Here is a 72,089-nt window from a genome sequence, read left to right as displayed (position 1 = left end):
TGGTTCAAGAAACAGCTGGGAGCAGCATGGGAAACAAGCAGCTTAGGGTACAGTGTGAAATTACTCTTAGTATAACCAGTCCCAGAGTAATGATCTTGTATTGCACAGCTTTATAGACAACACAGAAAAAAAAATGCAACCCAGTATATGGCTTTAGGGGTCTATCTGCTGGGGGATAGTTTACATATAATCCATCTGAATATCAAGGGAATTTTTTAATTAAGAAGCAACTTTTGCCCTAGAGTAAAATTCATAATATAAAAGAATATGCTCAATTGACTCAATTTCACCTGTCCCACATGGGCATAACCTTTGTAATAATGGGATTTTATTAAATCTGCCCTTTAATATTGTTGAGGGTAAGGCACAAAAATGGGCTGTAGAAAAGGCTCACCAATACTGTGAATATGTAAATGAAATTAAGTATTTTGCGGGAGAGGCCTTCTATATCACTGTGAAGGGTGACAAATACTGATAGTTTGGCTTGTTTCATTCTAAAATTTAACATCCTATATCTGTTAACTTGAGCATGAAACTGAGCAAACTCAGGGAGGCAGTGAAGGACCGGAAGGCCTGGCGCAATATGGTTCATGGGGTCACGAAGAGTCGGACACGACTTAACAACTAAACAACAACAACAAAATCTGTTAACTAGTGGCCTCCTTACTCTTGCCTAGTCCTAAGTAGCAGAAACTCATGTGACATATCCTATGAACATAATGGATTTGAAACTTTCCATTTACTCCATGGGTTGATGTGTTATGTGACATCTATGGATTTTAGTGTTGTTATAAAATACCTGGATTTTATATTTATGGTGGTTCATAACCAGCTTCTCCCCCTTGCAGCTTTCAGCTAATAATGCAACATCACTTGTGTACAAAGTACATGCAACAAGGCAATCCACCTCAAGGGTAACTGACTCACTTGACATACCTTGGACCCCCCCCCTTGGTTTAGCTCTCACCATCCAATTTCTACCAACATCATTTTCTCAATGTCTTTTCATATTAATTGCTTTTAGACTACATTCTCTGCAACTAACTTTTCTTTCTGTATATATTATATAATATCTTTCTCTCAATCTCATTTTGCAGCAATTTTTCTTGTATGCATTTTTTTCTCATCCATTCATTTCATCAAGCATCCTTTTTCATACTTTCCATTAATGTAACTCACATACTTTCATTACATACTTGTAATTTTCCATTAGAATGAGTGCAAAGTAGATCTAAGGAAAGAGGATGTGGAACAGAGTAAAAAAACTTTGGTTACTGTCTCTTTATTCTGTCCCTCAACTTCTTTCCTTAGATCTACTTTGTACTCATTCTGATGGAAGATTATTGTCCAATAATTTTTGATATAATACTTGTGCTTTCTCTTCCTGCAGTTGTTCTGTTTTCATTCCATTTTTTCAATTGTTTCTTTTTCTTCTATGTCATTATCCCCAACATCCACCCTTGATAGTATACAAAATATAGCCTGTTCCACATTCTGAACCTCTCATTACCCTTATATTATTTCAGTGATCAATAGTTATTATAAACAAGCAAATCAATCATGTATACCTCATTATGTTTAATATCATATATATTCTGAACAGACCAATCACCATTCTCATTCATTTCTGCATTTCCAAATGTCCCAATTACTGTTTTGTACTCATTCATCTTTTCCCACCTATCCAGACATATCACTTAATACAATAATGTTTACGACTAAATTGCATTCATTCAGAACATTGCACAATTTCCTCAAAAGTTAACTTTGGTTCTTTCATTATCATCACTCACTGGAACATAACATGTAATTATCACCAACCCATGGATTCCTACTTTCATATATGACTATAGCAATCTAGATTACACCAATTCATTCTTTTTTAAAAATTATTTTATCATGAAACACAAACAACTACAAGCTAACAGAAAATATACAGTAATTGTTATACAGGGAGAAAGAACCTACTTACATTGGCAGTTTATTGAAATAAATTAAACAAGAGAAGGAAGGAAGGAAGGAAGGAAGGAAGGAAGGAAGGAAGGAAGGAAGGAAGGAAGGAAGGAAGGAAGGAAGGAAGGAAGGAAGGAAGGGGATCCATATAATATCCATTTTGTATCCATCTAGAATTAATTGGAAACTACATGGAAACATATTGTTTCATCTTTTCATTTTAACATATAAAGAGTTTTCAACAGTAAAAAACATTATTTATTTATTTATTAAATTTATTAAATATTAATTTGTGAGCCAGTTGACTCCCAATGACTCTTAAACCTTAATCCATTCATTAATATGAAAATATGTTTCTTTCCATTTACGTTAGATTATCTTCTTTGCTGAGCGCCAAAGCTCTTCAGAAAATACCAGATTCCTATTTTAGCAATAAGCATCACATTTATATCTTTAACTATTATATTTCTTTCCAAACTTATGTTCACATGCTAAAGTGCTCATGCAATTGCAATTCAGTCTTAAACCTTAATCATTTTCAATACTGATTAAAATGCATGATGCGGCCCCTCAAAAAGGTAGTATCATATGTAATAGCAGAAACAGGTCAGTATACTTAAGAGACTGCATTTTGTTGTGTGCAATATAATATAAATTGGAGTATTCATGTTGTATTAGAAACAGATGCAGTTTTGTGTTAGTCATACTGATTGGGCCTTTCAATTAATTTTTGCTTTAGTTTTCCAGAATTACTTGTGACATTTTATTGACTGGCATAGTAATCTAATGTCTTATGGAGTGACCGATAATGAGTCCCTTGCCAGACAAGGTTTGGATGTATTCTATTTTTTCCTTTGGGAAATTGGATGTTTAGAGTAAAGGTCATTGAAGAAAGTGTAAGTTAAAATTTTGCAGAGCAACTCTCATGAACAGATTTTAGCATAATGATTCATACGAAGAAAGACAAAAAGCAAACATGATTTAGTGCATGCTCCCAAAGAAAATATTGCCTTAATCCATAACACCCTATTTCTTTCTCCCTGTGTAAATACAGAAAAAGAAAGTGAGGTTAGAATCCAGCACCCTTACAGGATGGTTGTAACATACACTGTTTAATATGTCCTAAGACATATGTCTTCTAATTTCTGTTCCTGGATCTGTTTGTCTCCAAGTCAGCAAAGGCAAAACCAAAGATGCAGGCTAGTAACTTTTATAGTTTAAGAAAGAACCTGAAGTTTTCCCTTGGGTCTCCCCAAGGATGAAACATGTCACATCACCAGTACCACTAGTCTATCTCTGCTCCCTAACATTTCAATTAAATCTGCATGAAAATGTAACTGTTTTCTGAATGGCTAAATCATACTGACTCAGGCAGTTGAGCTGAACAGAAAGCTCCTTTTTGCTTTAGATCTTTTTGCTTTCTTTTTGCTATTGGACCAAGAGTTGACAAACTTGTCTAAACCATTGATTTGGACCCATGATAGTATATCCAGATCATTAAATCAATTTAGAAAAGGTGAGGCATTCACTGGAACAATACAATCTCCTAAATACTCTGCCCTGCTCCAGTAACTTTAACAGCATAGGAGGCCATGTGTTACTTCCTACAACTTGGAAAAAAAGAAAAATCATCATTTCAAATCATTAGCACTTAAGAATTAATGCCTGTGATTAATTAACTTTACTTCAGTCAAAACTCGCCCATGTAGTTTTGTAAATGTCTTTCTTGAAATGAAATACCCAGTACTGAATATAGTTCCCCAGATTTATCCTGACTTAAGACAAATCAGTCCTAAGCCTGCCCACTCTCATCTGTGGTGTGTTTATTTTTTGTACCTACATGCAAAACTGTACAGTTGATCCTAAAGTGTGACATGATGAACTTTTGCCAAAGGATTAAATTATTTAATAGGTTTATATTTCTTAAATTTCAGAATCAAGTACGCTCCAGGGAAGTGACTTAATGTTCATGAACTTTAGGTTTTTGTTTGCTCAGAATTCAGTTTTCAGCAATTAAATGCTGACTGGTGTTTCTTCCTATTTAGCTGTCTATAGTTCTGCCGACTGCATAAAAATCTAAAATGTCAGCATGCTCTTACTGTGAATCTGATGGCAGCCCTGATTCTTTCAGAGGATGCTATTGTTTATTGCATCTAAATTTGGGGGAATTTTGGCTTGTGCACCAATATAAGCTTCGGTTCAGATTCCATTTTTCCATTTTTGAAAAGAGTCTGATGTAGCTCAAATTGCTCAGAAGTCATTTCCCGTTCAAGTAGGAAAATATCTTGTCTTCTGAAGCATGTTCTCAGATGCTGGGAATTATTTCCTATTTAACCAGAATTAGTCCCAACTGACCCCCTCTTTACTTCACATTGAATGTAATGCAAATATTTATAACTAACAGTCCTTTATCCAGTACAAATAGCTAAACTGACTTTATCTTTATTATACATGTTTTCTTAATGTTCACTGTAGTTTTAAACAAATGAGAAATTCCCTCCGGCAACTACAATAATTGTTTGACAGAAGGTTAATGTCTACAGTGACCCCTAGTACAGTAAAGCTAGTGCCAGCAAAAGCTGCAGCATTTGTCTTGGTGAGTCAAATTTCACACCTTTAGGTTTCCTTCAGCATGGCAGTTGCAGCCACATGTAATTTCCTTAGGGTTAGTCATGCAGAAGGGTGGTTGCATTACATTTCCTGGACCTTACACCAATCTCTTCACCATCAGAATTGTAAAACAGAAGCACTACAAACTTAAGATTTTATGATAAATGTCTAATCTGATTTGATACACATGAAATGAGCAGATTTTGGTGAAGATCCATATGTTATTTTTAACTTCTGAAGCGTGCCTATTCACATGCAAGCTGTATATGTTTCAGCTTTATCTGAACATTATTTATTTTATTTTATTTTATTTGTAAGATGTATATACCATTTCAGTTTTTTTAAAAAATATATTATTGATTATGTGCCATCAAGTAGTTTTCAACTCCCAGTGACCACATCGGTAGATTTTCTCCATGGCAATCTATCCCTAGATTGTAGTATTCTAGGGTATTCTCATAATGTGTCCAAAATGGAATAATTTGAGCCTGCTCATTTGTGCCTCAAGTGAGAAGTCTGGTTTGATGTGTTTGATGATCCATTGGTTTGTTTTCTTGGCTGCCCACGGTATTCTTAGGAGTCTTCTCTAACACCAAAGTTCAAAGGTATCAATACTCTTCCTATCCTGCTTCTTTAAAGTCCAACTTTCACTTCTATACAGTGTCACAGGGAATACCATTGCCTGCACATTTCTGATCTTTGTAGGTATAGACACATCACGGCATTTGAATATCTTTACCAAGGCTTCTACCAAGTGCTAGTCTGCAGTGTATTTCTTGACTGCTTGCTCCTTTACTGTTGAAGGTTGTTCCTAAAAGGCAGAAACTATCCAATATCTTCATTGTCAATTCTAACATTAACTGACATCAGTAATAATGAAATTCTAATTCATTTCAGTTTAGGTGACTTCGAATGGTACAGATAAAATATAACCTATAAATACCAATGGGGAAAAAATAATAAAAATAATTATGATCATGTGAAAGCCAAAGCAGTGAATGTCAGACTATTACTTTTTTCCACATGCTCATTCTATAGGAAAATGTTATCAGCTTCTGGGGGAGGTATGGCGAACTGAAGATGGCTCTGCAAAAGCAGAGCTGATGACCAGAGCAAAGACCAAGGAACTGATGAGTAGACCAGTCCCCTGGAACCTCTCCAGATAAGGAGAGGATGGGAGATTGCCCACATGTACTCCAGATGGCTGCTTCTCACAAGGAATCCACAGGACAGCAGTTTCCCTCAGGCCTGAGCTCCAGGGGATAAAGGATTAGCCATCTTGCTTGCAACTGCTGTGGAGCCTTTTAAAGAACACTAAGATCACAAACCTCACTTTCTAATCAATTTTGAAAATTCCCTATTAACTATTCTAAAGCTATTAGAGACCTTCAGAATGACAGCTTTGAAAAGTCTTCTCTGGGTAAATTTATCTTCAACCCTGAACAAAAGAAAAATTAATTACAAGCTTAAGAACTTAAAGAATTTGAAATAAACAGCAAAAATCTAAATAAGATTTTAATCTAAGAAAGGTATACATGTATTAAAGGTCCAGATAAATTTAGAATATTGACTTTTAATATAAGATTTTGGAATTAACTATAAAAATAAACAACCTCTAGTGGGAAACAGACTTATTTTGGCTCTCCTGGCTAATGTAAGCCATAACAAAGATAAATGATAATTTTAGAAACTGGAGACTAGAGGGGACTAAAGATTCTAAGCAGAAGAAAAAAAAAATAGAGGCCTCTTCTTGATATCAGTTAATACTGGAACTTACAAAATGACACAAAATATTATAATATTAAAAATATTAAAGGAGATCTTTGAAAAATGGAGCCAGAAGTTAGTAACTACAATATCAACACCATCAGTAATGATGTCTGCTTCTATAGATAGACTATGTCTGAAAGATATTAAGGAGGGAATGACAGTTGTGGAATAAACTTTATCTAACAAAACAGAGAAAGTACAGAATGTGAAAGTACTAATGACAGGCCAAGGAATTATTTGGAAAAGGACACTTTACTGGTTATACAAAAGAAACTGGCTGAAGTTTTAAAAATTAAAAGGGAAATAGAAATTATAAACCAAGAGAATGACCTGGAAAATGTTTTCTTATTGGATCTACAAAAGAGGCTTCTTAAAGCCTTGAAGAAATCTGTGTAATGGGATAAAAAAAAATTGAAGAAAAATCAAATCCTATGACAATATTTGATTGCATTAAAGATTAAGACTATAGGAAGTAAAAGGAAGGAATATAAGGTTGGTTTATTTTATCAAGGTTAAAGTAAGACTTTTTTTTTCAATATTTTGGAAACCCTTTATGGACTTTTTACTGATACCAGGATTGAAAAGTTGATGTTTTATGGATTTGCTTATAGATAAGGGATGGAATATGGGTTGAAGAGATATCTGTTTAACTCTATAAGGGGTGAAGAGTTATTAAATTTGTTTATACCTGTGATGAAAGTTGGAAGTCACTTCTTTATATATTTCTTTTATTTTTTTTAATTATATTCTCTTTTCTTTTTCTTCTTTACTTTTTTCTTTTTTCCTGCACTTTTTATTTTTTCTTTCTATTATTTTCTCTTTTTTTGAGTTTTGTTTGTATTAGTTTTTACCATTGTAATTAAAATTCATATATATATATATATATATATATATATATATATATATATATATATATGTATCTGTGTGTGTGTGTGTGTATCTGTGTGTGTGTGTATATATATATATATATATATATATATATATATATATAAATAAATAAATTTTATCCAAATGCTAAGGTAACTCAATTGGATATGTTGGAAGTATGATGGCAATGAGTCAACCTGGCTATACCATTCTATTTCAGCCTTCTGAAAACAAAGATCAAAGGAGATGGACTTATATTGCCTCTTTGTTTCTGGCCCTTTTTATGATACTGTGAAAGTATTGAATTAAAGGTGTTCAAACCAATTCTAATCACTTTGTTTGCAAAGCATCACATACAAACTGCTGACCAAAATTAAATGCTATTAATATTATCAGTATTTATATTCTATAACAAACTTGCACATTAATATAACTATTTGTTTATTTCAGTACTATGAAGAAAAGATGTAAACAAGTACAAGGAAAGAGAAAGAACAAAATAATACAGTAGATATGTAAATCCCTGATTTATTTATCAGTATGTACTTGTACTTTTTTCAAAGTATTCAATAAAATACATCTCTTGTAAATCACAGTGAAAACAGAATCCTTTGATCCAAGTCTTAGTCAGTGTTTTGTTATTAATTATTCTTTTGTTTAAACTTTCAATATCACCTTTCCATGGTGCAACATGACCCCAGATTCAAGATCCTAATTACACATGATATGTCAGCCAGGTATATGTCGATACATGTACATATGCATGCGTGTGTGACCAAAGGTCCAGAGTATTATACCTGTATGAAAAGGAGGAATCTAAAGTAAATTAATAATAATCCTTGCATTTTTTATAAATTTTTATTGCTTTTTAATTAATAACAAAAAAAAAAGGAAAAAAACACAAAAATAATAATACACTATCAGGAAGAAGGAAAAAAACCTAAAAAGTGCTATTACAATCCTTGCACGAAATAGTACTACTTGTTATATTATTTGCATTTAGGATTCCTTTTCACACTGCCTTCATTCATTTGGACCATTTTTCCTTTTTGAAATGGTCAGCAAAGATTATAGATTTACAGTAAGTGATCTTGAGAGTAACAATGATCTTTCAGTCTATTATAAGGTGAAGTATGACAGTAAGAAGATGTGGCAGTTCCCATGATTTGTTTCACCCAGTCCTTAAGAATATCATCCTTCATGTAATTCCTTCACCTAGGATGTGGATAGAAACAGATTGATTGATTGATTTGTCTACCAAAGTTAATGTAACTTTTGTTCTATTCCAGACATGGTGGGAAATGTGAAAGGAAGAGGAACGTAGGCTACATGTGAAATACCTATGCCTCTTTTTCTTTAATTTTTCATTAATATCATTATGATATTTCTAAGACAGACTGGAGAATGTTACTATTCACCAGCATATTATATACAATAACAACATTTCTATGTTTCAGCTATTGACTCTATGTTTCAGCTTTTTAAAACAAAAACTAAACTAAAAGGCAAACTAGGATTTCCTTTATGAATACCTGACTGTTATTGCCAGCTGAGCTCCAGTCCAGAGGTGTCCACAGGATATGGTAAAAAAGTCAAGATGGCAGTCATGATTGAAAGATCAAAACTGTTTTTTCCATAACTTTGCTTGTTTTTCTGTCTATAATGTGGAATAATATAGTGAACATTTTCTCATAGGTGTGATGCTAACAAAAAGAATAGAAAAGCCTTTAAAACTCTGAAATTAGATGTGTGTGTTGCTCTCTGTGTCTACTAGTGAGAGGCATAGATTTTTTTAAAAAAACAAAAATATCAGTGTTTGGGGAAAGAGTTGTGGAAGGAAAGCAAAGAACGATAGCAGATTCCACAATATGAATGGTGGAATTGGAAGGTATGAATTGTGGTGTGATTTCAGATAAATAATTGGGCTATAGCCAACAAATGCCTCCCACCAATGGAATGACTTACATCAATAGGATAATTAACTCCTTTTAATTTGTTCATTTCCTTGCAGTACATAATATTGGATTTCATTCTAACCTTACAGCAAGATGCTATACATGTCTGCATAGAAGTGCATCCAGCTATGTTCATCAGGACTTTCTGCAATGCTTCAGTGTCTAATATGTCAGTAGCAGATCTAGGTCCATTTAGTGCCTAGAGTCCAAATGGATCAAGAACCGTGGTACTCAGTTCCCAATGAAAGCAACTCCCATTGAAACCCATGCAGGTTCAAAGAAAAGTTCATATGAGTGATTGATTGCGAGGGTTCTGACAGTGCATAGTTTTCTTAAATAAACAGTAATTTTAATACCATCTTCAGAACGTATGTCTTAAAGAGTATCACATTGTTGTTCTATCTAGCATTGAATTGTTAATACTTTTTAAGACATTATGTTTATCACTAACAACAACAGAACAAACTTAGAACAACAGTAGATCATGCTATATATTCAACAGCATCTTTAGGTAAGGTGGGAGAGTTTGAAACCTTGGAAAGCCATTTACCTACCTATGTTTATAGCATTTTGCTGTTATGTCCAAATACTGATGGTAAGAGAGATAGCCTTTATCACCAATTATGTGAAATTCCAGCCTAAGGGAATATCAAAAGGAAGAGAAAGTGGAGGGGGATATGATAATCTATCAATCATATAAGTAAGTCATAATTTCACTCCATAGTCTACACATTTGAATGCTGAAACCACATTAGTATTGACCATCTGGCAATGTCATTTAAGATGTTTGTAAGACCTTGCATGCAGTTAAATATGCACTGTATATGATTTTATATTGTTTGTATTGGAATCACACTTTCTGGGTTTAAATATTCATGTTTTTTTAAGAGTTTGTGCAAAGCCAGGGACAGTCTGTTTCCAATTTCATTACTGTTAACTGCTAATCCAATATGACTGCAGCATTACCTACAGACAGGAAACTCGATGGTGGCTTGTATTGTTTGGTGTCCTTGGTCAGTTCCCAGGAAAGACTGGGAAATCAGTCATGAAGGAAAAACATGTCAATTAATGGACATGATGCCTAATCTATATTTAGTTTACCAATGTAAGAGGTATAATAGTTACTGGGTTTTTTGGTGTTTCCTGGCCTATTTAGATTCTGTGCACTGAATAGCTTCTTCCTGCCTCCCTGCCTGCCTGCCTGCTGGCTGAGAAACAAAGCCATAAGCATAGGAACTGCCACATGGTGCTTTTTATTTCTTTCCTTCTGCAGGTGTATTATTTATGCTTTTCATAGGCTAAGAAGGGTTGGACTTCAAGATAGCATGCAGACAAGTTATTGTATTATATCAAATGAGGACACTTATAGAGCACTCCCATTTGGGGAAGTAATAAATCCACTGATCCACAAAGGATTTACCTTTGACGGTTGAAAAAAAACATAATAAATGCAGTGTGGGCAATCTCCTGTTTGCTGCCAAATCCGAAGTTCTTTTCTAGTTTATACATTACTAGACCATATAATTTTAAGGAGCAGTCAGAAATTGTCAGCGTATCAGTGAAATTTTTAATATTAGGTGTTTAATACATTTTCCATAACTTAAGACTCTTAGTTCAAAACTGTAATTTGGATAATATATTACAGTTACTCAAATGGTCATTGAAAAGCAACTTTTATTATACCCATTCAAAGAATTAATTTGTTAGAAAAAGCCATGTGTGGGAGAGCATTCTTAAAGTGTAAATCTAGCCTGTGCAAGGATGAATGAAGCAGATTTACAACTTAAAGATTATTTATTTAAGCAATTGGCAAAGTCTAGCACCTAGCTAGGTACAGCCTATCAGGCAGTAAGTCAGTGAGCAAAAACTCCATGCATGTGCAATCAAAGGCAAAAAGAAGACACTAAGATTATCAATCTCAGAGAAAAAGAGCAGGCATGGTGGAAGACAAAGAGGACACACAGAGTACATCCCCAGCTTTCTATCGTCACCCACTGCTGCTTGTGGCCAGTAGGCTGTAAAGTGCTGAAAAGTCAATGCCACTGAGGTCATGTTTCCAACTTCCCTTCTTACTGTCTCATACAGGGATCCACAATTCCATAAACTTTGTCCTGCCTTCTGCCCACTTTATGGCGATGTAGCCCATTCATTAGTGATTGCAGTTTGCTAACAGTTAGAGTTAAATGTGCTGTATCCTTGAAGCGCTTACCCAGCTTCTGGATTCCAATCCAATCCCCTTTGGTTTGTACACTCACCTTCCTACACAGGATTCGGACAGACGCAATAGTGTCTGGCCTTGTTACTGCGGCAGTGTATAAGAGCTTTAAAACTAAAATTTTATATTTGCTAGTTTCAAGCAATGGATCACTGTGTGCAGCCTGCTTAAGAACGTAAAGTTCCACTGGTGTACTGGCCTTATTGACTGTAGTCAATTACTACATTGGTTTTAAGGTGTTTAGAGGTCAATTTATTTATTATCTGCTTTAGAATTTTCCCACATACTGAAGTCAGTCTGACTGGTCTGTAGTTTAATGGATCTTCCTTTTTCCAGTCTGTGAACATAGGGACAATATTTGCTTTCCTCCAGTCATCTGGCATTTCACCAGTTCTCCAGAATTTCTCAAAGATAACAAATCAAGGTTTGGCCATACTATTAGCTAGCTCTTTCAGTGCTGCAGGATACAATTCATCTGGCTCTGAAGATTTAAAGTAAAAAAATATATATTCCCTGACCATGTTTCTAGAAATCTCAGAATTTAATACAGCCCTGTCTTGAAATTCTCTGGTGGTATGTACATTTTTTGGATGTTTTGCTTTGGACATTACCAAAACAGTTGAGTAGTGCTATCTTCTCTGTGTTACCTTTGAGCATTTGGTTATCACTGAGCAGCTGATTCTATCCTTTCCTTTTGTTTTAAATATATGTACATCACATGTAATGATGTGTGTGTGTGTGTATGTATATATACACACACATACATACATGCATACACACACACACACATATATATGTGTGTGTGTGTGTGTGTATGTATGTATGTATGTATATATATATATATATATATATATAGGCCCATTTTTGTTATTCTACACTAACCCAGCTCATTTTCAGCTTCTGCTTCCTGACAGGTCTGCAGTCTTGAGCTATCTGCCTGTATTTCTTCCATTTCCTGTATGTGCCTTCTTTTGTTTTCACATCTTCAGTAAGCTTTGTCCTTCATTTTTTCTCCTAGCTGATTTTGCTAATTCATTCCACAGCTCCTTTTCCTATAATCTTCTCCTGTCTACTTTCCAACATTCTGAGTTTTACTGAAGTCTCTTACTTTTATTTCAAGATACATGTTTGATTATGCTGAGTTTTGGTTCCCTTAAAATCAAAAACCCCAGTATTACGTATTTAGTTTCTCCCAAAGTTCCTTCCGCTTCTTCACTTAAATCGTTCCTATTGATGATTACCAAGGCAAGGATATTTGACTGTTTTGATCCTTCCTCCAGGCTATGAAGTAAGAAGCTGTCAGCAAGACTAGTCAAAAATCTCCTGTCATGTTTTACAGATTTTGTCTCCCAACAGATGTTGTGGTAATTAAAAACTCCCATCATTATGACTTTATGCCTCTTTATCTTCAATATGCTTTTGGAACATATCATTCATACTTTGTCCTTGGTTGAAGAAACAGTAACAGACATTAACAACACTAATCCTTTTATTTATTTGCCCATTTATTTTAACCCAAATGATCTCTGCAGAGTTAACACTCAATTATTGTTTTTTCAGTTTTAGTTAGGAAATGAATATCCTCGCTGTGTTTTCATTTTAACACTGGCCTGTAAAAGAGTAAGAAAATGTGTCCACATTTACTAGCCTATCACACTAAAATATAGGGGGGAAAGTCCCTTGACATTCAAAAACATTTGTATTTTCAAACATGTTGGCAGATGCTTTTGCTGTGAGCACTGCTTTTCATCTAAAAGAAGATTTCAGGATTCAATTTCTTAAAATTTGTGGGTTTGCTTCTGCTATTTCTATTTTTCTATAATGACTATAACAAGGTTGGCAAGAAAATGGAAGGGGGTTGGGGAACCTGATAATTTGCAATTATTTCTTTTTCATTACCTTCCCTCTGAGGCAAGGAATGCCACTAAGAAAAAAGCTGCTCAGTTTGTTGCAGAAATGTTTCCTTCATTTTAAAATATCATTGCACGTTCCATTGGAAGGCAAATAGGTTTATGCCAAGCACTGTTTATATAAAGCATAAATATTGTCACTGTAAACAAGGCTATATAAACACAGACCCAGGAGTCAGTCAGACTTTTCAAATTACATATCTAAGAATATAGTGTTTGATTGGCTGGTTGGCTAAGCCCAACCAATATTTATTTAGATCAGTATTGTGTTTCCAGTCTAGCCAATGACTTTGGAAACTGACAATATTTTTTTAGCATTTTTGTCCCTCTCTCTCTCTCTCTCAAAACAAAACAACAACAACAACAATATCCCCTAGCCCCAACTTTGTGACTAAACATTGTTGGGCTCAGTGCTGGGAAGAGCTAGGTTTTGATGGTCTTCTAAAAGGCTAAGAGGGAAAGTACCCTCTGGACTTCAGGAAGGAGGCCGTGTACCTCACGCAACAGTGGTGTTATGTGGGCATATCATGGAGTACCCAGAACTGTTTGGACCACTGCATTTTGGACCAGTTGTAATCCAGATCATCTTCAAAGACTTTCCCATATAGAGCACATTGTAGTAATCCAGTTGGGAAGTGACTAAGGCATGAGTGACTGTGAGCAAGCTGTCCTGATCCAGGAGTGGGTGCACTGGTTCACAAGATGATTTTGTGCAAAGCTCTTCCCCTAGCCACAGCTGTCACCTGCTCCTCAAGCAGGAACCACAAGCCAAGAAGGACCCCCAAATTGAGCACCAATTCTGTCTGGGGAAATGCTGTGAATTAATATAATTACCTAATTGATGTTGATTTATGGCCATGCTCTATCTGAATTACCTCAATGATATGTTGAAACTATTATTGTAAATAAGGTAGTTTCTTGAAATTAATTAGATTTAAATTAAACACATTGTGACAAATTAGGTGATGGATCTGTCTCCACCATTCCATTTTCTTTTCTCTGTATGTTATGTCAATGTAATTACTTGTGCTATTTTTGCCTATTTAAGTCAATAGCACAGTAAGGAGGAGTACATGAGGAAAACAAAATACCTAATAAAACTTGAGCTTATATTTTAACAAATTTTGCTACCTTGACTGGAAAATATTCCATGCTTTGGATGGGAGGGCCCCCTTGTGTGGAGACAATAGTCTCCATTGTTTCCTCCTTAAAAATGCCTTGAATAATTAAACATCTGTCTTGTACTTGACATGATCAGAAGTGCTACAGTCTGTCTCTCATTCACACATACAAGCCTTATTTGACAGTTTTATTTGACCAGTGAATAAGCACAATTAAGTCACAAAAAGAAAGGCATAATGCTCTCAAACATAACAAAACAAGGATGAACATTAAGAAGTTTTTACAGAATTTATATTTTCTTAGGAGTAGAATAGTATCTTATGGAGTTGTGGAAATATTTTTATGATAGAATAATCAAGGGACATATTTTCTGAATCATATTCATGAAATCTGAATATACATAACAGTTGCAAACAATGTTATACAGAAGTATAAAAATATACAGCAAATAAGAGTTTATCTTGGGTGTGGGACAATTTAATAATCCTGTGTGACTGACACTTTAAAACTCCATGTCCAATGCTGACCAATGTCTGATTATTTTTTAGAAATGAGTTCATAAATGTTGTTTACATTACAGATATGCTGTAGACATGAGTGATGTGTGTCATAAATGCTAATAGCTATATTAAGAGGATTTTAAGAGGTAAAGCTTGTCATCTCCTGGACACAACACTTTGTTGAAATAGCAGTACATAATGGTTATGCACCTGCTAATGGATTGCAAAACAGTGAGTGAGAATTGAGTAGAAAGATGTTCATTATTATTCAATTTACTTTTTATGTAGTCTTCATTGCCTTAAAGATTTATTTATTGTGAAGCATTAGATATTGTTGATATTTAAGGAGAGAAATTGGATTAATCCTACATCCTGAGTACTCAACAGTAAAGAATATTTGTCATATTTATAAGGAAGGACAAATTATTTTTGACCTGACATTTTTTTCCAGGAAATTAAAGAAAATGACTAGCTTAGCTAGAAAAATATGTTTTTATGGTAAAACTATAAACTGTTTCAGTTAAAAAGTACTGAATTTGAGGAGATGACAGATAAAATGAAGACCCTACCTGTTATGTAGATCTGTGGTTGCTTATTCACATATTCAGTTCACCATGATATATTCTTAGTATGCTGTCATGTGATTAAGAGAATAACATTCTTAATTACATGAAAAGCAAATGGGATTGCAATAATTATTTTCACACCACTACATTGGAAAAATGTAGTAAATGGAAATGTAATTCAACGGGCAGATTCCCTTCTCACTGTCTTAAGGTACCCTTGTGATCAAGATTCTCAAACATACAGCAAGTTTATACAGTATATATAAAGCGCATTCCCATCTTTTGAACTTGAGCCAATACATAGACAGGAAGACTGTTTGTCAGAAGAGGCAGAGAATGGTGGTGCTGGAGCAAGGATATATGGTCTCATTGTCCCCTCATGCATTACATCAGGTTCAAAAGCAAGAATAAAGGTGATAATGCATTCTTATGTACATGACAACCAGCTCTTACCAACTAATTAAGCTACAAAAATAATTGGAACTGATGCATTTAGCACTGGGATTCTGAGGTTTAGTTGGTCTTCTAAAGACTCTCAAGTCATGGTTAATAAAAGTGCTTCTGTCTCCTGCTCTCTCTGCCAATCCATTTTCAGTAAGCTTTCTATGACAAAGAAACTGAGGTTATCCATTAAACATTCCAGATAATGTATAAAATAAGCCCATTTTCTTTTTTGTTGATGAGGATGAGGATGATTGCCTATACAGCTGATACTTTGCATGGGACTTAAAAGATGTCTCAGATAAGATATCAGTCTTTCAGGACAAATTTCTTTTGTGAATGAAATCCAAAACGCACCCAACTGGCATTAAAGGCAAAATGATCATTCCTAAAGCAGAGTCAATTATTTAGGGGTAGTAGATCTGGAGTCAAGCAAGTCAAGCAAGTGCCTAAAGCTGAAAGTGATTTTTCCAAGCACAATTCTCACGCAGTCTCTTTAGCAGGACTTCTTAAGAAGAATGGTTACAAAAATTCCAGCAATTGAATTATTTTCCATTTATAACCAATAGATCCTCACGAATATTTGAGATGTGTTATCTTCTTTCTAACTGCCTTTTTATGATCATGTGAGAAGACAGGTCTTTTCACTGATAAGCAGTCAAAAAATACACCACAGACTAGCACTTGGTAGAGCAGCCATGAAGGCTTTGGAAAAGATATTCAAATGCCATGATGTGTCTATACCTACAAAGATCAGAAGTGTGCAGGCAATGGTATTCCCTGTGACACTGTATAGAAGTGAAAGTTGGACTTTAAAGAAGCAGGATAGGAAGAGTATTGACATTTTTGAACTTTGGTGTTGGAGTAGACTCCTGAGAATACCATGGGCAGCCAAGAAAACAAACCAATGGATCATCAAACAAATCAAACCAGAGTTCTCACTTGAGGCACAAATGACCAGGCTCAAATTATCCTACTTTGGACATATTATGCAAAGACCCAGCTCCCTAGAAAAAGCTCTAATGCTGGGGAAGGTGGAAGGAAAGAGAAAAAGAGGATGACCAGCAGCAAGGATGGACTCAGTTACAGAGGTGATGAGTGCACAGTTGGGAGACTTGAAAGAGCAGGTTAGGGATAGATCATCATGGAGAAAATCTATGTGGTCGCTAGGAGTCCAAATTGACTTGACAGCAAATAATCAATCAATCAATCAATCAATCAAATCTAACCCAACCTTTAAATGGCATGCTAAAAGCCAAAACAAATTTGATTCTATTTCATTGATTCTTAAATGTAATTAAGAATGTAATTAATTACTATAGCTAATGTGAGAAACTCTAGTCAAGTATATACTTATTTTCTTATTATGTTATTTTAAAAGTTACAATTTGGTAACTACTTTTGGTGGTTTTTTGTTTGGCAACCTTTAGCCTTGGGACATAGGTTGTACATCTTTGAGTTACCCTTCTAGTAAGTTCATTATATATGTTTCACACTTATTATAAAAAACAATTGAATGTTCAATGGGATCAATGCTTTTTGAAGTCAAATGTTTTTAGGAAAGGAAATTCTGTAACTCTGGCTTTCTCAATCTTGCTGACAACTTCCGAAGTTTCTGGCAAGAAAGAAATGTTATAGAGCATAAGATCACTAGGCATTACTAGTATTCTTTTTGCTTTTCTCAGTATTTTTTGAAAGATACAGAATTGTTAGATAGTCTCTTCATGCATTTCATGAATGTAGATCCTTGAAACAAGATTCATGGAGGCTGAAGCTTCTAGTCAGGCATCCTTTTCAGTGATGGAAATTATGGAAAAGTGCCTGGTCAATAAACAATTGACACCTAGCCTGTCTCCACACTATGTATGGAGGATAATAAAAATTGAATTATAAAGGAATAGTTATATGCCACCACCACCTCCAGTAGCTTTAAACTTCTTTTGCCTGAAGATCCAGCAGTAACAGAAAAGCAGATGCTTATTTCATAATAAAGAACTAGAACTATAATAAAACCTGTCAACACTCACACCATTCAACTTTACATAGTTATGCGTTATTAACTATAATATGCATATGTAGAAGGAGAGTCAATTTAAAATTATTTTCCCAGTTGCGCAGAAATGTTTACACAAAAATGCCATGTTCTGATTCAACTCTATCTGAACTTTTATTAATGAAAATATTAACTTCATTTGAAAACCACAGGTAGATTTATTCATAATAACAGTGTGGCTTTTTTCATCTGAAGACAGCAAAAGGGCTGGGCATGTGCATTTTGCTGGCAAGAAAGGAGAAGTCTTCATCCACAATGGCCTAAATCAGAAGTGTACAAATTGAGGTCCCAGAGCTGCATGCAATGTCACATCCTAGGGCAAAAATCCCAGAGCACCTCTAAAAGTTGCTCAAAACTTACAATTTTTCATATAACCAAGAGGGCAAATCAATTCCTTGAGAGAAATTATATTATTTCTATGTAATCAATTTAATTTAGCTGCAATTATATTTAAATTAAATTACCTTCATTCTGGCTCTTTCTATTTTTTGTACTGGCCCTGCCTACTCTTGAATGTATGGCATTCAGAAGTTATTCACCCTGTGTCTAATTATTGTTAAAATACAGATGGAGGAAAACTTGTAGCTAATGGTATATATGGTAAAATGCTTCTAAATGAATCCAGAGTATCAATGACTTTTTGCTAACTTTTGGGACTAGTTGTGTGAAATTTTTAGAGATGCTTATCCTATTTTTTCATTGCACTATGAAACCCAATTAAATAGATTTAATTAAAATAGGGAACAAATGTTATAAATAAGGCAAGAAATGCAGTTATACATATATGGCTTAGAACTGCCAGTATTTCCTGAAATTGCAGCTTCCAGATGTTTTCATCAAAGTCCTCATTCTCTTGTATGAATGAGAAAAATAATAATCTGCTAAAAAGGCAGTCAAGGATCCATTATTTAGCTGGAAATAGGCATAAAAATATCCAGAACTACTGTTTCAATATTATAGCCACTATCTGACACAAAGCTAGGAATATCTGTCCATTGATTCATAAGATATCTACTATATCCCACTATAAATTTCAAGAATCTAAAATCCAATTCACCATTTAAATAGATTGTAGACTCTTGCATGGCATACTGTATATAACATTTTAGCCAAGGGAATGATTCTGTCTGCGTTCTTTTGCCGATTGTAAAGTGAACCTGCTGATCAATATCGCTATTAGCAATAAAATATGCCTATTGATTATATATTCATAATGTTTGCATTTCCAAGAGTAAATATTACAGATATTTCTGCTTAAAAAGTTGCATATAAACATTCTGTGCATTCAATAATAAATATTTATTTTTAATATTCTATCTTTGTAGTGTTATTCTATTGTGTAGCGTTACTGCTTATTATCATTCCTTCTTTCTGTTGTTATCCAAATGCACTGTTGCTCTTGCTTTTTGCTTTTTTCACTGAAGATAAATTCCTTGTATATATTTATACTTGGCCATTAAAGTATTCTGAATTCTGAATTTGTCCCACTGATGGAACAAAATATTATAAATGACCATGCCTCTGGGGTGCTCTCAAGTAGGAGATGGAGATACTGTAAGCACCTCCCTGCCATTGTTCTTTTGCAGCAGCATTAACATGGACCAAATTAGAAGCATTTGCATATCCTTACATATTACACCAAACTTCATACAGTAAACCTCAATTCTACAAAGAGACAATTTTAGCAGCATACAGTACAATGGAAGGAATAAGCACCAAAAATATAGGTGACTGTGCACTACAACTCATTCAGATTGTCAGCATAAAAGGAAAAAGCACCAGTAATGGATGTTCTTTCCTGCAATATGACCTCACAGCATGCTAATGTATATATGTGATCATTACTGCCAATTCGTTTTGATCTTTCATGTGAATTGGAACTGATTTGCTGCTCACAGTGGGCAAGATTCACAGAATTCTGAAACTACTTCTGTAATTTTGTTGAATAACATCTCCCAGTACTGCAAGTCAAATGACCATTGAACTTAGTAAAGTGTTAAATGTTGTTTTCAGTACAGACTGAGTGAAGGGGGAAAAAAGAGAAGACAACATTCCACTGGGGGAAGCACAAGCTGGTTGCATGATCCTAATAAGCTTTTTGGATCCAGGCCTGCAATGAGAAATTCATGCACGTATCCTTCTAATATGAAACGTTTGCCTTCCTTTTTGGTCTCTGTGTTGCCTCCTCTTATTTAATGAATGACAAACATATAACAGCAGCAACCAAATATGTAAAGAACCAGACTAAGATATTACTACCAACACACACACTTTTCCTTTGTTCTAAAAGCTTGCCTAACCTTGTACACTTCTGGCCCAGGATTTACTGTGAAAAAGACACAGAAAGAAAATCAGAAGAACTCATTTGCCCCAAAGCTTGCAGCTGATGCTCTGAAATCAGAACAGTGCAGAAAGTACCCTACAAGTCACACATGAAACCACAAATCACATTCAAATAAAGTTGCAAATATGCATCTAGAATCCAATGCAGGAGCACATAATGAATAAGTCACCAATCAGATATTCATCATAGGTACATTCATTCAGAGCTATGTGTCATTTTTCTCAATGGCCGTTGCTGATGGCTGAATGGATTTAATTTTCCAGGACACTCAAACAAAAATAAAAATCATAAAATCACACAGCAAGTCTGAACTGGAATCAGAAATATTCATGCTAAGAACAGATTCCTAAAATCAGTAAGGAGTTTAGTTAGCTGTGATTTACTTATGTAGCAGGTTCCAGTGAGGTTATTTTAAGCATGATGGCCTGGATTTAAGCTGTTGTAGTTTATGAAAGTTTTAGATACAGTGCCCTAAACCACACAGTTACTGGTTCGCATTAGGGCTATCATATTTAGGATGCAAAACTTCATGACTGCCAGATAGCATCAAAATATTAAAGTGTTTATTTGATTGATTGATTGATTGATTGATTGATTGATTGATTGATTGACATAGCTGCCCAACTTGCAAAAGCAACTCTAGGCAGCTTACAACTGGATAGAATCAAAAAAAACAAAAACAAAGGAACTAAAGCAAGGCAAAACCAGAACAAAAAAATGAATAACACAACAACATAACAAAAGAATAACAAACTTAAATCCAGGCCATCATGCTTAATCAAGGCCAACCATAGTACAAACATTCAGAAACTGTTCATTCTGGACAAGTTTATCTTGAGGTTTGGACCCGGAACTGGGGAAAATCCCCAAACCCACCACAACTCAGTCTTGCTTGGATTGAGCCAAAGCCTGTTCTTCCCCATCCAGAACGCCACAGTCTCCAAATACTGGAAAAGAACCTTGACAGCATCATTTGGTCAGCTTAGGCTGCAGACATGTAGTTGAGTATCATTAGCATACAATGATAACCTGATTCCATACTGAAGAATGATCTTACCCAGAGGTTTCATGTAGATGTTAAATAGGAATGAAGATAGCCCCCCAAAGAAGAGCTTTCAGGCCACATTTCTTCCACCCTACCAACACAGACTGGATTGAGCCCTGTAGGAAGAAGAAGTACTATATATTCCACTCTTCAAAGCAGGTCCAGAAGAATACTATGATTAATGGTATCAAAAGCCACTGAGAGATCAAGGAGGACTAAGAAGGATGCACTACCCCATCCCAGTCCAAAGGCCATCTTCAAGTGCCTTCTCAGTGCTATATCTCAGGCTGAATCTTGACTGAAAATGGTCTGGATTATCCATTATCCTCTAGGGCTGTTTGGAGCTGTAAACCAACCACATTTTCAACCTTCCCTAAAAAATTGGATACTGTATGAAAATTGAATCTAGGGCTTCTTGAGGAGGGAAGAGACTGCTACTTTTTTAAGTACCTGAGGAACCATTCCCTTCCTTATGGATGCATTTACCACTGCCTGGATCCAACCACACATTTTCTGGGAAGTCTTAACCAACCTGGAAGAACTTGTATATAATACATAAGTGGCCATACTTAGAGCCCTGAGGACCCTGTCCACTTCCTCAGTACTAACAGATTCAAACTCATTTCAGTGAATTACATTACACCTTGCCCTAGTCACTTCCAAGGGACCTGTAAGTTGGAGTCCAACTCAGAGCAAATCCAAACAATTTTATCTGACAGATGTTTGGAGTAGTCTTCACAGAAGCCTTGTAGGTGCTTCTCCAGCCCATTCTCTCCAGGAGAAACTGGATTATCTTAACAAGATTGTTGGATGCCTATCCACAGATAGTTTTCTGTATCTTTTTGCTCTCGTCACCTTTTTTTCAGCCTAGATATTATAGCCTGAAATACGAACATGCTTTAAAAGATCAGGCAAAGATTCAGCAAATCCATTCACGTGGTGTGTGAAGATTAATTTCTAATAACTTTTCAGGGTTGTCTTAATGTGTTGTACAAGTCTATCCTATTTAGTTAGCTTGTGGTTCAATGTATTCAGGTTGATTCAGTAACCAGTTAAGCTAGTGGATTTCACTACTGGGGCCCCTTCCAGAACTTTTGAGCACTTGTTATTACAACTTTGGCTGCCTAGATTCCAATTTAAATTTGGAATCTCTCTCTCTTTCTCTTGGGGTTCAGCACTAGGATAAGATGGAAGAAATCCCAACTTGTTTCTCTCCAGCTATCTATTTTTCTTTCACAGTAGCACCATGAAGCTTAATTCATACCAGATATGAAAACATGAAAAGCAGTCACAAAGAAATGTATTTATTATTGAACCTGTATTTAGTCCCTTATGTATTTAGCAAAGTTCTGGAGTAGGAGGCCTGTCAAATGCAGATAGTCTTGGGGAAGATCCTTCAGCCTAATCTAGGCTGAAGTTTGGTTTGACTACCAGATATGAGCTCCAAAAATACATACAGCCACTGAGATGGCAGCAAAAAAGATACAGAAATATATAACACTAATGGTTGTCTGATTTTTTTCAGCCACATTAGACAGCCATAAATTTGCAGGAAAAAATAACCCCTTGTTAAATTAATGGTTGATTTTAACCAGGATATGTTTAATGGGAGACTGATCCACTTAGTTATCCTGGATATATCAGTGAACAAATTATTGTGAATAATTTGGCTAGGCTGGAGATATTATAGCAGCTCATAATCTTAAGTCTCAACTAGACTTATTTTTCACTAGGGAACAATTGGTGATATCAGTAACTGGCAATGATTAGCAAGGTTATCAGATGTGAGTTGCAAAAATCCAGAAAATCACTAAGTGGCAACAGAGAGTTTGTGTTGTCTGTATCCCTTTTCTATACCCAACTGATTAATGTAACCTATGTAATTTATACCTAATATTGGTCCTATGTGGCTAGATTAGAAGGAACCTTCAAAATTTAAACTGAAATCTTTCAAAAGAAAATCCTTGTTTAACCAAAGAGTGATATACAGACATTGGTTTCAGTTTTTAGGTCAGGCAATCTCAAATGGTCCTTTGGTTTCTCAAAATGCAAACTCAGTTCCAAGCAATAAGATAATAGTAATAGTAATAGCAATGATGATGATGATAATGATGATGATGTTCATATTCATATTGCTTAATGAGGCAACTAAAACCAAAACAGAAATTGATTCCACCATCACCACACAATCCAGCCATCATGTTTATTAATTTGGTAGTTAACAACAGCTTAAATTTTTAAACAGTTATCCAGCAGAAAGCACATCAACTTTTTCAATGTAGCATTTGCATGATGACTTTATTTATTTATTTGTTTGTTTGTTTGTTTGTTTGTTTATTTCCATTTTGGTGTGTGGTGGATGCCACTGATGGTACCAAGTCTTTTTAAAGTCTGATCCAGGACTATGATTTATATTTCATTCTTTTACTTTTGATTGACTCTAGGGATTACAAAGGGCAAACTGTGGTTTATTTCTATGTAGAATGCTAAAAAATGTAGAATGAGCCATTCACGGTGCACATATATTAGCAGAACACTAAGCTTCTTTGCCTAACACCGGGGGGAGCCAATAAAGTTTGTTAATGATATGCTTAGAATCATAAATATCACTTCATCATTTTGTGTTAGTACTATAAAACCCTGGTTTGATCTGTTGGGGATTCTTTAACTTTTTAAATGTCTGACTCAAGTATGGTTTCACCATATTTTTGATTAACTAGATTAAGTTTGCATATTAAGACATTCTGCTAATAAGGAGTGTCTGGCTTAATGGTACTATCTTGTGGTGATACCAATAAACAAAATGATTTTAATACACTTGCCTGAGGCTGTGCCATTGGAAATCTATGCCATGGCTTCTTTCTTTATTGAAAAGACTCCAAAGTACTGTCCTGCATTTTACTAGCCTCTCTAAATTCTTACCTCCTGAAATTATCCACAGGAGATTTGCAAAATGGCAATGCTCCTTTTGGATCTGTCAAGTCAGTGGCACACATTTTATTGCATTGCTCCTTGTATAAGGATTCCCATCATCTACCATTAACATCTCTATTAAATAATTACCTGGTTAGATCAGACACATTTTATGTCACTCCACTTTATTTGATTCAAATCTAGATATTATTTTTAGGATGGCAGATTTGTTTCTTGGACCAGGCACACTTAGAAACAAATTGTATCACAGACAATATAAAAATTGATCTATGGGATTCATTCAAATTCAGCTGCGATATTTTAACTTTTACCATTTTATTTTTGCATTTTGTTGTTTGTTGTTGTGTTTGTAATGTTTTATCTGTACAACCCTGGTCTTGGGCAAAACTAAAATATCTAAAGAAACCTAATTTGTTGTTTGTGCAGATATTAAAATAGTCTCATACTTTGTACAAAGACCATAATACATGAATCTCATAATACAGGGATTTTCATAGTAGTAATTATTTCATCCTAAAATCTTGGTAGTCATCAAATGTTCTGTTTTCTTTTTTCTTTTTTCTTTTTTTTTGTTTAGTTTTAGCTTCAGGGGGATCAAGCCCAGGAGGAGAAACAATATGCTGGGCTTTCTTGGGGAATATTCAAGTAATACTAATATTTCCTCGGATTTACCATATGAATATTTTACAACCTCCCTCTCCCACTTTAAGCTGATAACCAGTCATCACTGGATGATGAGTTTTTCTATAGGAATGTGTTTGTATATTAGTCAAAATAAATCAAGACAAGGAGGGAGTACTACAATGGTTTCAATTTAAAATCTATCATTTTGGCTTAAGTACCAATCCGCTAACATTGTTGAGGTTTGGAGAGAAATACAAAGGATGTACACACCAAAGCAGGCTTCCCTGTATATTATTGCCATCTAGTGGACTAATTATTCTTCAGAGTCTGCTAAAATCAATCTTTAGAAGCAAGAATGGACTATATGATATTCTGCTTAGTTTAGCAAATGCATAAAGAAAGAACACATTGTTCAGAGTTCTCATCAATAATACTCATGGGGTTTTGTTTTCTTGTTTGGCATGTTAATGCAAATGATTTATTTTCGTATTTGCAATGGACACATACTGGGATTTTCAGCAATGTTACCACATGTACAAAGAGTACATCAGAAGTTCAAATGTATTTTTATCTAGTTTCAACCAGGAATGGGTAACCTTTGTTCATGGGACACATATGAGCTCTAACATCCCATTTACATCTCCAAAGAAGCCCAAGATTGCATTGCCAAATTTTGATGGGACATCTTTAAATAAATAAATAAAAAAAAGGATGTGAATGGATGTACTGTACAAGGCTTCAGGGATATGAAATGCTTCCTTTCCAATTGTAAATACATCCAACAACCCCAAAATAACTAAATCATGTTGCTAAAATTTGAAGTCAAAATGGCCACATTTTATAGTATTGTGATTTTCCAATAAAAATGGCCAAATAAGTGAGAAAGTAGCAATATAAGGCCTCTAAGAGGTGAAATACTCCTCTCTGTAATCCATTCCAAACCCCAAATCTGCTGAATAATGGTCCTTTTGATAATGTCTGCTAGTTGGTCATGATAATGTCTGCTAGTTGGTCATGAAAAGTGGAAGTCCCTAGATTGCCTATTCTTAGTTTAAAAGGTGATTAAATGTACAAAGCAGGAACAAAGCCATACTTTAAACCAACCAGGATACTGTATAACATAAACTCGAGTTCATTTAAAAATGGGAACAAATGTTTCAGTCTTCTTACAAGGTGAAAGGAAGGGAAAGACATCAATCTGAAACTCATGGATGTAATGTTAAACATAAAATTACCAATATATCCATGAAAAAAAGTTTACTATATTGTGCAAACATTACAGTTTTAGAAATAAAATAATCATGCCATCATGCTTCCAAGAAAGTTGCCACTATAAAATTAGTTTGTGAAGACATTTTTATCCCAGCAAGCTCTTGACTTGCCAAGTAAGTAATGTTGTAAAATCTATTTTTATCTGCTTTTGTTGCATCTCATTATAGATGTATTGCTTTACAGTGATATTTTAGTTTAATTATTATGGTTCACCCTAAATGTTTTCCAATATTATTTGATTGAACAATTAAAAGAATGGTGTTTAATTCTCATCTAAAGTAAAATAAATGTATGAATAGCATCTAATTAAGTATCTAAGTGGTTTAATTATTTAATTTTGCTTTTACAAATTGAATCCTGCACTTTATTAATCAACATAATTATTAAAATAAATAAATATTTAAATATATTCTAGCAGAAATATATATTTCCATATGTGAAGATAAATGAAGAACTGTTCCTGTGCCTCTGTCAATTCATTGGATTTTTGGCAAAAGAAAAGATGCTAGAATTTGGTAAAAAAAAAAAAAAAGTTGCATGGATTTTTAATTCTATGGAACTAGTTACTGAGGAAAACTTTAGGTTTCCTTCATCGTTCCTTAAAGTTTTTATCATTTCTAATTGAATGATGCGTTTATTTATAGTTGGGATAAAAATGTCTTCACAAACGAATAGAATACACCCAGAGAAAGATACATCTGAACTTTATTGTGTAAGATATTTCACAATTTTGGCTCATTACTTATCCCATAATTTCATAGAGATAATAATTTTATTTATAGCTTCATTTAAAACAAAAAATCAGTTCCTGGGCTCTAGTTAATGACAAGATAGAATCCTAGACACGCCGCCTCAGGAAGTAGAAAGTAAACGTACTAAATAAATAAAAATCTCTGTCCATAACAATGTTTCTACAAGAGATGTATGAACCCTGTTTTAACAATCAGCATGCAAACAAAACCAACATAGAAAGTTTTCGTTTTATTTCAGGGCATCCAGTGGGAGAAACAAAAATTTAAGGAAAAGAAGTCAATGAGTAACATAATAAAATAAAACATGAAATTTGGAGGAAATATTAAGAAAAAAGGGTAACAGCAAGAACAAATAAAAGTAATGATCACAATATCTTAGCAACTGTCTTTGTTTCTATAACATTGTCCTTGCTTCTGGAAGATATTGGACCATCAGATATGTCATTGAAAGCTATTTGCTAGAAGGCTTTGCTAGAAGGGCCAAAATAAAGTAAATGAACTACAGATTTTGTAACAGAAAATCCCATAAATGTTCAGTTAGGGAAACATACAAATTCACACACACACATACACATAGTGCTTTTAAAATCCCATTGTCTCAACAAGTAATGAAGACAAATATATTCTGTAAGTCTTTCCTAAGTAATATTTTATATGCAGTTAATACGTCCCTGGATGCCAGTTACAAGTGGATATAGAGTTAGTATGTCAATAACATTTCAATAGAGGCTTTACTAAGCAACAGAATCCTTGTTCAGGATCCAACTCAGTGGAAAGAAATCAGAACATTGGTTCTAGAGAAGATCCTTTTCCCGTGAATTCATACATTTTAGACATCTAGCAGAGCAATTCTGAGACAGTCAATATCCTCAGAACGATTTTAACACCACAATAAGCTCAACCTGATGTTTAAATCTGGTGGGAAGTAAAAAAACAAACAAACCCACCTTACATTTGTAAGAAGTACGAGTTCATAATATGTCAATCCATTCAATATAAAACTCATTCTTTACTTTTATTATATGCTTTGACTTAGTTATCATCAATTTGACTTGTTGTGCAATATATCCTGAAAAGGTGACTTTCTTGTGAAAAGCAAATCACTTATTTTAAGATCAATTTCAGATGTATTTTGTGCTGTTATGTCTCTTATGTCGAATATCTTCTAGGTGTATATCACAGCTCAGCTCATTAAGTTTTTAATTATCTTAATCATATTTCTATTATTCAGAGATGGATCATATATGGCATCTATATGTAAGAAATTGTTGTTTCAGATGTATATGTGTAGCTTCTATATGCACACATTTTATAAAATCATGGAGAAAGCTCTGGGTTCAGCCATTGTATCAATGATTTCCTAATACATATATATTTCCAGTTTAGTAAATGGCACAAAGATATTGTGACAATTAAACAATTAAATCATTCTGTACCTTCTGTCCCATCTTTCTACATATACTAATGTATTGTTAGACTTGATTATTAGTATTAATTGTGATTAATTGTGATTGCATAGCATTTGTAGTATTTATGTAACCCTAGTCAAATGTCAACTGAATCTGACTGGAATATGCTGTCATTCCTAAAAACATTTGGCTTGACAGGACTATGGTTAAATGAAGCTGTTGTGAATCCCATCCATACAAGACATAACTAACAGACTCAATTTTTAGGCCTTAACTTCATATAAACAAGCAATAAAGCATAAAAGAGAGAACTTGAAATGCAAGATTTCTCTTGCCTGGTTTCTCTGAGGATTTCCACTAGTGCAGCTATTTCTCATTTCTGGTTTCCTCTGAAAGTTATGGGAAGCTTAATAACATTCTTTAATATTAGGGAGTATTTATTAATACACTGGCTGAGCAAAGGTGGAAGTAAATATAGCCCCTGTCCAATGCCCTCCTGCCAAATCTTGAATGAGAAACAACCAGCTACACAAATACTTACAGTTCTTAGAGAGTGAACTCAACACTCTTTGTCTCCTAGCCCAGTTCATTCTTAATTAATATTGCAGTTTCTATTGTTTCTGTTCACACAGAGAACTAAAATACAGTAGGAGTAGGGGAGAAAGGAGATGCATGCTTGATTATCCTCCTTTATTAACATTCCTTTGTCAAGTTTGAGACTCTGACCTTTCACATTTCCTATGGTCCATAAAGGCCCTGAGAGCCTTAATCAGTTTTCTATAATACCAAGTAGATCAAATGGGAAAGTGAGAAGAGGCTACTGATAAAAAAGGTGGTAGGCAACAGATTACAGGAAGGAGATTCTGTTCTTCTTTCCCTACTGCTCCTAGAATGATCTGCATATTTCTCCTGATGGCTGAATAGTCAGGTAGTTTAATGGAAGAGAGTTTTTCACTAAGAAAATGTATATTTTATTATAACTTGCTGCTGTATTCATAATATATAAGAGCACAGGGATCTGATTTTTTTTTTATTACAAATCATGTAATCACAGATTTATCAATAATGATTATAGAGTGCAGCAACTGAAGATGTGAACTCTATAGAATGGGTTTGGGGGGGAGCTGTTTTTTGTTTTTAGCTTGCTTGCTTGCTTTTGTAAAAGAATCTATGATTTTCAAAAGTGCTTATATAAATAATTTTTCCATAAGTAAAAGACAAATCTAAATAAAAAAATAAGAAGAAAAGAAAAAGGAGAAAAAGGAAAAAAAGGAAAAGGAAAAGGAAAAGGAAAAAGGAAAAAGGAAAGTGCAAGAAGCAAAAAAGAAAAAGAAGGAACGAAAGTTAAGAGAAAGAAGAATCAGAAATAATAAGCAACTTCTGACCTTTTCAACAGCTATAAACAAACTCATTATCCTTTCTCCCTCTTTGGTATTACAGAAATCCCTTCAGCCCCTTCTTTAATCCTTTTTCAATCATCATCAGATCCATAAATTATCACTTCATTTTTTCTATTTTCAGCAAAAAGTCCATAAAAGGTTTCCAGACTTTTAAAAAAGTAGCTATTGTCTTGTCCCCGACCAGGCAGGTCAGTTTTGCCATTTCGGCCAATTCTAACATCTTCACAATCCATTCCTCCATTGTGGGAATTTCAGTATTCCATTTATCATTTTTTGGAAAGGCTGTATCAACTCATCTTCAGACTATTTATAGTAACAGGCCAATAGTCCATCTAGTGCAGGAGCATTCCCTAATTTAGTCTTTTTTATGGCTTCACATACTTCCCTTATTGTTATAGGTCCATTCATAAACTGCTTTTGTTTGTCCGTTATTTTTAGTAAATTTGATTTCTTTAAATATTCACCTACTTCTACTGTGGAAATTTATTCTACCTTATAAAGCTTTGTATAATACTGATGAAATATTCTTTGCATATTCACATTATTGGTTATCATAACATTCCCTTTTTGTAATTTTAATATCATTTTCGTCCCACTTTTTTTTTTCAATTTATATGCTAGCCTTCTCCTTATCGGGAGAGTATTGTACAAGTAGATCTAACGGTCCAGCAAGAGACATTCAGTAGCGACTACTGCTAAATTCTTTTGGTGATGTTTTGCACAAACATCTGTTTGTTCTTGGTAAACCAAATGGAGCAGATGATATTTTAAGAGGGTCCTCCCCCCCTTTTTTAAATGTTGCTGTTGTTGTTACTGGAGTTCTCATTTTCTTAAGAAATATGTGTGCATGAAACCTCAACTAAAGCGACTGGGGATACAAACTGGCATCATGTGATATCCTAGCTCTTTAAAGAAAGCTTCTCTTCACAGAATAAATCATTTGAATCATATTGCCAGACATGTCTTTAAAAAAAATGGAAAACTGTGAATCAGTAAAGTGTTTATGTCATTTACAGACTTGGAAATACTGCTGTTCTTCAGCAAAGTTTACAACTGTTCACTTAAAAAAGGGCCAGCATAAAAACAAGCAATTGTCAAATAGCTATTCAGCATTAAATGTAGTTGGTAATTGTTCCAAACAGAGCTGTCTATGGGAGCTCCTGCTTCCTTCTCCACCACTTACATAAGTGCATATAACATCATGATGTGTGTAGGAAAAGGGTAGGTCTTGCATTACAACTTTGTAATGCTGCTTTTGTCTTCCTGTTCCTTTGTCTCCCCCTGGGTGTTGTTGATTTCAGGGCTATAGCAACATATGGAGGGCTGGGGAAACAGAACATATTGAGATATTTGTGATTTCTGCATAATGAAGGCTAACACTCCTTCCCTTGACTGATGCATAAACAATGCTCTACAGAATGAGAGAGATAGAAGAGGCAATGGGGAAAAGCTGTAAGCCCCATTTCCCACATTGTACTCTGTCTTGATTCCAAATATCCATGAATTGAGCATGGATATCTAAGTTAGGAGACCAATGCATGCAGAAATTTGCATAGGTAGTATTCAGAAGTCTCTGCAGGGCCAAAAGGGGGCAAATGATGGAAGCAGTATCACACAATCACAATGAAAGCTTCAGCTGTTTTCTATGCTTATTGTGACATTGCATACACATATAAAGAGATGGAGCCATCATTTTGATGAAAGCCTTTGATCCCAAGGATACTTCAGATAGAGTTCCTTGATCAAGCATCTTTTCTCAGTTCATGAGCATTAGGAATGGAGCCACTTCAATCAGTGACACCATTGAGGTTTAAACTATATCAATTATAACACAAAGGCACATAACAAACAACTTGGTTACTCTAGAAGCAGATGCTATGTGACAATAGAAAGGAATGTTTAAATACATTGGGGAAATTAGCATCTCAAATTAATTTTGGAGAAAATGGATCAAATCTGAATTTTGTCATACTCTGTTTTAGAGCTACACTTGAAAAGCTGTTCAAAGGCCAAGTTGTTTAGTTCAAAGAAAAGGTTGCACATCCTGCTGTAAAGCATGAAGGGAACCAAGGAAGTCACATCCAAAGTGTCAGCAAATATGAAATATCTCTAGTTCCCAGGAACATTTTTTAATCCTTTTTTATCATTTATTTCTATTGGGCAAAGGAAAATTAGAAAATAGTTTTGCTTTGGAGAATAGCTAATGTAAATTATTATTGGGAAAAGTATCTTTAGCAGTCATGATAAGGATTTCCCACACCTATGATGTCTCTCTTTTATGTGCATGTGTTCTTGGGTTTGGGTAATCACCTTTTTGTACAATAATGCCCCTATGGTAGCTATGAATTTTAAACTATTTTCATATGTGGATTGTTTTATGTATATTCCTCTTCTTTTCCACTCTCCCCAATCCCATCTGTAAATGCTTCTTTCCTTATTCTGGCTACAATCCAGAAATTCTCACTGCAGTTGAGCTTTTGCAAAAGAGCTTTTAGTTTACTGTATGGCACTAATCTGTTTCTGGTACACCTGGATATAATCTGCAGTATTTGAAGGCAGTTTCCAATAAAGCTGAGGTTCAAAGGATGAAATACACCCTTTTTTGCTGATAGATAGATAGATAGATAGATAGATAGATAGATAGATAGATAGATAGATAGATAGATGAGAAAGCTTCATTAACACCAGTGAATGCCTCTACTGGACCAAGGCCATGAATTGTACTGATATAGTAAAAGTCATTAAGTGCCAAATTTTGATGGAACTCAATCCTCTTTTTTTAAAGCTTTCTCCCTTCCCCAATTGGTTGCATTTCTCATTATAAACTAGGATACAATAAGTGCTTACAGGTTGCTGCTGTATATTTTTCCTTTTTACTTCATTGGATTGGAATCAGACTTAGTCATCCTTTACACCTTTGGAAATCACTGGAAGCTATTATAAATAAATCTCTTATGTTTTGTTGGATTTGCTATTGGATCCAATCCACTTTTTCCCTGAACTATAGACAGAATATGAATGCTGGCTCGGTGATATGATTTGGTCATAACCCATTTGGATAGGTCAACCATTCTTTCATTTCACACTGATAACACTGTATTTATTCATTTCATTTGCAATTGTGCACATCTTTCAAGAACTCAGAATGGCTCATAAACAAGCAAAAGTCCAATTTTACTTAAGTTCTTCAGCAAAACAGTTCTACCATATGAGTTAAAGTACTTCAACTATGGAAGGTGGGTTTTTTTGAAAAAAAATCTTTGTTCTATAGATTAATAGAATTATTACAAACACTGTAGACAGAATAGGATACCAATAATAGTTTTCAGCTCAGGAGCCCCATAAAGACATGTCACACAAGAAGACTCATTGAAGAATCTATCTAGAGGCATTTATATCATCTGCTGTAGGGTGGTATGAAGAGCACAAGGATAAAACTCTAGAATCTAGATATTGGACTGGATGGACAGTGTCTCTTTTCATTCTTAAGATGCATTCAAATAAATTGAGTTTTACTTATTCAGTTGAACAAGTTGCATAAAACTTAATTTGAATAAAATCACTGTTATGCCTACTTCCCGCCATTAAATTTAACAAAGCATAGCAGCATTTTTTAATGTTTAGAATTCTATGGCCTGCCAAAAGGCAAAGAATTCATTCTTTCATGCAGTACAGACATGAAAGGCACAACTCATACCAAGCTGACAATTTTATAATTTTAGCAAAATCACGCTGCACTTCTCCTTATACAAGCCTATAAGAAGAATATACCTTTCTTTCTGCTAATGCTTAAAGTAAGAAAATTAAGCAGCCAAGTACCTTTTATTTGCTTTGGAAGATTGACTCTGTAGTTCAGTCTACACAGTCCCTCATTTTAATTATGAACATCTATGAATTCTACCGGGGTGGATGGACAATTTCACATGTCAAAATCTTTCTTTCAGGTAAAAACAAAACTGCATAAAATGGCCAGTGTGCTCTATGAAACTTTACGTTAAATCATCCTATATTTTATTGGTTGTTCAGCTGAAATAATCTGCTAACTCTGCTGAAGAACCCTAAGAGTAGTTGTATATAGCTAGTGCCAAAGCTTTCAGGCATGAAAAATTCACTTTGACACCCAGAAGATGCTGGAAGGAAAGGCCATTCTTATGAGAAAATAGGGGAGTCATTATATAAAAATATTAATATTTTTTCAAAAAGTTTTTTTTAATTTTTTTTCCTCCATAAATGATCATTTATTGTGAATTTTGACTTCCATTCATTTAAGAAAAATTGTGTGGTCTACAGAAGTCGACAAGAAATTACACTTGAGATTTTATCTGGGCAACAACTACTCCTTTTTATGCCAAGACTTAAACTTTGTACTTGTGAAGTAAGACAAAGTGAATTTGACTGGGTACTTCTTTCTAAAGAAGCCAAATGACTTAAGCAATGATAATACCTTTTCCAGACATCCTACTCATGTTTACAGATGTGTGATCAATGGAATTCTCATCATTTTGCCAACCACTTTGGAAAGCAGATTTTCATTTTGACATTATTATCTCTAGGATTTAATCAAGAAAGATAAATCTACTGGTTGCTTATGGGCAGTAGGAAAAGGGTATACTTATTTTGAAAACCCTGCTGGCATTTTGAAGGCCTTGAAGCTCTTCACTCAGGCCTTTGGTGAGGGTAACTGAAGCCTCCTTTTAACCTAGGTTGTTTTATTTGGTTTCCACTTGGTTTGTCATCCTGCCATCTTTACCCTTCTTGTTGTTTCTTGTTGTTTTTAATGTTTTTAATAATTTGTAAACCACCCAGTTGCTGGGAATTGAGCAGCATATAAATTAATAATAATAATAAATATAAATGGTAGCCCCAGAACTTTTATTTTCTTTCAAAATAAAAGCACCGGGTTTGCTTGCAGCGATACAAGATTCTCAACAGAGGCTGCTTCTCCTTGCAGAATTTCTTGCAGTTACCTGTGACCATAATAATTGCAGGACCTGCTGTAGAGAGGAAGCGGCCTCTGAAAAGACTATCTAAGGCTCTTTTGCTGTGGACAGAAAAGCCATGGCCCTGGCTTCCTCATGTTTTCAAAAATGAGTCTTTTTTTTTTTCTCAGCTTAATTGAAGAATACATGGGTTTTGTTCCTGAAAATATTCATCCTATGCTGGATCCATTGGGAGCAAAAAACTGCTACCTCTATTCATAGCAGTATCCATGGTGGAATTCTGACATCACTACTCATGGCTGCTTCAAGGACCTACAGTGGAATATAGAAATTAACTTAGGTATCATATAGGTATAGGCTACATTCTTTTGGCAGCATAATATTTTGTTAGGTATACTTTAGTATATTCATGTGTATCAAGTCCTTTGAAGGAAATTAAGCTTTAAAGAGATTGATGTGTTGTTAAATTATATCCCACAGATTGGGAACATGAAAAGTTTTGGTCATACCTTGTGTGGACTGTTATAAAAAAAGTGATTATGCAGTCCTGGAAGGACCTATTTATAGCAGAATCCAAAAGTTGCCTCAGCAGAATTAGTGAACTCTCATCCTTCGAATTGGCTCTATCAATGGGAAGGAAAAATTGGATAATATGATCCCATGTGGTCAACTGAGGTCAGTTACCATTGTAAAAACATTGCAAAAGGAATGAATAGCAAGATAAAAGATTGCCAGGGCTGTAAGGAATTTGGGGTTCTACAAAGAGTTTGTATTCCTTATTAAGTGATTAAATGTACACAATATAATTTCTTTAGCACTCATCTCATTGAGATCTTCATTTTATTGTAATATTTGGAGATAAGGCAATAACATCAAGTTTGCAAAATGAGCGGGGCCATTTCCTAAACATAGGCGAAGACAGGATTTTCTGGGTATAAATTGTGGGGAGTTGTTCTGGTATTAATGTTAAGCTTATATTATTGTTTTATGTTTTCTGCCCCAAAATGGCAGCAAATCATGTCTCAGTTTTGTAGTAGTTGTGGTGGACAGGCTTTCCTGGCTACCAAAAGAAAAGAAAAAAAAAAAATGGCCCTAAACTTCAGAAGGCACCATTCTGTTACAATTAACATGTATTGAAGAGAAAAATAAATGAAACACATTGAATACCTATAGAACTATAGCCTAAAGGATACTATGGGAATAGAGCATAAAAACCAGAAATTGGGGAAACAAAAGAAACAAATATAAATATGAAAGCTGAAGATGTACGAAAGGACTAAGTTTATGTCTGTTTGGTGAGGATAAAATAATTGTTTGCAACTAGGAATGATCATCTGAACAGCTAACCATACAAAGACTTCCATGTGAGCTGGAACCCTGAAACTGAGGGTTTGACTTTTTAATGGACTCAACAATACTAGTTTACAGATAGTAGGGGCTAGCCACTATTACTCACCTAGTAAGTTGTACACCTCTTTATTATCTCTGAATGGGTTAAAAACAAACTCTTGTTTGAATTTTATACCTAGGGCATCTCTTAAATACAACAATAGAAAAATTTAATACTAAGTAATCAATTCATTTCCTTTTTTTTTTTTTTTGGTATTTATTTTATTCAAATGTGATTTCTCTCTTCCAAAATCTCTTTCTAATTATTCAGTACAGGAGCGCCTTTTCTTATGGATCTGATTTCATTAATGTTATAATAAGAAGCCTGCACATGGGGAGAGGGGAATGACTTGAAAACATTAATGAAATGTCTCAGAGTTTGGTTTACACATTTTTATTGACAGGGCATGCATTTTTAAAAGGATTTCACTTCACATATATGTAAAGAATTGGTTTTACATACATGCATCTGTCATAGTCAGATCCACAGTACCATGAACAAAAAGAAAATAGCTGTTAGCATTGTTTTCATGCATTGCTATTTTAGTCAACTCATGCAATTTTCATGATTTCATGTACATAAGAACTTGCTTGTGCAAGTAGTAGAACATCTTTGGAATTTGGAGTCTCATTGTAGACCATTTTGCTTCTGATGGATAGTATCAAGATGTGCCATATTCTATGTGCAAATTGGTTTAGACAAATTGGAATGACAATCTATTGAAAGTGAAACTAAATATCATGGCAAATACCAATTTATTCAAAGTCTGTGTATCTTGAATTGACAATCCAAAAAATTCAAGATTTTCAAACTTAAATATTAAGGAATTTACCAACTCCATAAAAGAAAGCCTCTGACTCATCTATATCAACATCTCACATTTAATTGTTTCAAGTTATTTACAATGCAATCCTGTCCATATTTATTTATTCCCATTCTGTTCAATGGATTTTACTGCCAGGATATGTGAAGTGCAGCAGATGAGATCCATCATTCACATCTTTTCACATGAAGCAAACTATGACTGCCACTTACTGAAAACAGTAGACATTTCAAATAAAGTTGCACAGGATTACCTGGTAGAAAGCATAGATGGAACATTTTGGTCACAATAATTAAAATCCATATTTGTTTTTTCAAAAAAATGTATAACAAAAGAATTAAAAACCACCCTGAATCTTTATATTCTCCCTCTAAAACATTGTTCAATTATCTACCATGTAAACTACAAATCTGGAGGATTTCACTTTAAAAGATCTCCACAACTTTTTTTTTCCTGTGACTTTTACAAAATCCCATTTCCACTAGCAGATTAATGCTACTGTGCAAGAGTTTGAAGGCATTATATGCATGTTTTTTTCTATGGTATCATGAACCATTATGCTATAATATTATTGCTCTAAGTTAATGTGATCCTTAACTCCCTTTTCCCCCTCCCCCTCTAGACATTTTCCTTCCACTAGCCTGTTTTCAAGAAGTAAAATGGTGTCATTTGAATTGCAAATCCTATCACACATATAGTTTGATTCTTTCAGTTCAGGATGAATGACAGTGGTATATTAGATTTAACAAACCTTACCCAGTTTTAAATACATTTCTGGTATTGAGAGCTAACAGAGCTGAAAAAGGAATGGGTAAAGGCTCTGTTCTAGTATTCATTCCTTTATTGGGGGCCTGAAAGGACCTTGTGGAGGGAACCTGATAGAAAGTTTGTGCCGTCGCTAAATAGGAACCCATTCCAAGGTAGTAAAATAAAAGGTTAGCTCAGCTGCCTTTTATGCCATTTCATTAGTGGTAGCCAACTCTTTCAAAACCAAGGCCAGGGGCTGCACAGACAATTTGATTCAGTTGGGCCCAAACTTAATGCAGTACGAGCCTGAAAGAATCACTAAACTAACTCTTTTGAAAGGTTCACTGTTTCAGAAGAGCAACTTTTTCATAGCGCATGGCAGCAACTAGAGATGAAAGAGCTGTAAGAATGTGCAGTCTTGTGGCAGAAGATCCCTCAAATTCTTTCATAGATGTTTTCTGTTTATAAATTCAATGCCATTATATTTTGCTTCAACATGTAATATATGTATCTCATGTAAAAATATAAGTTGCACAGAAAAAAATACCATCTCTGCAACTGAAAGCATTTCATTCAGCAGACTGTTCCTTGGGTTTTCATTTCCATTTTTTTTCTTTCCTTTTTTATGTCCTTTTATTTTCTATCAGCTCATGAAATTACACTAATCTGTTCATCCATCTAGGGTTGCCTTTGCCTTCTAGTTCAAATCAGCCAAACCAGCACCACAGGCCAGCTTTAATTCCCTCATATTCCATTTGAAATCTGTTTGCCTATTCAGAACATTGAAAATGAAATTTCAAAATTCAGCAGCAAAATAGGCAACCTTTAGCTATGCAATTTTCTATTTACGAGAGGGAGAGGGGGGGAGAGAGAGAGAGAGAGAGAGAGAGAGAGAGAGAGAAGAATGGGAAGGACCCTGAGGTGAAATGTTTCCATTCCCACTCTTTCAACCTCTGATTCTCTAATTTGTCTCCTTAAACCACAAATGTTCCTTCAGGGCTCTTAATAGCACTACTAGTAGCAGTCTGTTATGGTACCAAACAGCTGAAAAAAGAAATGGTAGTCCGCAGGCTTAAATCCTGGTTCATTCTTGTCCTAGTTGGACAAAGTAGTAATTCTTACCATTCACAATAATAGTCTAATACTTATTTGTTTGTGATTTTTTAAATTGATATCAAAATTATATCCTATTCTTCAAAATAATCACAAAGCAGGTACATTTAGGGTAAATGTAAATTACACATTATACAACACTGTCCATTAAGGGTATTTGGTGGTAAGTTATTTTCATAACATGTGCAGAATTTATTAAAGCAAAAATTCTATCCAGTTTCCATTCCCCATGAAGGTTTCTAATGTCTCATTCTAAAATAATAAGTAAAAATCTAAAATAGATCATATGAAGGCTGTTATGGGGTGTGAATGGCAGGATTATACCAGAAATAGGTAAAGTGATCTTATGTTTCATGAAAGTCAAGAATGAAATGTAGCTAGCAGGTACAAATGTACTCATTTTTCCAATATGTGGGATAAACTGGTAGAATAAAATGGGTATGTTTCCAGTGCCTTTTCCAAAAGCCATTCTTTCTCATACAATTCCTATGCACTTATAGTTGTATACGTATGTTCATGTGGTCTATACAATCAAAAATTCTGCATAATATATGTCATATACAGCACTGATATATATTTAAATGTGTGTGTTTGTGTGTGTAGGTATGTATGTGTATAGGTGTGTGTATATGCACACGCACACACATACACACACACCAGAAAACTTGAAAATACTAGGGTGGCAAGAATTCCCATTTCCTTCCATAACCTATTCAAGGATGAAGGTCACCTAACATATAGTCCTGACATGATTGCCAGGATGATATCATGAAGGTAATACTGAGTTTTTGCCAGAGGGCTTATTCAAAACTGAATATAATCTGTTCCCCCCCCCTCCCAGATTTGCCATAAAAATAACACAGGGAAAATTATGGTATATACAACATCTGTTGCTTTTGGGAGAAAGGACAAAAGCAAGACTTTGTGTCAAGACTTTCCACCACTGAATGGTGAAAACATATGCATAGAAGTAGGTCATATCCCCAATATTCCTTTCATTACTATTGAATGCTACTGCTAGAGAAAAAGGTGATGCAAGATTCCCTCCTTAGGCCTTCCACACATCCTTAAAACATTTTGCTCTGCAGAATAGATTGCGGTAGTTACCATTTTTATTTCATTAACATAGCTATTTTACCTGAGTAGGAATTTTTAGGTCAACTATATTAAAAAGGAATATTATGAATTTATCTCGTTTTTAAAATAAGAGTTGAAAGACAGAAAAAGCAAAGACATGTTTGTTGCAAAAGACATTCATTTTCCAGTGTTGTAGTATATTATTATACAGGTTGGGACAAGACTACAGTGATTGAAAAAAGAAATACTTAATTAGTTTTATTTATAAATCTAAATATTATTTCAAAGTATCCAGCTGGAACAGAGAGGATTACCTCCCAGGGAAATCCATCCAGTCCTTCTACAAAACAATATTAAATGATTTCACTGACATTTGCATGTTCCTTTGGTTTGCCTTGGGGAAATCAATGTTATCACTTAGATGGTAAGTAATATATAATTTATGAGAGGGCAGGTTAAGACCTGTAATCAATTAACTATTAAATGTAAACAGATCTGAGAAGGAGATGGGATATGTGGAATCCTTGGTATTCTCTGAGCTTGGTTGTTTTCTTGCAGATGTTTTGTTACCCAACTAGGTAACATCTTCAGTGCTAGAAGGGAGTGGGCTTTGCTTTTGTTTATATACAGTAGCTTACCCTGTCAGTGTTGGTGGGGATGTTGGTTTTTCTCTGGTAGTCCCTAGATTAGGAGTTGCTTACTGCTTGATTGTTTGTCTGATTTGTTTTGTCCCCTTGCCAGCCTCTTGTCCATTTGTCTTGCCTCTTCACCAGCAATCAACACCCAGATAAGCTGGGAATAACACCAGGATTAACACTATACATGTTGTTCAGTCATTAAGTCGTGTCCGACTCTTCATGACCCCATGAACCATATTGCGCCAGGCCTTCCTGTCCTTCACTGCCTCCCTGAGTTTGCTCAGTTTTATGCTCATGACAACACTATACATACAATCAAGCAATAAACAATATCCGAATCAAAGAACTACCACATCAGACACGCACAGAAGATGTTACCTACTCGGGTAACAAAACATCTGCCAGAAAGCAACCAAGCTCAAAGAACACCAAGGACTCCACAGTTCAACCCTGAGCTACATATATTCTCTTCTATTGAGACAGGATATACAAAACAGAGCCACCAAAGTTTGACAATAATTAGGGTTATTTCTTCTTTTCCTTCTTAATTGATGTCCAAGAAATTTGCATCTTTCAAAGTAAAAAACAAAAAAGACTTTATTCTCTACTTATATATCAAGTTATAGAAAATAACTATCAAAAAATCATTTCACTGTCAAACATTAGAATTCTAACAAAAGTGGGAGAGGAAGAATCCAAAATGCCAGATCCAAAACCTGTTAAGCCTGGGTAGGCACAGCATAAAAGAAAGCATTTTTCTCTTCTTCTCTTCTATCAGTATTATTATTACTACTACTACTATTTTATTCATTTTTAACTTTTGAGAAATGAACGTGGCATGCCCAGGCTACCATACTTTCATCCCATTTATGGGTATATTGAAAGAGGAAATGGTCTCTGGATCTAGACAACCCAAGACTTCCCCAGTTCTGACACATCTCTGTATTGTACCATTTATCCTTCCCACCTTCCAAATAATCAAGTCTGCGGAGCAATAGGCAGTGGATCATTCTGTGACACTGATAAGATGCTTTTAAAGATACATTTCCTTCTCTGTAGGATGATCCATAAATTCTATGACCTCTGAGATATTCTCCTATAAAATCAGAATCATATTCTAGATATGCTATTAAAATGATGTGTCATAACCAGAATATTATCTTTGAGACTGCTTATTTCAGACAGAATCTGCCCAGCCATTTCATGCAAGCTGAGACTGTCTGTCAAAGGTGCTGTCCAATCAGGATCTTCAATGAGAGGAATCATGGAAGTGGGCACTCTCTGTAGGAGCTCCCTTTCTCTGGAATAGCTTGCATCCAGAACTGAAAGTGTCCCCTTCCCTGATTCCAGATGATTGTTAAAATTTGGAAAATCTGTTTTCCAGATGATTGTTAAAATCTGTCCCTGAAGAACTTTGGGAATAAGAGAAAATAGTGTGTGGTCTGAAAAAGTTGCAGCACCATCTATTGTATGTCATCTATTGTATTACTATATTAATCACATTGTTATGTTATTATAATTGATAATATTATTGCATTATTATATTATAGTTGTGAATGTAGTACACTGCTTGGAGTTGTAAATATTGAAGTAGTATGTAAGTTTTATAAATAAATAATCAAACAAATGCCACATAATGAAAATATTGATGTTCCCATACAAAAACTATTACATTACTGTCTTGTATAAAATATATATATTTTGATTCTTGGAGAGCTATCATATATTATTGAACAATCAGGAAAAATTAAAAACTGATATAGAACAAAGAAGAAAAAGGGAAAGCAGAACATTAGTCAGAAATGCTTTGATGAGTTTAACATGTTCTTTTGCTTTCCAAGTTGGGTCAATGTCTTTATATTCTGAAGAAAACTGAAGTTGAAAAAGATCATAAATTAAATTTGAGCCTTTCATCATGGTTTTGAAAGCATTCAGTAACAATGCATATCACTAGGTTTTCTATTCTTTAGATCAGCAGTGTGATTAATCTTCTCCCAAACAATAAAAATCAGATTGCTGTGACTTACAATTCACCTTTTATAAACTCTGTATTAGCTTGAGTTCTGTAAATCTAGGGAATAGGTCAAAAATATTATTATTCATTCTTGTAACTCTTTAAAATAGTAATCTGGTCACTCTTCCTCAATGAATTACAGTAAGAACCCTTTAAAAGGAACTTTGAATAATGCTCAGTTGTAAAAGTGGCTATCTGCAACTTTAACTTATGAGGTATTCATTGTTGCAGCAGTAATTATAGACCTACAATAGAATTACTAACTTAAACAGAGGTGGGGAAGGCAGGGAACAGGCAATTCGTTGAGAGAAGAATGCTTGAAAATTAGTTGTCCTCTACAAGTGTGGTATCAGCTCAAGACAGCCTTCTCCAGCCTGGCATCTTCAAGATGTATTTCAGACTTCATCTACTAGAATTCCTACAGATGCTGGCTTGGAAATCTGGAAATTCTAGCTTGTGCGTTTGTGTGTATGAAAAGTATCAAATAAGGAAAGATTAGTTCAAATTGATTCCAGCTCTCAAGAAGGTCTACCATGAACTAAATTGAATTATGACCCTTCAAGCTACTGTGCCTTTCCCATTCCTTGCTTCTTTTGCAATCACATTTTACCCCATCATAAAAAGTCTTACTCCAGTTAAGAGAGGAAGGAATGTTCTTCTATTTAAGTATTTTTTTTTCCTGCAGGGATCATTAAGGAGATTTATGATCCTTGCATCACTCATTAATTGCCAAAGCTTCTGCTGCTATCTACCTCTTCTGAAAAAGTGTTATTTTCTGACTTGGTGAAATGAGAAGGGAGTAAAAAAAGAATGCGAAGTAGCAGTCTATCTATAAATTAAATCATCCCCAGAAGTAAGGGAGGGAAGGTCTGAAGAAAGTGAAGAAAAATATTTTCATGTGAAAAAAGGACAATTTTATTAATAAACATAGGAATGTGAAAATAATTGGCTATACTATACTAGAAAAGACCAACATTTTCAAACAGCTGTATGTAGATATCTTCATTTCAAAAACATTTATTCATCAAAGTACAAAAGTGCTGAAAATATTTTTTCAGTAATCCTTAAAATGATTACATATTTCCTTATAAATTGAGAAATTGAGGCTCGGAAATAATGGCTTGCTTAAAACCCTGACAAAACTCTAACTTAAGGTTTAATTGGAAATCATCAATTTGTAATCTTAGTTACATCATTGCAAAGAGGAAACAAATTGTTCTATCAGGAATAAGGATAGGACTCCTGTTTTGAATTTGAGTATGTGGCTTCAGTGAAATTAAATCACTGTTTTCTAAAATTGGCATCAAAATTGGGAAGCTGTGGTTTAAGACCTTCTTCCAACCAAATATGAAGCCAATTTTCCCAATTTGAATGTCAAGCATTTTTTAAATTTATCTTTACTATGGCCATATGCAAGAGAAGAAGAATTAATTGCAAGGATGAGTAGTATATGGTATATTACTTATTCTCCCTCCCACACATAGGGGTCTGTGTGTTACATGTATGGTTCTGTTTTTCAAAGTCTTAGACTATTTTTTGTAGAATAAGAATGCAAAGCATATCATAGAAAAATATTCACCAAAAATGAGAAATATTCCCAGGAAATTAAGCTGACATACTTGGAATATAACAGCAAGGATATATTTTTATTCTAAAGAAAAGAACCAAATGCAACTTTAATACAGTTGTATAAGGGGAAATAGACAGATCTTATTTGATAGACATCAATAGATTTGCTTGTTCCTTGTATGAGATTCATGATAATGTTACTTCCACACTTCTAAATCCAAAGCTTTAAAAAGTTGTTAACACCTGAAGGGCTTGAATTATAAAATTAAGTAATAAAATAAATATTTCTGTAATACAAAGCACATAGCAATGCCATGATTATTTCACTTGGTTTCACTCCTTCTTGATCTCCTATGGCTTATTTACCAATATGTGAGTATTTGTATAACAAGGAGAAAGTTAAAGTCTATATTTATCCCCTCAAAGACCTAATAGCACAAGAGCAGCCCATCAACATCACAATGGCTGTTCATTCGGAAAGGTCTATAAAGTGATTTCATCAAAACCATCAAGCAGGGAGAAAAAGTGAAGCAATTTTGTACACTGCTTCAGACATAACACCGTTCCCATATCTCTCAATCTGACATGGGCCAAATGGGAGATAAAAGATGCAAAGTGTGGGATACAAGGTCTCAGCTGCATAAGCATCTTGGAGTGTCACAAGGTTAATGTTTTTTGCACACAGGACATTGTTAGGCTTCATGGCAGAGGAGTTAAGACAAATGATTTTCTGCATTGAAAGCAGAAGAGAAAGCATTTGAAAAGAAGAAAAAACACTTTGGTGTAAAATGAAGCCTACTCTAAACAAGCTATTTCGAATAATGATGAGCCATTGTTTTTGTTCACTGGGAAGGGCTCAGCAAAGAAGGGGGAGAAGTCATTTCACTCGTATTTAATAAAGCAAACTTATCCAACATTACATTCCACTCATATAAAAGGCAAAGTCAATAAAACCAAACCAGTGACTAAAGTTAGTTTCGGAAGTGACTTCATCTTACATTCCCATTATTTCCGCAGAATTATATATATATATATATATTTGACAAAAGAGTAAGAATTGAAACTGGTAAGAAATTTCCCCCTGGTTTAATTGCTGCTTGGATGATTGATGTGTCATAATCCATGAATGAATCCTCACATATGGAACTCAAGTCCCCCCAGATGAAGAGCTGCAGGATGTGCTCAACAACATATCCTGGAGTATGTCTTGCACAGAATGAAGAGAATAGTATCTGCATGAATGGCAGCACTGGGACAGAAAGAGTATGGACCGATTTGTCCTTTGTACATGTTATTATATTCCAAAGGTGATCAGCTTTATACTGCTTGAGTGCTTGAGGGCTAATGCTGCTGCTGCTATTTGGCATCTGAACACGGTAGAAGCTGATCGTAATTTGGTATAATTAGTAATTACCACATTAGTAATTATAGTAATCTGGTAATATCTCTGGTGAGGGGTCCTGAATTTTCGACAATTTTGAAGGAATTGATTTTGTATGAAGAATATTTATTTGGTTTAAAATAATATGTTACAGATTTAAAAGGCTTGTTCTGCCTAATTTTCCAAAAGGGTGGGGGGGCTATGCCACTGAAAACTCACAGCTTTGCTGCTGAATTTCACTTTTGCAATATTTGAAGGGGGGTGGGGGACTCTGGAAATTGCAAAACAGATGAGTAGTACATGAGTACCTTAGACTGTGGGTTGCTCAGCTCTGCGCCACTATATTGGCTAGAGAGGTTGAACATAATAGAGGAATTTATTTCTTTCAACTTCTATGCTGGGTAACAGTGAAGGCAAGCTTCAAAGGAAAATTGAACCAAACAACTGCAACTCACTTCCCCTCCCCCCCCCCCACCTATCTCACTGGCCAATATATATTAAAATAAGGGAATATTCATATTTGGTTATCTTTTTTTTTTTAATCCATTCAATCATGTCCGATTCTCGGAGACTGCCTGAACAACTCCCTGCAGTTTTCTTGGCACAGTTTTGAAGTAGTTTGCCATTGCCTCCTTCTTAGGGCTAAGAGAAAGTGACTGGCCAAGGTCACCCAGCTGGCTTTGTGCCTAGGCAAGTCTAGAAATCATGGTCTCTGGTTTCTAGCCTGATGCCTTAACTGCTATACCAAACTGGGTCTCATTAGTGTATCTACATGCACCTTTAGTGTATCAAACTAACTGCATTTGTTCTATATCATTATAGTTGTCCATTGCCATGTATAATTTAGCTGTTAATTGTTTTCAACCTATTTTTTTTGTAATTTCTAAAAGTTTAAAACAATATGACCAATCCAAATATTTAGGAAAGCATATATCCATGACAGTTGAGATGGAAGTATATTTATCAAGAGATTACTCCATAAGTGTTCTATAAAAAGGGAAGGGAGTAGTTTGGAAAAACCAATGCTCAGTAATTAAATAAATTCAACTTTTGCATTGTTCACATGTCTTTGATATAACAACTGGCTCTAATTCTAATAACCATCTCAGAAAGTCATTGGAGATTTTTATATTTTACATGCAGATGAACACTCCAGAATTTATATTTATATTAAAATCATATTATGCCATGGGTATTATTTGATACCAATCTAATTTGAAACTGAAGTTAAAATCATGGTTTGATATTTTACAATCTTTTCTCTTTATATTCTGAAATATACTTGAATTAATTTAAAGGAAAATCAAAAACATATGGTCCATTGAAATACTAGAAGATAGAGTTATGGAGACAGATAAAACCATTTTTTTTCATATTTTTTGTATTGGCTACACATTGTATTCTAACTGATTAATGGGATGCTAAAGATTTACAAAGAACAAGGGATAGATTGCCTGGGAATAGTGTATAGTTTCTCATTTCCTTCTCAATTTTCAAATTCTCATCAAGTTTTTCTTTATGTCTGATGAAAAGTTCTTATTCAGATTCTTATTTATGTTTTCCCCTGGTAAGTTTTGCTGCATATCTTGTTCTATAACATCTTCTTCTGAGAACAGACTGTTCTCAGAAAAACACAATATAGCTGACATAATTGATTCAATATCCCGATGCAGTTCCTCAAAGATATCTCTAAACACCATTTTAAATTACTTGTCTTATTATGTCTTCAGTATCAAAAACAATTTCTCTTTCCCACAAATATGCAATTATTCTTTAAAAGTAATTTCAGAATCTTAATATTCAAAGTCCAATTTCCAGTGCTTTCTGAGCCCTTAATCTGTTTAAAACTTTCTACAGCCAAAACCTTGTCTTGCTTTTTCTGTTTATTTTGAGTTCTTAAAATTTATACAAATAAATTTTCATAATCTTATATTAAGGATTGAAGGCACTCACCAGCTATTTCCAGCCACACCACTTTGCAGGTGTCTAATTTCCTTGAAACAGTTAATAGGCAATTAGGGGGTAGTTAGCAAGGGAAGTGTACGAACTTAGTGTCCTTTAAAAAAAAGGCTCCATTTGCACCTTGAGCAATTATGGAGAATTCCCCCATCTCCCAATTTCCTTCCCCCCACCTCAGATCATTGTCTTGCAGTCTCTCCATGAGGAAAAGGAACCATCGTAATGAGAAACTACTTGGGCAGTCTCTCCATTTCTCTCTTTTATCCAGTGAGGACCTTAGGAGCCAATATGTAAATTGGCTCCATATTAAAGTCTGCAGACATCATCTCTGCTTCATACAGAGCTATCTTCAGACCGCCATCTTCTCCAGGAAGTCCAGGAATAGTGAACAGTTTCTCAAAGATTTTTTGTTGTTGTTGTTGATATTGTATCCTCCTTGTAATGTACATACTTTTTAAAAAGTAATGATTTTACTTACCATTTTGATGGTTTAATCATTTTAATTGTAAGATATTGTACATTAAAGCTAACAACTAGGATGTTACTATCTGTGCAGTAAAAATAACTGTAATTATATCACTAATTCACAGCTTCTTTTCATCAAAAAGTTTAGTCTGACCTAGAACTATGAATATGTTATTGTTAAACTGCCTTGGTTTTGTGTTTTCACAATTCCTGGGCAATGCTTATTATGTTTATTATAGCATGTTGCAAAAGTAATTGTTCAGGATTTGCCAACTTCATTCAAATCTCAAGATCAGCTTTCCAAAAAATGGTGCCTTCCAGATGTCCTGAAGCATAATTCCCAACAACCCCATACTATTTGATGGGAGAAAAAAAGTACTACTGGAGTTACTGTAGTTTTGTTTCAGATCTCAGTATTTTCCCATTCATCCTTCTTCTTTCCTGCAATCCTGCAACTTACTTATGGGACATTTTATCATTTAAAAAATGTTTATTACAGACAAGTAAATGATTATAGCATAAAGACACAGAGAAAAAATATTTATCAAAATGTAATTGTAGTAGGAAAAATGTTGGGAGCTGTAATATCATTGATGTGAAAATAATAGCCATATTTCATATATGCCCTGACTTCATTCTTGAAATGTTAGATTATATTCAAATGATGAACATGTAATTGCTAAAATGTATAAACTCTTACTGAAATTTGAAACAGAAGAAGAAGAAGTGAAAGAATGTATGACAAAGTGGGCTAAAATTTTTGGTTGTAATATACAGTTGGAACAATGGGGAAATACGTGGCTGAAAGGACTGAAATTTACATTATGTTATAATCTTAAAGAGAATTTTTATGAAATGAGGTACCGTTGGTATATGTCACCAGAAAGAATGTATAAAGGCACTTCAAATGTATGTTAGAAATGTGAACAAGAAGAAGGGACATTTTATCATGTTTGGTGGACGTGTAAAAAAGCTAGAAAATTCTGGTTTCAAATACATACACTGATTCAGAGGATTTTTAAGATTAATATACAATTGAAACCAGAGGGTTTTTTTGGGGGGGGGGGATTTATTTACACTATATCTACAAGTTTCTATTGGGCCTGACCTTGTCAGCTTTTCAGAAAGCCTAAAAAACCTGGCTGTGTTATTGGGCATGGGGATGAGGAGGTTAGTTTGAGCCTGTGAGATGTTGTGCTTTTTATTTATTTTTTAAGTATTGCCTGTGGCAGCCATTTAGGTATATATATTATCCATCTGGGGCTGAATATATTGTTGTTTACTTTTGTTAGTGTTATTCTTTGGTTGTCCTCGTGCTGTTGGCCACCTAGAGTTGTTATGGTGAGATTGGTGGCCATATAAATCAAATAACTAACTAATGTTAAGGTTTTTCTTAATATGGTACAGAGCACAGACACAAAGACTGCATTTGTTTTTCCCACCCAAAAGTTTAAACTCCTATCTTATTCTACTATCTTATTACTATACATTTACTACTATTCTACTTCTATTCTTATTTAATCTATGCATTTCTATCTCTGTGTTCTATTTCTATGTTCCTATACCTATATTAGCGCTATGCTTTCTTATCTTAACTATTTCTTCTTTAAATCTTTCTTTTTTCCCCAGGTCTTCAGCTCTTGTAGCCAATCTCAATCCATTTGCATGTGAAAACCTTTTTCACTCCTTTATAGACTTGCGAATGGGCTTTTCTCTCCCCGCCCCCCCCCCCCCCAGCACTCACAGTCCTCTGTTTCTGGAGCTGGTTTGTAGAGCTCTGCACCTGGGCTGTTGCATTCAGTGGGCTTGGTTTAGTTTTCAGGCTTGCTTGAGTTTGCAGACTCTGTTCAGGGTCTCTCTCCCCCCTCCCCCCATCTCTCAGTTCTGCCTCTCAGCGGTCTTGCAGCTCCAAGACTGAAGTTTTCCCTTGCTGTCTGAAGTTTACAGCTGAGGTGCTTGCCTTTGGGTTGGAGTTCTTTCCACATCTCTGCTGTCCTCTGGACTTGACTCTTTTCCTCAATACACCCCCCCCCCAAACACAAACACACACACTTGTTTTCATCCCTTTTTATAAAACAAATTCTCCAATTAAGGAGAGGGTGGGGCTGTTTTAACCCTCCTTCTCAGGTAGCACCAAAATTCTGGTTCCCAGGAAGAAAACATGCCTGCTCACTCTAAGTGGTGAGTTCACTCTTCCAGGATAAATACATAAATAGCAGAGAACTCATAAAAGAACTCTGTGACCTAAACGTTTTGTCTATGGAGTAAGTTTCACTGAACACAATGAATATACCTTTCAGTAAATGTGTAAAAGACAGTTGCTGAGCACCATGTAAAGAAACTCCTTTGGCTGAATACCTAGTGGCCCTTAATTTCACTGGGAAGAAATGGTGGCAGTATAATGAGAAAGGGGATATGTTTTGCCTTCCATCACTCTCTCTTGTTTAATTAAAAGCACCACACGTTTTAGTCTATCCTTCTCTCACAGGGTGCTTTCCTGATTGGTCAAGCTACAACTTCTAGAAATGCCAGGGAGCACATAGAATGCCTGGCTGGGAAAGGCTGCTTTGTTGTTGTTTAGATATTCAGGCATTCCCCAATCTTTGTTACACAGTGGACGATATTTCACCAGGCTTGTCTGTCAGTAATTTTTTTTTCTTTATGTTCACACTTTTGCCATCAATGATAGTATTTCCCCATCTTGTCTTCCAGTGGCCTTTTTAAAAATTACTTTTAATTTTTACAATTTTTAGGGCCTTCTCCAATGCCACTTGCCATCATATTATATATTCAAAATATTTAAATCTTAGCACATTATTAGTGCTTCCAGTTTTACTTCATCAAATATTGGATATCTTCTTTTTGAAGTCCAAAATATGCTCAACAATCTTCTCCAGTGCCCTAGTTCAAAGACATCAATGTTTATGCTTTAACCTTTCTGATGATCCAGCTTTCACAATCATTTGTTACAAAACTGGGAAAACCATAGACTTGACATGTATCTTTGCTGTTGGCATGGTGTCTCTGAACTTTATGGTTATGCTTCTTTATTTCAAGGCTACAGACATCACCTCTTTAGTATTTTAGAGATCTGCTAGGCTTCTTCCCTTTCAAAATTTCTAACAATATAAATAATTAAATATGAATGTTGTAACAACATTTGCAATGTAATTTTCTTCTTCTAATTCTCTACCTTCAGAATTTCCTTTAATTTTTCTCTTGGAAGTAATTTCGAGCTTGCTTTATTCTTGAAGGGTTGTTATTTTCTCAGACATCAGAACCAAATGTACACATATCTAGTATCAGTAGGTGAACATTTGGGGTTAAGTGGGATTGGATCATTTAATTATTGCATTTGTTGAAACAGACATCAGTAAGCAACCATCCTTTGGAAAGAATCCATTTATATATTCCTGGTTGCATTTAAAATATACCAAAACAGAGTTTTAGGCACTTTGGGAATGAAACAGATACTTTTTGAACCTGTTTCAGGTGAAAATGTTGAATCAGTTGAGGCAGTTTATCAGTTTCTCACAATCCCTTGATCTTGTACTCATTGAATTTCTTCAGATATCTGACTGAGATAAAATATCAATAGCAGTGAGAATTGCAACATATTTGTAATGTGGGTGAAAGAAGCTTATGTTGTTTCCAAATCTATCTTTCTGAGTGGCTTATAAGCATAGTTTCACCAAACACTCCTCCCAGCCAAACAACAAAAAGAATATAATTTACCTAATGTGGCTGAATATCTATACATTTATAGTTAAAAACATTTATTAAATTCACTGTTTGGCCCTGATGCACTCACAGCCTCTGAAATTCTGGAAGTAAAGTGCATTGAAATGGGCCTTTACTGAGATTAACCTCCCCCCCCTTTTTTTTTCTTCTTAAATTAAAAAAGCATAAAACTGTGGACAATATACAAGAAATTTAAAATACAGAATTGGAGTATTCCATATAAATGGCTTCAGGTTTTAAGAAATGTTAGATATGTTTCTTGTGATGTAAAACCTTAATTCATTTAGAAAAATTATTGTTTTGAAGGTTTATTGGATCGTCTCAAAGACTATTTTCAAAAAGGATGTCATCTTTCTGTGCAGGAGATGTAATAAATTTGAGGAACTTTTCTTTATATTCTGCATGCATATCTACTCATAATTCCATATTGGTTAGATATTATTACTATGGTGAACCAGCTTCTTGCAAATCAATTATGGGTCAAAGATGATAATGTTTTATTATATTTTAACAATCTGGAAACTCTCACACTATTAATAACTTTGTATGCAGAGAGAGCTTGGATTGTTGTGAAAAAAGTAATTATGTACTTCTGGAAAAATGTATGCCAGACTCTAAAAGTTGACTTAATGAACCCTGTTAACTCTCAGCTTCTGAATTAGTTTTATACAGAAGGAGAAGAAAGACCAGGGAGTATGATCCCATATGGTTTAAATAGAATCATACTGATAAAACTTAAAAATATGATATATTTTTATATCATATTTTTATATGAAACCAGTAGCCTGTTTTTTCAGAGACAGAGACAGAGAGGGAGAGAGAGAGAGAGAGAGAGATGGGGGGGTTGCTTTCTTTTCGTTCTTTCCTTTTTCTTCTTTATTCATGTTTTCTAGTTCTTTTTTCTTCTTTCAATAAATGTTAACATTTTTAAAATACTCATATTTTACAATCACAAGGGGAAAAAAAGGATCGATACAGGATTTCTGGGTGGGTGGATATATTTATCTATATATCTAGACGCACAGAACAAACTACCTACACTAGGCTATTTCATTTGCTTTGTTATATCAATTACAAAGCCAGCTGTCATGGCCAGATGTCTATGAATTGTTTTACATAAGCCGTGTTTTACAGTTATGTATTTCCCATTTATCACCTCAGATGGGAACACTTAATTTGACTGTGAGTATTTTGGTTATTAGCCAGTTCTAGCATTAGCACTTGGTTTGAAGATCAGATGTTTGATAAAACACCCTACAGTGAGAAAGCTGTGATTTACTTCTGCACCTCAGAATGTTCAAAACCTCCTTACATGTTGCAGGCTTCCATGAATGGATTTTATACATATGGTCTGGGATATAAATACTTTATTGTATTTCCATGATAAAGTTGAACTTTGGAACATACATAGCCAAATTTACCCCATTATTTAAATCTGAAATCTGAACTTTAAAAATCTCTTTCCTTTTAAAGTTGGGACCTGAACTCTGCCTCCAAAACAAACCACATATGGGAGAAATTTTTATACTGTGGGAATTCCTGTTTTACACACTGAGCAGTTTCAAATTGGGCAAGATAGCACTTGTGATGGTGGCCAAGAAATTACATCTGAAAATGGGAGAAGCCACAGTCTTCAGATTAGGGGCTAGGGTCTGGCAATAGCAGTGAGGAAAAGTATTCCTGTATAACAGCCTTTTCCAACCTGATGCCCTCCCAACCATGTTGGCTTGGAAGTCTTGAAGTTGTAGTCCCAACACATCTGGAGACCATCAAGATGGGAAAGGTTGCTATAAAGCGAAAATGCATGTTATTTGCAAATAAAATCCATATTTACTTGTATGTTTCTTCTGATATGATAATATATGCAAAATGTAAAAAGTGGTTTATAGCCACTTCTTTTGTTTCTGTGTGTGTGACATATTGGCAAGTAAAAATTAAGGTAGGGGAAGAGGTCAAGTCAGAAATCATTTTGGCATCTGACTGAAACTGGAAAACTAGAGAAAACAACATTCAGAACTGAGATATGGGGCTGGCCAGGTCTGAGGCTTGTCCTGCATGTTGAATGCAAAGATAGTAGAATGCACATTCTATCATATATATCACGTTTTATTTTTTACAGCCTCAACAATTGTTTGTAAGGAACTAAGTTAGAACTGTGTGTGTGTGTGTGTGTGTGTGTGTGTGTGTGTTCAAGTCAGTTTTTGATTCCTGGCAAAGAGGGAAGCAAATTTTACTTTTCATTGCCCATGTTAGATTGCTAGTATTTTGAGTGTATAAGATACGCCAGGGACCTTTATAAAAGGCAAAGGAATTTTGAATAGTAAATTAATATTACCATAAAGAGTTTTCAGATTTTGTTTACTGGAAGCATTCAAAGCATATTTCTGTGATTAACATAAATCTGACTTAAAAGGAAAACAAGGGGGGAATTTTCTATCCCTTTGGAATGAAGTAACTGACCTTCTATGGGCAAAAAACTTAACATCTGATGTAATATTTTTTGTGAACTATTTATGGAGAAATCATAGTGATGACTAAGTTCTAAAATAAATATTCATCTCGAATATAGCAACAGAAGTAGGAGGGAAATTTGAATATATAGTCAATTCATATGAAGTTTTAATTAAATTTTTATGGTGTACTGGCCTAAGATTAATGAAGGGGACAATGAATATGACAAATGCCTCTCCACAGTGGGTTAGCACACTGTTTAAAATTCTGCAGGTACATATCCTCCCCTCCCATCCACCCCCTGCAAAGGAAAGGGAATCTGGCATCTCAGGTGGGGACAACCGAGGAACATCAGGATTGTAGACACTTTCATGATACGAACTGTAACCCTAAGACTTAATGATTGAATCTGATTTTCCCCCTTCCCACTTTTTTTTTTATATATATGTCTTTTGGATTGTAAACTTGAGGACAGAGACTATCTTACTGTTGGTATTTGTAAGGCACTTACTATGTTGCATTTATTCACTTTCATTTTAAAATCCATATAGTATATTACTTTCCTTTTTAGGGGGAAAAAAACATCAAAATGTGAACAATACAAGGGCCTTGGATTGGATCATGCCTGTATGACATCTGTGTATTCTGTAAAGCTCCTTAGTTTAGAGAGATGCTCTGGTGGTTCTGCTTGCCTTGAAGGAGTCAGTAGTTCATCCCCTTCTCAAGAGGCCATCTTTGGACCCAACCATATTAAACAACCTTCATGCTCTGTCCAATCATCCCTTTCTAGAGAAGGTCATTGAAAGAATAGTAAGTGCTCAACTACAAAGGGCCCAGGAAAAAGCAGATTATCTGGATCCTTTTCAGTCAGGGTTCAGGCTGGATTATACTACTGAGATAGAATTGGTCAGGCATTTGGATGACCTTTTCTGGACCATCTTAGGGAGTTGGGACTGGGGGTGCACTGTTCTGCCATGGTTTTCTTCCTTCTTCTATGGCCAGTGGCACTCCACGTTGGTGTGAGAGAAAAATCTAGCTCTAGATCCCTCTTATGCAGGGTGCCTCAAGGTTTAGTCCTCTCATACATCCTATTTAACATTTACATGAAGCTGGGTGAGGTCATTCAGCAGTATGGGATGCAATATTAACGGTATGTTGATGATACTTGCAAGATTGATGTCAGCCCCACCAGGTACACTAGATCAGGAAATCAACTCCACAGCAAGGTAAAAACTACTTTGCTTGAGATTGGCTATAATAACAGAACTTTGCAAGTCTGTTTATGCTGTTACTACTCCCCCTTCTTTTACTCTGTGAATTAGGGAGGTATCTGTCTGAGCCTCTTCTAAATATGTTCTGTTGTGGATTTCAAATATGTTTCATCTCTCATTGCTTTGGTAACGGAGCTTGCTATTTCCATCAAGTTCATCTTCCTTACTCTACCTTTACAATCGGGTAGTGCTCCCCTGAACAGAATTGGCGTGCAGTTTGGAGATCCTCATGGATTTGTGGCTCCTGCTTGAGGAGCAAGTGGCAGCCAGCTGCACATGTTCTTGGACCAGGAGGCCTGCTCATGGTAGCTCATGCCCTAGTCACTTCCCACTTGGACTACTGCAGTGCAGACTATATGGGACTGTCCTTGAACATCATCCAGAAACTTCATCTTCTTTTTCCACTGTTCATGATGGGCAGATTTATAAATGTTTATATGGTTGCCTCCTCAAAGCAAAACTGGAAACCTCAAAGTGTACTACCAGGTCCAGAACAGGAAATTAAGTCAGATTATAGGGAGGCAGGCAGACAGGTAGGCAAACATAATTTAAAAAACAAATCTACATCAAAAGAATGAGACAGCCCATAATTTATAAAACATTTACACCCAGTGACATGTTACAATAAATAATAAAAAATGTATACCTGTACTCTTCTTGTGCAGTATATTATAGCAGAAGTAGTTCAATAGTATATAGCATTATATATAGCCACCAAAAAGCATGTGAATAAAACATAGAATTGCTTAAGCTGTTTTCAACTATTTTATTTGTTCTTATGGCTCCTCGTACAAGTCATTGTATATGTTAGGGCAATTTTGGGGAAAAATAAAGTTGTTAAAGACATAACCGTAATGCTGAACTACACTCCATATTTTCATATTTTTGTAATTTGACATTTGGAACTCTTACTCTAGTGAGCCTGGGGATTGCTAAGAGAATCATCCCATGCAGGTAGAAAGAAAATAACATACCAGATGCCAAAAAGTTCTTTGTCATTTTAAAGTATATTTATAATGTAATAACAAATTAAAGGACTGAGCTAGTTGTACATTAATATTATATGGGTCTTTTTTTAATTTTTATCCTATTATTTTTTTCTTTGTATCATCATTGTTGTACCATTCTTTTTTAAAAATTCACTAAAAGAAAAATAAGAACTTTTCTTTCAGCTTGTTAAGAAAAAATGTAAGTGCCTTGAGTTCTGTAGAGCCTTATCGTAATAGTTCAACATTCAACATTTCTTTCATTATGGAATATATGATGCAATCCAGGTATTTTATTGAATACTTAAGCAGAACCAGGCTTTCTCAAGCACAGTTCTACTTGGGTGAGGAAGTCTATATGCAGATGGCGTGATTTCAAAGGTTTCACTGTCAGCCAAGGTGAGTTATAAAATGAGTTATGATAATCAATACTATTCCATATAGACCAGCAGAGATCCTTGTGGCATATATATATACATACGCACATACACACACACATACACACACATTTTGGAAGTGCAAGCTATGCAAGAAAGAGGTTGGTTTTTATATTATGCCCATATGGCACATCTGTTCAATTAACAACACTTATAGTTTTCCCGCAGCTGGATTTGGAGGAGTTGCTGATGCAAATTCAGATATCTTATTTCTTCTCAACATTCAATTTCCATCCAACAGTCTTGTAAACTGACGGGGTTGAATGACTTAAATTTAAAGTCACATGAAGGTTGCATGTGACTGTCTCTGGACAGGGATGATTATGCAGCTGATACTAAGCCTGAATGCTAAAACATGGATACATGTCTAAAACATGGATACATGCATATAAATTTAATAATAAATAAAAAAAAATTAAAAATTCTATTATGCTTTCTTCTTCATCCATATCCATTGCCTGAACAAGGGAAAATTGTATCAGAACTCAAGGAGAGAGATCATATTGTATTTGCTACAAACTAGATTTCTTTAGAACACAGATTGTAGTAGGATGTATTAACATGAAGATCTAAGGATAATATTTTTTAAAAAATCATCTGAAAAGACATTACCTCACAAGAATAAAATGTTCTACTGCATTAATGTTCAGGGTTGAATTTAAGTTTTCTGCAATGTATGTGAAACATCAGCAGTTTTGAAACAGATCAGATGCATATGGCACTTTCTTGTCTTAGAGGTGCAATCAGTGGATATTCGAAATCTTTCTACTTGCAACAGAAGTCATTGGTGAGGTTTCCTGATGATTTATCAAAGGCCAAATGGTCCAAAACTCCAGATGGACTCATTCTCATGGGAAATAGGACTGCTGAAGAGAATTTGCCGTTGCTCTACTGCTATATTCCTCTTGAAAATCTTCCTGGAACATATTAAGCATGACATTAAGAGCAAACATGTATAAGTCTTTTTCATGCCCTTATAGTTCAAAGGGTTCAGAAAGTTGCTGTCAACCTATTTCACAATAAAGTCCACTTTTAAAATTATACACACACACACACACACACAAACTTGTATGTGAAGACACGGAGGGAGGGAGGGAGGGAGGGAGGAAGGGATGTGAAGCAGAACATTCCCTATTATATTTACTCAGTAAAGCCCTTTCTCTGCCTTGCTGTTTTTTCTCCATTCCAAATTTGGCTTTTCAGATGTGCAATGATAGCACAGGCATGACGGTACAAAGGCAAGCAGGACCACGGTTAGAGTTATGTGAGGTATTATTGTTACAAAGGTGAATTTTTAATAGAGCTCTGTTAAACCCCCAATGAACTAAACATTCCACTTCACTGATTTAATCTACATCCAGACTTCCACCAACTATTGCCTTGAATTTTTCTGAAAACAGTCAGAGCTTATAGAGAAAAGTCAGGACTCCATGCTAGTTGTGGGAAGGAAAGGAGGAGGGAGGGAGGGAGAGAGGAAAAATCTGTATGCCCTGTTGCCTGTGTCAGCATATTTTGTGTCTGCCATGTCCTATTTTTAATATATCTGTTATTTCTAAATACATACTCTTGATGCCTGTTGGAAACACGTTAAACCTTTACCGTATTGAAAGGCTCGATATTTGCTTAAGGATATATGAGACATTTGGAGCAGAAGGATATGTATGTCAATGGTTTTCTTATGTTCAGTTACATGAAAGGTTTAAAATAGATAAAAAGGTTTGTGGTTTTGAATAGGCTAAGACTGAGTTTGAAGTAGAATTATGTACTAATGACTATTGCAAAGATGCATAAACTTTTATTAAGATTTGAGACAGAAGATGAACAAATTAAAGAGAGTATGATAAAATGGGCTAAAAATTTTGGTCATAATGTACAGTTGGAACAATGGGAAAATATGTGGCAAAAAGGTTTAAAATGTATATTGTGTTATAATTTTAAAGAGAACTTTTTATAAAATGATGTATCATATTGGTATTTGTCACCAAAAAAGTTATTTAAAATGTATAAAGGTATGTCGAATGTATGTTGGAAATGTGAACAACACAAAGGGACATTTTATCATTTTGGTGGACTTGTAAAAATGCAAAATAAATTTGGAATGACATACATATTTGTATACAGAAGATTATAAAGATTAACATACAATCAAAACCAAAGACTTTTCTTTTAGGTTTGATGGACAAACAGTTGGAAAAACTTATGGAACTTTGTTCTTATTTATGACAACAGCAAGACTTTTGTATGCAAGGAGGTGAAGGACAAGACATTACCTACGATGGGAGAATAGATGGCGAACTTGATGAAGTTAGCTGAGATGGCAAAATTGACGGCTTTGATTCAAGGTAAGATATTGTATAATTTTAATAATATTTGGAAACCTTTTTTGGACTTTTTGTGAGATATGGAAAAAAATGAAATTTTGTTTTATGGATTTGTGATTAGAAACAATATGGATTAATAGAAATAATGGAAGTTACGTTTTAAACAGTGTAAGAGTTGGATGTATATTGTTATTTATATCTGTTGTGAGAATTTTTTTTCTGATTCTTTTCTTCTCTTTTCTTGTCTTTTACACTTTCTAATCTTTCATACTTTTCATTTCTGTAATCCTTTTCTCTCTGTAGTCTACTTTTAATACTAGTTTTTGGTAGTTTTTTTTAATTAATAAAGTTATTATTAAAAAAGGATATATATTTGGAAAGATAAATCAGAGTTCACAAAAACCTGAAAGGCTTTATGAAATAAAATCAAACAACAATGGTCTTCAGCTCCTGTTTATTATACATTACACCCGGTGGTACTATATCCCATATGCAGCCTGGCTGACCATTGGAAATAATAAGAATCATACCAAAAAGAGTGAAAGAAATCAAACAAGCTTGGCTGCTGAAAAAAAAAATGAGTGATGGCTTGGTAGTTATGAGTATATATTTAAGATATGGACTAGAGTTGTAGTCTACAACTTTCAGTCATCAGAACTACTTGTAGAGAAACCCATTATAAAATATAATATTGCATCAATAAGAATGGTGGAAAGGGAACATTAGGAAATAACTTTCTTATTCAGTCAATTCTGGTAATAAGTGCTCCTTTATTAGTTTATATCCCAACATTCCTTCATGATCTCAAGATAGGAACATTGTGTTTCCTCCTCCTATTTCTCTCCACAACAACCAAAGTTTATAAGTTTGTTAATATGGAGCTTAGAAGAGAAATAAGGTTTGAAAATGTTAATGTGAACAATATACCAAATGTTTAGAACTTACTGATTTATAAAGAATTTTGTATCATGCGTGGACTGTATTTTTCTGTGTAGTCAAGTTTTAAAAACTGAGTTTTTGTTCTATGATAGATATTTTTTCTTCTATTTTTCCTTTTTTAAAACTTGTGTTTATTTTTGTCTTTAGGTTGTATTAGTTCTTGTTTCTAACTTGTCTTTGTGTATACAAAAATCAATAAACATTATTTCACAAAATCCAGACTTTTCCTCCTGTATAAGCCTAAAATGTAGCAGGAGTAGAATTTCAGCAATGAGAATCTCTCAGGAAAGCTGAAGGGGGGGCAGGATTTCTGATCAAACTGAGGGTTTCTTCTTACATGAATGATGATAAAACCCGAAAACGGTACCTTGTGCATTTTTGTTATTGACAGTGAGAGACCAAATAAAAATACATGCATATAAAATAAGGTTAACGTGTGTGTGTGTGTGTGTGCGCCAGACACTCCAAGCCAAAGTAAATTTAATCCTGTTGGCTTCCAATTACAATTTCAGTGGAATAGCATTTAGCAATTTTCTTAGAGATTTCAGTAATAATAATAATAATAATAATAATAATAATAATAATAATAATAATTTATTACCTTTATATGCCACTAACCTACTAGTGACTCTAGGAGTGTCAATTAGTAAAAATTGTACAACTTCAGTCTTAGGCCATCCTGTATATTTAATAAGAAGTAGATGTAACACTGTGCAGACATCCAGACTTTGAACAGTGGGCGATGAGACAGATCATGACCTATTGTTTACAGGTTACTCCTGACCATATGCAGCAGCAACCTAAACAAATTAATTATTTTAATTCCCCACCTACAAGGAAGATTTCAAATCAAGTTTCAGATTTGATTAATGTGATGGGTTGTTTTTTTTTCATATTTCATTTGTGCTCCTCCAAAATTTTAACTGATTTTTTTAAAAACCGATTTTAACAAAGATAATAGAGTTTTATCACAAGTTATTCCTAATGGCCAAGGTGTTATGTCATGAAACTATCTGGTCAAGCATTTAATATATTTGCACTGTATCTATTCTTTTAAAAATAAAAGTGTATGGACAGTATATATTTTAGATAATAGGGCAGAATCAGTGTGAAGTTAAAAAAGCATCACAATGCAGCATATTCAGGAAAATGAGTTTAAATCATAAGAAGGCTGCACTTGATTTAAAAAAAGGCTTCAGTGAAATATAAAAGGCATACATGCCTAATTATTCACCTAGACAGAGCCAGTACAAGATGCCAGATCAGATCCTGTTCATTACCCATAGCCCTGGGAAATATAAATCCTATCTGAATTTTGAATAGTACTTTTCTTAGGCATGTCTGGGTCTGGTATTTTCATCAAAACCCACTACAGACAGAGTAGATGAAAGGTCTGGATCCAGATCCAGTTTGAAATTCCAAATTTCTTTGGTGTTTGAAAGAATTGAGGGTCTGGTACAGCCTCACAATAATGTAATTTCAATAACTGACAGGAAAAATAAGTTTGCTTGTTTGTTTTTAAGCTAAAGGGATTATTTGCTTTACACCACAGAAATAAGGCTGGTTTTCATTGTTGTCTTTTAAATAGATTGTTTGAATTCGATGTATCAATCATCTTTGCAGATTTGGTTTACTCCCTTGTTGTTCCATTTTCACTCTATTCTTTTCTTTGTCTGTACTGCATCTTTCCATAGTTCAGTTTCTCCTACAATCCATTTGAATTCAAGAAATGCACATGTATTGAATTAGTATTTAGTATTAGTATTTTTACAAAATATTATTATTATAGCTCATTAGCACATTCTCTTTAATTCAGTGTACTTTTGTCTAATTCTGCTGCCATATTTACCAAAAACCTCTGTCTCCAACTACTGGCTTGATCCATTGTCCTGTAGTTTCAAAAGACAGAAGCATGGAGAACGCACCCAGACACTTCAAAAGTCCATTATTTATAATGTATGAAACTGGATGATGTCTAAAGACCTCTTTTTCCCATCATTTTTCCATCTATCAATTGGTCCATCATGCACTTACATTTGTCATGAGTTCTTTTACAGGTGGTACAGATTTGGTAGGACACCACAGGAAACCAGTGATTTATTTCAAAATGAATAAAAATAAACTTGGTTCTTTACACAGAGACATTATTTTTTTAGTATATTTTTTTATCTATGATCTTCATATTTTAGACATTTATTCTTAACATGTCCTGCCCTACATTGTTTTGTAACTTATGGTAACTTTCTATAGTGTGTGTATGTGTGTAGGAGTGGATGTGGGTGTGGTTGTATTAGAGTAACATATATTTTGAAACTTTATTTTCTATTGTGATTTTATTTATTCCCTTATTTTACTGTATTTCATTTCTTTTTGTCCTGCTAGTTTCTTATTGTTTTCTGATCTTCTTGGAACTTTCTCCACTTTGTTTCTGTATTTAGGTTTAGCTTCTCACTTTTAATCTCTAAACGTTATACTTATTGGCATTTTTTTTTCTATCTGAATTTTATCAGAGCGGTTCCTTTTATACCATTGCTCTCCTCCATCGCCTGCCTCTGCTCTACTCCTCTGCTGCTATTACTGCACTCTTAAAGGTAGTGCTTTATTATTCCCTCCTCTTGCTTGTTGGTTCCTGTCTTCTTTGACCCACTCTCCTCCCAAATGTCTGGGTGCAGAAGATTGGTTTCAGTTACCTTTGCCATTAGATCTTCTCAGCTTTGGGGGAGTTTCTGGTTGCTCTTACAGGGCAGCCATCGCTCTTCTCATTTACACAATGCCATTTCTTCCCCCTTGGTCTTCATAGTGCTCCCAAGGTTCTTGTGGGAGTTTTTCCTCATCTAGTTAGTGCTTGGCCATCTGCCAACATGGAAAATTATTCTTGGTGCAGTCATTCTCAGATACAAGGTGAGGGTGAGATTCCCTTTTTGGGGGGGAAAGTCTCATGGGTCCGCCTCAGTTGCATCTTGGCTCACTCTTCCTTCTCTGGTGTCCCAGCAGCTCCCATCACTTTTGACTGATTCCAAAAGGGGAGAGAAAGAGAGAAAGAAAAATATGATTCTCCTCTCTTCAACTCTAATCTTCTGCCAGTTTTCCACACCTGTGTCTTTTAGGATTGCAGTTTGCCAAATTGCTTATTACTGTTCTGTTCCCATCATACTCTTGTACCTGACATTCTCTGTCAAGCCTATCTTTGTACTTGCCCTAGCATCACTTCAGTGCCCCTGGAAGTTCTTCTAACTCAAGGCTCACCATCTTCCTGTCTCATACTGAGATAGCATTCACTGAGATTTCTAAGTCCATGAGCTATTTGCATTCCAGCAGAATGCCATTGCTGCTGGAGCCATCTCTTCTCTCATTATGATTTTGTTCTCTGTGTGTCTCCTTTGCACTGGATCTCCTTTTCATCAGTTGGCCCACTCTTCCTAACACACATGCTCCTTTCACTGGCCCCTTTAATTCTGGTTTTGTCTATGCTTCTCTTTACAATTTTCAATCTGAAATACACATTGCTTTTTCCACAGTTAGAACTTCAGTGTAACTTATTCTAATTATTTAACTTATGTTTTCCAGCATCTTGTTTCCCAGTGTCTAAGCACTGGGAAACTTGCAAGCAGATCATGAAAGATCAGCTCTTTGTTGCTTTCATTGTGGCATTCAGAGGCATTGCAAAAAATGCATATGACCATCAACACCAATAGCTGTTTAGTTTTTACATGTATATGTAACAAAACAAAAAGAGTTTTGTCAGGCTGCTTTGCAATTCATTAAAACCACAAGTTAAAATTTTGAATAATTAGTAAAGTCCACAATAAAAACATGAATTAAAATACACAATACAATAAACAATATACTAAGCAAGGTTTTACAGGAATGGCTTAGTTCAGCCAAGCTTCATTTTAATCACCTCACTGAAGAAAATTCACAAATTAAAGCAATGATTACTTCAAAATTACTAAGCCAAATTGGGTGGTTTCAAAGCACTTTGTAGTCTTTTGAATGTTGTCATGTGTGAGAGGTATGCTGAGAATTTGAGTTTCCAAAGGCTAGAATGCTGAATATGTCAGTTAAGCAACTACTATCTATCTCCAAGCATTTGAGGGGCTTCATTCAGTTTCTCAGCTTCTGGAGTATAGCCAGCTGCAAAACTTCTGTTTTCTCTCTTTGCATTAAGAGAACATACCTCTGTGCTGATCCTGCTAACAGAACTAGAAATTTAACTCAGCTCTCAGTCCTGTACATATTTTGGGATCAAATCATATTTGAAATTCTGCATAATTTGGGCAGCATTAAGTCTCTCAACAATGAGTAAATTGGCACCAGGCCAACATTTTAGGGAAGTGGCTTAAAATTTTGCTCATTTTCTAAGAGTAAGAGCTGGTTTCTTCTTGAAAGGAATACCTCCTTCCTATAAGCCATGAGCAACAAGAGTCAAACAGGTATTTGTCTGAACATTTCCAACATTAACAACTGAAAGACATTCAAAGAATATGGACACTTAGTAACTGGACACCTCTATAGATGGAACACTATAGATGGAGCTGCAGTGCCTAAGGCATGATGAATAGGATCAGTGTTATCCTCAAATTTCCAGCAAACACATCACAGAAAGCTACCAAAAGTTCTAAATTATTTTCTGGTGGACCAGGTCTCAGAAACCTTGTAACTAGTTTTTTTTTTTTTTAAATCTCCTTTGAGTGAGAGTGGGATTGTGCAAGAAAATATTCTTTTTCTTTTTTCACTCCTTCACTACTGTTATTAATCTTTAATCAGATTCAGGATGAGTTTTCTTCCACTTGTATTTTGTCAGCTCCTAATTTGCTCTCAAATGACTATATATATTGAGAAGGGGAATACTAAAATGAGATTATGTTAATTGCCTGGGTTTTTTCAATGTTCTTCTGGGTTACCGGGGCTTCAACAGGAGCATCCACCATGTTAGCTGGATCAATCCCTGGAGTATTCTGAAATTCCTTGAAAATGATTAGCCTCCTGCCATCCTAATAGATCCCTTATCCCTATAGGGATTAATAATTGCTGTGGACCTAATTCTCTGCAGAAAGTTGCCTGACCACAATAAGGAAATAAATATAAAATCACTCACACTGTATATGAAAACATTAGAGCAAGATTTCAATTTCTGTGATATTTTGTTGCAGTTTATAGGATCACTGGAAGTAAGCTGGTAAGATATATAAACTTGTAAAGAAGAATCACGTTTGATTGCTGTATTTTTTAGGCTTCTTGGCATAAAGAAAACACCATTCTGGTTGAGTTGTGGCAGAAATAAAAATTGTTTTGTAAGGTAAATGAAGCAATTCCTGTAACATTTTTATTATATAATATGGTTGAATATCTAGGTTAGAGTATTTGCTGATCCCTGTCTATAATAGATAAACTAAAAATTAAACATCTGCCATCGGCCATCACTCTGCCCAGTAGAACCAAAGTGTTGCCTGGCCAAAAGTATTGGGAAAATAAAAAATTGAGAGAGGCCTGTGGTTGTTATGGCTGCTAAGAAATCTTCAGCTGCTCCAACTCTTGTAGTCCCAGCATGGATGTTGAAATCCCTCAGAGGGATCATTCTGGAAGTCAGTTCCAAGTCTAAATCATTCTACCAGCTCAGGTTGGAGATTCTGGGTAGTCAAATGGTGGTACACAACAGAATTCTTAGTTGCCCTGAGTGCCCAACATAAGATACACTCTAGAATGAACATCAAGAGAACATCAATGATACACTCAACAGAACATCAAGAGAAATTACAGCAACTTCCTTTCCCCCATTTGCTTATTTTTATGATGCTGTCCCTTAAAGGTTATACTCACAAGAGTTAGCATGCTTCTAAAAACCTGCTTTTAGGTTCACTCATATCCTAGAAGGCTTTAAGGCACTGCCATCAGAAATGAACTGCAAAAATCTAGATGACCACTAGATAGCAGCAAAGTGTTACATTTTTTAATTACTTTACTGCCATCTAGTAGTCATATGGAATTTGCAAGCCAGATGAAGTACCTTTTTCAGGAGCAGGTGGTGCCAATCTCCAGGGGAGTGGAGAGGAGTCCTCACCCAAGTGGGGGATATAGGTTCTACATTGTTTCCTCCACCATTTTTTATCTACTGTGCAGTAATTCTGGGAGATTTGTTGACCTTGCTATGCATGCTTTAGTTTCTTGGTGGAGTTCTCAGATATTATTGCTGATCTGGACCCTCCTTCATGTCCATGAAGCAGATCCCATCATCGATCCCGCAAGAGGCCTCTAGGATCAGATGACGCCAACGTACACACAATGAACAGTCTAGTAAAAACATACAGCCTAGTTTATATTAAATTATAGCTGTGAATTCAACACACTGATTATGAGTTCTGTTGTGTCCTGAATCTCTTACCAGAATGTCATTGTCAGCCATACAGTTATGTTGGATAAACCTGAAAGCTAAGCTCCAAGCTTATATGTGGTTTCATTTTTACATACAATCATAGAATATGAGATTAAACATCTTCCACAAAGGAGAGCCCATTTCTATTGCCAAACAGCTCATACCACTAGGAATTTTTCCTGATATCCAACTGAAATTTACTTGTAATTATTTAAACCTATTGTTTCTTGTCCTGTTTTTGGAACAGCTTGAAACAATACTGGCCCATCTTCTGCATAACAGTTTTAGATATCTCAAGCAGTTACCGTGTCTCCATGAAGTCTTTTCTTTTCCACATGAAGCATAAAACACCTCCAACTGTTCCTCTTTTTGTTTCCGTCCATGCCTCTCATCATGGTTTCTCCTATGGTCAAGCTCCAGTTTCTCAATGTTCTTCCTAATACAGGTAGTCCTCATTTAGCACCCACAATTGGGACTGGCAACTCAGTTGTTCAGTGAAGCAGTTGCTAAATGAAACTGCAAGTGTGCTTATGATCTTACTTCAGCTTTCCTTTACAGACCTGTGAAGGTCATAAATAAGCAATTGGTTGTAAAGCTACTTTTTTTATTACCATCATAACTGCAAACGGTCCCTAAACAAGGCAGTCGCTAAACAAGGACTACCCATATGCAGTGCCCAGAGCTTAATGCAATATTCTAGGTGTGATCTGTTCCTTGAAGAATAGAGAGGAATAATGACATATAAAGTTTCCAACCTCCCCATCCCCAAGTGTTTTCTTATGACATCAAAGACAAACCTACTTTGTACTCAGAAAGAACAGAGCTAAGAACAGTTCCAAAATTTCTCAAAGTATGTGGGGGTATCTGCATTGAAGTACATAACCAAACAATAGCAAATAACTTGTTATAATATTACTGATAGACTGACTACCCTTTAATGGCAGAACCTCCCCACTACTACTATTACCCATGGCTGATTGTTGCAACTGGCTTCAGTTGTCAAAACACATTGTCCTACTAATAAATTAAAATTACTTCAGAGTACATAATGTGGGGCTGCCCTTTTTAAACAGCATAATGATTATGCTTTTCTTCTTTGTCTATGTGATGTCAGTAATTTATCACAGTTCCTCAAAACCTATAGAAGTCTAAAGGTTGCCTTCATGGAAAGGTTGTTTAGACTCTACTATTCTTGCTATACATTTTCTTTGCCAATACTCTCTTAGTATGTTTTTGATCAGATCTAACTCATGACACTTTTATGATTTTTCCTCAAGCTGGTTTATTTTCACCATAATTAATCTTCCTTTTCTTGGATTTCTAAGACTCCCACCCTTCAGTAAAATTGATGGCATTCTCTACTTCCAAGCTGATATTGATCTCAAAGATTCTCCATCTACTTGCCAGATGTTTTTATACCAAATTGCTACCTAATCATGTTATTCTTTTTATATCCAGCCAAATACTTTTTTATAAAAGGGAGTAATTTCAGCAGGAAACTTTGGCAGGTAACCTTGAGATTTCTATGTGTGTGTATGTATGTAATCTTTGTCAGCTGGAGATGCTGTGTTATCAAAACAAGACATTTACTCTCATATAAGTATTCATCTTGTCTCTCAAGGTTACATTTTATTAATAATTTATTATTAAGATCACATCAGAGGTTAAATATATGAACTGATACCACCTTACCTGAATCAATATGAAAATAAAAATGTAGAAGGTTTTTAGGTTTTGAACTTTTCCAAATTTTGCATTGCATGTCTGTGCTAAATTAATGTATCAAAATGCCAGAAAGGTGTGCATTTTGAGATATAGTAAATTTAGAAATGCATATTTTGAGAAAAAATATTTTTAGAAGGTCAAATTTTATGAGAATGTATCTTCAAAAATATTGTTTTCATACTTAAATGTGAGGTTCATGTATATTTTTAAAAAATTATGATTTAAGAAGGAAATACAAAGTATAACAACTTATGCCAAAGTCATTCATATCAGAAGCACGCTAATCTGCCTAACCATACATACAGTATGAGGAATTTATCAGAAAGCAAGATGGGCTATCTGGAACTCAATCATACAAGATGATATCAGAACAATAATTCAGTATAAGACTTTTTTTTTTTAATCAAGCCAATTTATGTCACATAATTGTATTACTTAATAAATACATTTCTAGCCCAACCTTCAAAGCACAATGTGATCTCCTCAGTTAATGAATATTCTTAAAACGGTACATAATAAGCCATACAATCCTGCAGCATGAGCATAGTGATAAAAGGAGCACAGTGTTGAAATGAAAAGGTGTTTTAAACATCTGAGTAAATTAAAATGTCTTCCCTTGGTACTTATAATAAATGAACATAGGTAACAGGCTAGTTTCTTTGAGAGCTTTACATGCAGTAATATTGTTTTTCTTCTAAAATATGGTTTAATATGCTGTTTTACAGCAACAAAAACATTTCCTGAAGATGAAGCAAAAAATCATGCCAAAGAATTTATTAATAGGAGCAAAGATTTTATTTTTGTATACTTTCTAAGCAAGTACTATTAAAACTGTGATTTTAGGAATTATTTTTCATTTTAATTATATGCAAATTTTAATCATTTCAAAATGTGAAAATAAGGATTTTTTTTTTAAGGAAATTGTTTTCTAATATGGAATTAGATTGGAGGAAGCCTATTCATCAATGTTTTAGTTTTTAATGACATTATTTTTTTTCAGCCAAGTTGAATTGTGTCCCCAACTCACTTGCGAAAGTCTTTGTAAAGGTCATTCCCTTATATAGCCAATATGAATTTCTGAAATAATTTTAAACTCAATTGTTCATATTTTAACATTTTGACCATATTATCTTGTACCAGTAGCCATATTTGTTCAATTGGTTAGTAAACAATGTTCTGTTATGCCAATAGGAAACTGTTATAAAAGTTCAAAGCAGTTTTTGTTAATGCTTGGAAACAAGGAAAATATTTCCATCTTCTTTAAAAAAAGTCTTGGAAGTTTGAGACGTACAGGCTATTTAATAAAGATCTTTTTTTCTTCCATCTTGTTATTCCGATAGTCATTTCAAATGTTGGAAGGATACTTTGGATATGCAAAAACCAATGGCTAACTGAACCAGAAAGGATCCATGTTTGAATCATCTCCTTGTGGGCTTATCCAACAAATGAATCTTTAACTATCATGATGGATAATGAGCTTAAGGAACTATATGATGAATATTTAGTCTATTGAAGGGCATAAGTCCATCTCTACACACAGATCCATTGAAATGCAACAGCATGCTAGGGCAGGGGGAGTAACCATTTGTGATGGAATGTCTAACAGACCCTGATAACACAGAGAAGGGAGCAGGACCATTACTGAAAAGATTCCTTAGTTCAAGGGAGGTGAAAAACATGAGAAAGAGACCTAGATTAACTCTGCCTTAAATATGCTAGGTATAAATTGATCTAGAGAATTGCAGGCTTCCAAGATTCTGTTACATTACCAGTAAAAGCTATTCCAGAAATTCAAGTGGTTTTTGTTACCTGTGTTGGTCAGCCTTGCAAAGGCTAATATTATCTGATTACTAACTGAGATATCTTCTCTGTTTACATTACTTGGTAAAATTCTGTTGATCAATGATGTGTACCACTAATTAGTTGTCCTGAAATTAAGACATTTATTAAAGAGACAACTATAGTCAACCTTTGATTCAATAAACCTATGCAATTGAATTGTGTATTGTTACGTTCTGTGGTGATTGTGCTCACTGAGAACAAAAATCCTGAGAAGGAAGGGGAAAAGCTCTCTGTGTTTTCCCCTTCCCAAGACTAAAGCTTCATACAGAAACATCAGCTTCCTTATAATGTTTGCTTATAAATTCTTAAGAGCATATTCAAATCTCTAGTATAAGGGCAGTAGAGCAGGCCTCATATTATAAATTATCTATGTTGAAAAGGGAAAAATACAGACATAATCAAAATGAGTATGTCTGGGAAACATCTCTGTTTTGCACAGAATTATATGAATGTTTAGCCATACAGAAGTTTGAACACTGATTCATTATAAGCATTTGTCTGAGCAACATAACTAATGAAATACTACACAGCCTTCCAGTGTGAAAGCTCACTGTTTGCCTTGAGGACAAAAATATTTATTGCTGGATTCACTGGTTCTAAGCCAAAAATTCTGCTATGAAATCATACTAGTGTTAATGGCTGCTAAAGCAGTACAATAAGTGATAATTTTTTCCCAACTAAAAGTGAAAACCTCAGTTGTCTTAGAACCTTTTATAGTCCTATGTCATGTACATTTGCCTCCACCAACAAACATTTCCACAAATGCACAAGTATAGAATAGGGGCAGAATGGAAAAGGAATTTAATTCTCTGCAAATCAGAATTAAATTCCCCACTCTTATCATGAGGTAGTTATTAGGAAAAGTAGACGTTACTGTAGAGAACAAATAATGTTCTTCTTTATTTGACTGGGGGAAGGGGTGAGATTTACAGAGAGAGCAGCTTTACCTAAGATTCAGTTTATCTAAAATGATAGATCATACAGCAAGGATACAATTTAGAGCCTCCAGCAAGATGAATGTTCAACTTTCTAGTTCTAGAGAATATAATAGATACCTTAACAGAGAAGAGAGAAAGAAAAGGCAATTTGTTTCAAAGACAGGCAGCAACAGAAAAAATAATGTGTAAAATACGTAAAGAAATTAAAGGGAAGAAAGAAGAGAGCTGGGAGGGAGTGACAAAGAAATTGTGTAAGGAAGAACTGCATGTAGATAGAAGATGTACCAAAATGTAAATATTGTCACTTTACTAATCAGTTTCACTGAGATTTCACTGGACAACTGAAAATTTTTATCATCATCATCATCTAAAACAGTAGCAAGAAATGTTTGGAACACAGTGACTGTTGAATTAGTCATTTACAAACCATCCCCAAGTCAAGGTTGGTTTGCTTTTCTATCTTGCCAAATAGGCATTGCTTTGCTCATTTATAAGAAATGATGCATCATTAGATAAGCAAGTTTGCAGAGGTTCTGAGATCTCTTTCAATATCTAAGGCTTCCAACAATGACATTTATATTATTACATGGAATAAATGGAATTATTTATCTGAGATACTGAAGAGCTACTGCATAGATACATTTTTAATTTGTTAAACTTCCAGAACTAGAATGCTCAATATTATAAGTGGAGAACAAACCAAACAAATTTAGAATAGTTATAAAGTTTTACTTCTCAGCCAACAATATCATGAACCAAATGTTCAATATCCTTTGTTTGCACATTCCTTTTAAATCCTTTTTGTCATTTAGTATGATTTTTTAGAACATCATTTCCATTCCAAAGTGGTATGGACAATGTTGTGATCTGTAACAAAACTGCCCAACCATACATTCACAGTATGTACTATAAACACGCAGATCTGGTCAGGCAAATTCTTATGCCTATTTTTTTGCTGACCATGGTGGTGGGGTGGGGATGAAACCCATGGACAAAATCATCAAATTACCATCAAATTCTTGAATAAACTTAATAATTTCCTCCCAATTATAAAAAATCAGCAGAGATATAATGTCATGCATCAATGCAAGCGCTCTCATACAATTTGTACCTTAGTATAAGTAGAACTCTTTTCTTTCAGAGAAAATCAGTACATTATTTATTACTTATTTCTGGATAATACAGCCACTATCTCTTTTGCCTTTTA

This window comes from Python bivittatus, unplaced genomic scaffold (genome assembly GCF_059951505.1).
Source record: "Python bivittatus isolate LINGU-HERP-01145 unplaced genomic scaffold, Pbiv_v1 ctg000070_np1212, whole genome shotgun sequence".
Taxonomy (NCBI): Eukaryota; Metazoa; Chordata; class Lepidosauria; order Squamata; family Pythonidae; genus Python; species Python bivittatus.
This window is presented reverse-complemented; position numbering follows the sequence as displayed.